The sequence below is a fragment of the Symphalangus syndactylus genome, chromosome 23 (assembly GCF_028878055.3).
Source record: "Symphalangus syndactylus isolate Jambi chromosome 23, NHGRI_mSymSyn1-v2.1_pri, whole genome shotgun sequence".
Classification (NCBI taxonomy): domain Eukaryota; kingdom Metazoa; phylum Chordata; class Mammalia; order Primates; family Hylobatidae; genus Symphalangus; species Symphalangus syndactylus.
The window spans coordinates 64,095,266-64,167,354 of NC_072445.2; the positions used below are offsets into that span (position 1 = coordinate 64,095,266).

A 72,089-nucleotide genomic window follows, 5' to 3' on the forward strand; every position below is an offset into this window, starting at 1 on the left:
GATCAGCGTGTAGTGAACGCTCAATGAGATATGACTAGAATTTAAGAATGAAGACTCCACTAGAGCAAGGGTCTCTCCTATCTTCTTATCTATCATCTCTCTGGCACTGTGACAGGAACTGACAGTGAAGGTGCTCAGTATTTGTTGAATGCATAAATGACCAATGGAAAGAAGGAAGAAAAAAGAAGGAAGGAAGGACCAGAGAGAGAAATAAGACCCTCTGCTGAGCCAGCAGGTAACTGAATGTCACTTTTCTTCTTGTCATGGAAGCCAGGAGATGTGTAGAACATTTTTCTTCTCAATTCTCTCCAAATACATATATATTTTTTAATATTACAAATTTTCTTAGATGTTTCTTTCCTCCTCTCTTCTGTAGGTGAGTGAATCATCTCACTGACCAGGGCTTTTCGAGCTGATGAGTACGACAAGCAATGTTTCACTACCTTCTAAAAGCGTGCACGTTTCTCTTTTTAAAATTCTTTATATCTTAGTAAATCAGTGTCCATTAGTAAGAGGGTAAGCCCACATTTGGCCTGTGTGTGAGCTAGTGAGGTCTGCATGCTACTCACATTTAAATTGTTTCATCCTTTCAAAATAGTCTACGCAAACCTAAGTGACCCTAAGGCTAAGGCATTTTCCTTCTCTCATTATAGAGGAGTTCCTTTTGCTCCTGAACCTTCTCCTCCCACCTCCCCACTGTTCCTTTCCCAAAGGGGAGGTGGTATGTAGGGCCAAGCGAGTGTACTCCGAAGAAAGAACACTCGGGTCCAGGCGCGGTGGCTCACGCCTGTAATCCCAGCACTTTGGGAGGCCGAGGTGGGCGGATCATGAGGTCAAATCAAGACCATCCTGGCCAACATGGTGAAACTCCCTCTCTACTAAAAATACAGAACAAATTAGCTGGGCGTGGTGGCGCATGCCTGTAGTCCCAGCTACTCGGGAGGCTGAGGCAGGAGAGTCTCTTGAACCCAGGAGGTGGAGGCTGCAGTGAGCCGAGATTGCGCCACTGCACTCCAGCTTGGGCAACAGAGACTGTCTCAAAAAACAAACAAACAAAAAACAAAAAAACACTCTCCTGGAGCCAGGAGACCGGGGTCTGAGTCCCAAAATTAGCAACTGGTGCATCATGTGGTCTTGGGCAAATCTCTTGAGCGGAATGCAATGAGATCAGTGTGGAATGCTTTGCATTTTCCCTGATAGAATGTTGCCTGAAGCTCAGGGCAGGGGCCATGTGACTGGGTCTAGAGTGTGGCCACAAAGCCCCTTTCTCCAAGAGTTCCAAACCAGTTGGGTCTGCGGATGCTTCAATGAGTGGCCTGAGCTGACCAGGCCCCACAGTTTTTGTTACAACTCCTACTCTAATTAAAAAAAAAAAAAAAAAAAAAGGTGGGGGGGTGCCTTTGAGTTGATGCATTAAAAATAATTTTAGGCCGGGTGCGGTGGCTCACGCCTGTAATCCTAGCACTTTGGGAGGCCAAGGCGGGCAGATCACGAGGTCAGGAGATGGAGACCATCCTGGCTAACATGGGGAACCCCCATCTCTACTAAAAATACAAAAAATTAACTGGGCGTGGTGGCGGGCGCCTGTGGTCCCAGCTACTCAGGAGGCTGAGGCAGGAGAATGGCGGAGCTTGCAGTGGGCCGAGATCGCGCCACTGCGCTCCAGCATGGGTGACAGAGCGAGACTGTCTCAAAAAATAAATAAAATAAAAAATAATAATTTTAAAAAATTTCAAATCCACTGGACTGTGAGTCAGGAGTCTGGGTTCTGGACTTGACTGAACTAACTGAGGTTTGCACAAATTCTGTGAATTTTACTTTCTGCATCTGTCACATTGAGGAGGTGGACTACACATTTATGTTCAACATCCAGTTCTTTCACGTTTGTTGAGCACTGTTTTTAATACTTACTGTATAATAATTGTATGCAGTAGGTACAATTACAACTCCCATTTTATTGAATAAGAAACAGGCTGAGAGGCTGAACCCTCATTTACACCTGGATTGAAGCTGGTCGGCCTGGCGTCAAAGCCCATATGTGTAATTGCCCTTCAATGTTTCCCTTGATTTATTGATTTCTTAGAGCGGATGAACCCACAGGACTGGGATCCACAGCTCCCTCAGAGCTCTGCCTTTAAGATGCGAAAACAGCACAGTGGTTCAGGTCTATAGTCCCAGCTACCTGGGAGGCTGAGGTAGGAAGATTGCTGGACCAAGAGTTTGAGACCAGCCTGGGAAATGTATTGAGACTCTACCTCTAAGAATATTTTTTTTAAAATAAGAGAAAGAAAAAAAAGAAAAAAGATGCAAAAACAATTAAAACCTTTCTCAAGTAATTTTGAGCCTTGTTTTCTGGATTTACTTGATTAAACCAGTGCCGGAAGCCTCATTATGGGATGGATATTCTTGCTTGTCATCTGGTCTAGCTATCGAGTTTATGTCAGTTAGCTAGACAAGTCCTCAAACACATATTGACATAGAAAAGCACCACTCTGTCTTTTGTATGTTGTGTTTTTTCTTTGACTTCTGAGATGAATAAATACAAATGAACGTGTTAGAGAAACACTGGCAAAGACTTAGCATTGATTTTATAAACCACCAACTCAAACAGTTCAGCTGTGGTCCTGGCTGCTGCTGATAAAGAGACAATCAGTTGGACAAATAAAATGTGGACATTTGAAAAAACAAACATGCCAGACAACCATTTAGCGATGAACTATTGTGAAGGAAAAAGCCCGTTTCCTTTGAAGCCGAGTGCCCAATTTTGCTTTCCGGGGTGCACGTGAGGCTTCTGGTAATGACAGCTTTGCGTGTGCATCTGAGGGTGGATTTCTGGCTCAAAAGGAGAAATGACGAAGGTGATGAGGGCGTGCCTTGGACAACAACTGAACTATTGTCCTGGCCACCCCCTACCTCCTTCCTTCGTTACTGGATCCCTGGGCTTACCCATTCACTGTGATAAGGCAGCAAGCACAGAGGTTTTCCCTGGAGGCTGGAAGTACTGCCTCTTCCCCCTCCTCCTCCTCTGCTTTCGCAGTTGCAGCAACTGCTCCCACTGAGACCCCATCCCATCCTGTGCCACCTGGGATTCTCCTATTTCAAAAGAAACCCTTGCTGGAACAAAGCCTTAAGAGGAAATGAGTCCAGACAGAACGAGTCATTTCCAGGGAGGAGCCCTCTAAGAACAGACGTCAGACTATGACCTCACGTGTCCCTCTACCTGCGAAGGACCCATTGACATCAATTGCATCCTAGACCTTGGCCCGGCTTCCAAATCACCAGGAGCCTCTTCCTTGTTTTCCTGATAGCTCCAGATAACTTTTGTAGGGAGTACTTTTGCTTTCTGTTTTCAAACCGTCATTTCCTTATACTCTACTTTTCTTTAGCAGGGAAAGACCCCAGATCACAATGATGTGATTTATATTGATCTCTAGTTACTCATCAGGAACGTCTGAGTGGAGAATGGAAAACAGAGGGATGCTTGAGTTTACAGTGCCCGAGTGTCCCTCGTGAAGGGAGTGCTGCCTCTGGATCCAGGATCAGCAGCTGTGGAAACATCTCCCTTTTGCAGAGGGTGAGTGCTGTGAAATGAGACCCCAAATTTCATTCAGAGGATTTCATTTGCTCCCTTCGGGCTGTGATTGTGTCAGGCTTCCAGCATTTTCTGCACCCAGGATCAAGTCGAGTTGGAGGAGCTTATTCTGACTTAGTCTATGTGAACACTTTGGCTTTCCCAGGTACTAATCAGCTCATAGCCTGCAGAGCAGAAACTGACAGCGCGTCAGAGACCTGCGTGACAGTCCTGGCTTCCACTCTGGCCTCTCAGTTTCCTCATCTGTTCAGTGAGTTCATCATCCTTCTCATAAAATAAAGATGAAGACCAACACCACCTAACATTGAGTATTTAGTAGGTGCGAGGTGTTCTACTAAGTGTTCCCAATTCATACTCTCATTGAAACTCCACAACTACCCGATGAAGAAGGCATAATCTCTGTCCCCATTTTATAGATGAAGAAAGTGAAGTCCAGACATAACTAACCTGCCCAATGTCACACAGCTAGGAGTTTGCCAAATTAAGATCCAAATCATGATTTTTTTTAAAATTCTTTGCAATAATCTCACTATACTATCTACTATCTCTTGGAATCAGTAAAGCTCTATTTATCTATCTAAAATTTTTGGAGGAAGATGTACTTTCCACTTCCTAGAAGCCTTGAGATCCCCTGCCCGCCTCCCCCCCCCCCCCGCCCACACACACCTGCCCCCACCCCTGGCACTTCTGGTGCTGGTGGGAGAGAGAGGTGGTAGGCAAGAACCCTGTGCTAGGAGCAGGTAGCCTGGCCCCAGGTCTCCTCCTTATCAGGAATCTCTGCACATCTCAGCCTGGAAAGAGACAACCTGGTTGGTGATCTGCCCTTAAGACCCTGAGATCAACCAAGAGAGATGCACCTGCCCAACCAGGACTCTGCCCTTCCTTCCTTATGAGGCCCCTCCCATCCCCCAGTCCTTGTACCTGCCACTTCTTCTGCCACAGGGCTCTCCCTGCTCTCTGACCACCTTAAACCTCTCCTGACCTCACCTAGGACCACGTGTGGATGGTCTATTTTCTAGTCCCTACCATCAGCACAGGGAGACTCAGGGTCCTTTTATGGTGCTTCCTTGTCAACATATGTTGTGTGTGTTTGTGTGAGATGCAATTTATGCACCACAAAATTGGTCAATTTAAAGTCCAGGCTGGGTGCAGTGGCTCACGCCTGTAATTCCAGCACTTTGGGAGGCCGAGGTGGGTGGATCACTTGAGGTCAGGGGTTCAAGACCAGCCTAGCCAACATGGTGAAACCCTGTGTCTAATAAAAATAAAAAACTTAGCCAGGCATGGTGGTACTCACCTGTAATTCTAGCTACTCAGGAGGCTGAGGCAGGAGAATCACTTGAACTTGGGAAACGGAAGTTGCAGTGAGCCCAGATGGCACCACTGCACTCCAGCCTGGGCAACAGAGTGAGACTCTGTCTCAATAAATATTTAAATAAAGTCTATAAGCCAATGATTTCTAATGCATTCACAGATATGTGCAACCATCCCCATAGTCAGCTACAGAACATCAGAAGCCCTTTTAGCTACCCCTCTCCTAACGCCTCCCCCCTCCCCCCGCCAGCCATAAGCAACCACTAATCTACTTTGTCTCTCTGAGTGTGTGTTGTAATTTACCAAGAAGATGAAGGAGAAGTTAAATGAAAACCTCTTCCCTTGCAGTGAAAATTATGATCATTTCTTTTTTCGGAGTCTCGGTCTGTCGCCCAGGGTAGAGTGCAGTGGCGCAATCTCTGCTCACTGCAAGCTCCGCCTCCCGGGTTCACGCCATTCTCCTGCCTCAGCCTCTCCGAGTAGCTGGGACTACAGGCGCCCGCCACCACGCCGGCTAATTTTTTTTTTTTTTTTGTATTTTTAGTAGAGACGGGGTTTCATCGTGGTCTCGATCTCCTGACCTCATGATCCACCCTCCTTGGCCTCCCAAAGTGCTGGGATTACAAGCGTGAGCCACCGCACCCGGCCAATTATGATCATTTCTATGTGCTCATGAACTTCCAAAAGCATAAAAATCTTAAAGAGCTGACACAACGAGATGGGGCAGGCGCCCATTTGTGAACACTGTGAGGTAAGTGGTCGCTGTTCACCAGAGAAAACTAAAGCTCCTACTTTCTTCCCCCCTCATTGTGCCTGGAGGACTCCAAGAGACACCTCTTTCCCCAAACTACCCACCCCATTAATAAAGTGAAGGACTGTTGAAACAGCTAATTATATTACAGACACAGGGACCTTCAGACAGAGGTGGAGGAGGTCCAAACCATGCAATCGCAATTTGTGCTTTTTAAATTGTGCAATCACAAAGCTGGAAGGACTTTAGAGTTCACTTGGCTCCTGTTTAGTACCCATTTTGCAGATCTGTGATCTAAGGCTCCAGAGAGGTTAAGACAGGACCAGCAACCAGGTGTCCATGAATCCCAGGCTATTCTACTCCACTTCCCATCATTCAGCAGACAGAACAAAACACATTTAGTTAAAGTAAAGCAGGTCAAACGGGGCTGGAAGAGTTTCAAGGCAATCTGTAAAGGAGGCAACCTGCATATGAGAGAAAGACACTGGACTCTAGTGAATAGAAAATACCTTGCTAGGTATGGTGGAGCTTACCTGTAGTCTCAGCTACTTGGGAAGCTGAGGCAGGAGGATGGTTTGAGCCCAGGACTCCGAGGCTGCAGTGAGCCATGATCATGCCACTGCACTCCGGCTTGGGTGTCAGAGTAAGACCCTGTCTCTTAGAAAAGAAAAACAAACACACACGCACAACAGAAAGAAAAGTTTCAGAATCCCTCTCCAGGAAGCACTTATCAGTTGCAAAGAAAAAGTGGCCGTGGACTTTATGGTGGACTTTGTCTAGCTGGTCACCCGGCCAGGTGGGACACGGAGGCCTGTTTGTGCCCCAGTGGTGTCAGTTGTCAGCGCTTTGACTTTCACAATCTATTTTATAACATTAAAAGGAGAAAATAGCTTGGGTTCAGCCCTCATGCGAAATGAAGCAGAGTGTTTGTTGAGTGACTATTGCACCCTCAGCACAATCCTCGTGGAAAGAGCCGGATGACAAAGAAAATGTGCGATGCCTGATCTGTGCAGTTTACAGTGAAGCTGGGTAAAGACACAGCACACCGGAATGATTAATTACATAATTAAGTTTTAGGAATTCCATTACTAGCTTGAAATATTAAAATCACATGTCCAAAAGGGAGCTAAGTGGCTTGAAGTTGCATAGGAGATGGGCTGGACTTGGAGTAACTTTGAAGGGCTGCCAAGATAAAGGGTGGCAGGAGGGACTCTGACAACGGGAAGGTTGCACCCAGGGGCTGGGCAGAAGAAGAACCCCCTGCGAGGTCTGGGAAAGGGCATATATTAGCTCTAAATAAAACTGCAGTGCCTGAAGAGTTCACAAAGATTACAAACTCAAAAGATCCATGAGTCTTCTTTGCCTAAGCGAAGAGCTCCTAGCTTCCAGTGAGAATTCCATGTCCTTTTTGAAGTGTTTAATTCTTCTGGGTTTGGGCAGGAAACATAGCCTTGACCTTGCCATGTTTCCACAAATAAGGGGGAGCCTTGTGTTGGGGCTATTCTGCCTCCCAGAGAGGCAAATTCTCTCTTTCCATTCTGAGATACATCCAAAGTCACTGTAAAGGGAATCAGCCCACCCTTCCGTCAAGAACTGTGGCTTCCAGAGAGGATCAGGGATTTTAAGGAGGAATGGATTTATTTCTCCCCAGTTAGTTCAATGTAGTGTTTCCCAGCTCTCTGCACCCAGGGGCAGAAGGCCTAGAAGCTGATGGAATTCAGTGGAGGGGTTTCTTCCTAGAGCTGGAGGGAGAACAAGTAGGCAAATCACCTTTGTTGGGACACTTGTCTCTTCCTACGTATGAAACGATAAATGACTTACATGTTGGAGAAAAGCTTTCCTTTAAAAACAAAAACCAGTTTTTCTTAGCAAGAATGTCTATCTGTGTCAGGGATGTGGAAAAGTTCCATTTGATAACAGAAACCTGGAAGCTGCTCTTTTGAGTACAGGCCTGTGAGTTCTGAAACAAAAGCACATCCCTTGGCTTTCATCTTGAAGGCTTTTCAGAATCCTTGCTGTGAATGTTTCAACTAACACAGGCACGCCCTTCCTGAGGATCTCAGGGCTGTCGGGATTTGAGAAGATCTTTGATATTTTAATAAAACCGGCTTAGATTTGTCCCCTTGAAAAACAAATGAAAATGAGCTACAATCCCAGAACGGTACCTATGTAGTGCATGTATAGTCGTGGCAGGAGGGGCTGGGTTATGGTGCATAAACAAACATCACCCGCCCCCGTTTACTTCTCTTTCTCATATGTCCATTATGCTTGGGGCAATGCTGTTCTTCACATCAGCCTCATTTCAGGAACCAGTGGCCGAGCAGGCACCATCATTAGTTCTGCTGGTCCCCAGGATAGAGGAAGATATGCTGGGTGAGTCATCGCTGCTTTCTGGAGCTTCTGCCTAGACATAACACTCCTGTGTGCATTGCCTTGGCCACTTCTAACTTCAGGACAGCAGAAAAGGCAATTCCACTGTGTGCCTGGGAGGAGAACTGAAAATCTGGTGACTTCCAAACTGCTTGGCCTGTGAAGGGTCAGGGTGAAATGGTGGTGCAGTCTGGTCTAATAGCCTAGGAGACCAGGGATTTTCTCTCATTAGCACTTGCCCTTAGAGAAATCATATAACCTCAAAGAGATTTCATTTCCTTACTCTTTAAGTAGGGAGTTGGTAGGAAGGGGTGGTAAATGGAAAGGAATAATTACGTCTGTCCAACCTGCCTTGTAGTAAGGTTGCCTGGATCAAAATAAGGCAATGGCAGTGAAAGTGAAATGGGAGTGAAAGGAGATAAAGTGTTTTAATGATGGGCTGGTGCTGTCCAGGGAATTGAAATCCAGAGGTGATTTGGATGTGCAACTGCAATTTTTTTTTTTTTTTTTTCGAGATACAGTCTCACTCTGTTGCCCAGGCTGGAGTGCAGTGGTGCAATCTCGGCTCACTGCAACCTCCACCTCCTGGGTTCAAGTTATTCTCCTGCCCTGGTCTCCTGAGTAGCTGGGATTACGGGTGCATGCCACGACACCAGGCTAATTTTTGTATTTTTGGTAGAGATGGGGTTTCTCCATGTTGGCCAGGCTGTTCTTTAACTACTGACCTCAGGTGATCTGCCTGCCTCAGCCTCCCAAAGTGCTGGGATTACAGGCGTGTGCCACCAAGCCCGGCTCGTGCAGCTGCATTTATTAGGAAAAGGTTGCAGGTAACAGAAAGTCCTGAATAGCTGTAGCTTAAATATGAGAGAGACATTTGTCTCCCAGGTAAAAGGCCAAGAAGCCCCCAGTCCAGGAGGGGCTTGGCAACGCCACTATTCTTAGGACCCCAGCTCCTTCCACATCTCTTCTTTGCCATCCTCCATGTGTCTCCCTGTCTTAGTTTGGGTTCTCTAAAAACCAGAGCTTGAGGTCAAAGCTAATGCACCAATACTTTCTTGAGGAATGCAACTCCAGGAAGCAAGAGGAAGGGGGAAAGAGGTGAGGCCGAGAAGGAAGGAGTGGAATACAAAGGGGTGCTTTATGAGGCTGGCCCCAGCTTTCAACAAATGCAGCCAATTGTTTAGTTTCACAGAGTGTCTCTAGAAAGGCCCACTGGGGCTTGGAATAATAAATATGAGAAGAAGGGAGAAAAATTTGCCTGGTCATATCCCCTAGTAGTCAAAGTTGGCTTCACGGGGCAGCGGGACTCCACACTTCCAGGTGGCACCAGCTGGCATCTCTTAGCAGGGAAAAGCAGCTCCTGAAACAGCAGCAGAAGCATCTGCACTGTGAACACAAGACCCGGGGCCAGCCAGTGAGCGGGCACGAGTCAGGGGGACTCTTCACCTGCCCATCTCAGTCTACAGCCCAACAGGCCTGGTCTGGAAAGGCCGTGTGTCTACCTGAATGAGTAGATCCCCGGGTTTCTTGCTCTTCACAGTAACAGGGAAGCCCTGAGGCAGGAGGTAGGAGGCATGTCACGCGAGGCATGAAGCAATGTGCTGTTGGGTTGTGCCTACAAGCAACACGGGAAGTCAGGAACATCCGCCACCATGGGCCCAGCCTGGCCAGGCAGGTGAAATGTCATGGCACAGTAATCTCTGCCACAAGATGGCTTGAAACTCAATGAACCTCATTTTAAAAAAATTAAAACTCTTTCATGGTCTACAAGAAGGTGGTGATGTCAGGTGATCTTTTCAGAAGTTTAATGGTGGTACTGAGCAGAGGAACCACACTTGAGCAGATCCTGGGAAGTAGATACACTGGTTCAGACATATGCTTTTTATGCCAAAGTGGCTGCATGAGCTCCAGCCATCATATCCACATTCCTGCTAACAAGGATGGTGGAAAGGAAAGATTGAGGCACCTTGCCTTTATCTGTGGTCACTTCTAAAAAGTTGGACACTATGCTGGGCATGGTGGCACTGGCCTGTTGTCTCTGCTTCTGGGGAGGCTGAGGTGGAAGGATTGCTTGAGTCAGGAGTTTGAGATCCCATCTCTAAAATAAAAAAAAGTTGCACACGACATAGCTGCTGACTTCATTGGCCGAGACTTAGTCCTAACGCCACACCTAGAAGTAAAGCGAAGGCAATATTCTGAGTGATGTCATGCATAGCTGAAAATTGGCAGAATGGTAAAATAGGATATTGAGACCAATTGGCAGCTTATGCTACAGCTGCCAGCGTTGGGAGCGCCTGAGGGGGCACTGCAGAGTGTGCCCAATGTGTGCTCCCATTTCAAGTGGGCATGAGCAGGATGGGAGGGGGAGTAACGAGAGTGGAGATAAGGGAATAGTGATGTGGAAGAGGTTCAGGGGAAGACAGATGCAAAAGAAGAAGGGAGAGGGAGGAGACAGGCAGTGAGAAACGAGGGTGAGGCAGAAAGAGGGACAAGAGGATTGCCCCACCTGCAGGTGGGACTCGTTTTGTTTCTGTGGAAACCATAGAGTCTTTAATGGGCAACAGATGAGGATGAGGAGGAGGGTGGGTTCTTGCCAGCAGCAGCACCTCTGTCCACCCAGGGCTGATGTCATGCTAGCCTTGGCCTGTACTCTATCCTCCTCCTGCCCCTTGCCCTAAAACCCAGCCAGACCAACACTGCCTCACTGTTTTCCACTTCCTGCCTCCTTCCCTTCCCACAGTCTTGGAGCAGGAAGTCAGACATATTCCTTCTAGGGTCCTGTGGGCTAGATTCACCCCATCAGCTTGGCATCAGCCTCAGGCTCTCCTGTGGCCCTCTTGCACCTGTACTCTGAAATGGCCTTTCTTGTTTCCAAAAAGCTTCTGGGGAGATGGAAATAAGGTCCAATCTGCAGGACATTATGGCCAAATCAAGGATCCCTAGCCACTTCTGAGGCACTAAGACTGCAGAAGGATCACAGACAGCATTTGGTCAGGACAGACATCACGATGGAACAGAACCGTGAAGAGAGGCGCCCTCCTTGCCTAGTGGTGTCCTGAACTGAAACTAGCTAGGTGCTTCCCCAAACCTGCGTTAACTGAAACCAGCCAGGTTCCTCCCTGCCCGGCCTCATTACTCATCTTGCCACGTCTTTCTTCCTCCCTGAAGGAGGAGCCTGGCCCCAGGTGTGTCTCAGCACCGCAAGACGCTTGGTTCTCGCCCGGCCTTGAAGGCTCACTCATGACAGAAGCATCCATGTACCCCTGGGACACGGGGTGTGTCCAGCACCAGGAAAGGATCTGCCCTTTTTATGTTTCCCTCCCCTGAGGCAGGGCAGGAGTCGGGCAGGGACTTGCTGGACTGTGAGGAGAAGCAGTGTGTCCTCACCTTTCCACCTCCCTCTGGCCACAGCTTTACATGCTGAATGATAACAAGGCTGCCTGCCAATCTCATAAGAGGGCATCTTGGGCAAGGCAAGGAGTCTTGGGTTCAAATCCCGGCTCCCCCAGCTGCTGTGCAACCGTGGTATATGACAGCCTCTCTGGGCCTCAGTGTTTGTATCTGCAAGATGAGGCTCTGACATAGACCTGACTGGGTTATGGTGAGGATTACACAATCCCTGCTTGAAAGGCACCTGGCTTGTTCTGAGTAAACCCCGTGACTCCCTTTAATTCCTGGTGGGTGGCTTGCTTGTGCCGTCATGATGTTCAGCACTTGGCAGTACCCCGTCACCTGTTCATCATTAGCAATGACGGACGCGATGCTTCCTCTGTGACAAAGCCTCCTCCAACAGAGCAGGACGGCAGGGCTTCTCCAGGGCTCGCGGGGGACAAGGGCAGTGCGCAGAGTTGCTTTTTTTTTGCTGATGCCACACTAGGCACGTGAAAGGGCTGGGTCAGAGAACCCAGCTTGGCCCATGCTGTCTTGGCTGGTGGCCATCCTCACCTTTCTCACCCTTCAGATCCCGTAGGGAGCCCCTGCGGTGGTGCCATGGACGGGAAGCAGCCCACCGTGCTTGTGGCTCACATTGAGGTCCAGGTGTCACTGCATGGCCTCAAAAGGACTGCCTCCGAGCAGGTGCTCCCTCACCTCCCCTCTCCCAATTTCTACAGCATCCTCTTCCCTGACTCCGCGCCACTCCCTCCACTCTTTTTTCTTTAAACTTTTATTAAAGAATAACATCCCTCAATATTTTTCCCTCCAACAAAGAACGAGCCCATGACCAAGAACAAAGAGGACATCTTGACCTTGTAAGTAATGATGACCGCTCTGTCCCCAGCTCATGGGGACCCTGAGGACTCCAGGTCGCCTCCCTATGTTGGCCCCTGATTCAAGCAGATGGCAGGGGGGTGTGTCCCAAGGAGCTGGGTGCTGATGTCAGGAGCCCAGCACCCTTGTGGAAGCCAAGAACGACACTGAGGGGGCAAGAAAAGACTGTGATGAGCTGAGTGATGGTGTTGTCCCCCAGCACACGCAAGGGCTGGTGCGGCAACTGGCGACCTGAGAGGCAGGGCTGGTCCCAGCAGGGAAGTGTTCATAGAAGGGAGAGAGTTTTGGTGAGGAGTGGTAGCACAGTCATTCTCAACCCATAGAGACGCCTATGGGGTGGAAGTTGGATGATCAGGCTGTGATTGGGTCAATCTGATTCAAGGAGAGGGAGGAGAGGTGAAGTGACCAGAAGGAGGGCAGGAGGGCGGACAGCAGAGAATGCAGCCGGCCACCTGGGCCATCCCCCTTGCCTCACTGATCCTTTCCCACCCCTGGGCTGAGGATGTGCCTCATTAGGTAGTTTTCAGATGGGTAAACTGAGGCAAAAGCCATTCCAGGCCCACAGAGGAGAGCAAGGAAGGCACATGTTGTAATCCCTGGGTTAGTTATTCATTCACACCCAGGGGAAACTCTCTAGCCCTGCCATTCACTATTTTTAAAAGGCTCAAGTGTTCTGACTCCCGGCAGCAGCAATGTGGTAATACTTCTTTCCTGTTCCCTCCTTGACCCTTTCTTACCTCATGTTTGGGGGCTTGGCCCCTCTTTTCTCCATGTATTCCCAGTAGGGTGCCACACAGCCTGGAATTGCAACCACCCGCTGGGGCCTTGTCAAGTATATCATCTCTCACCACAGGTGCAGGAAGGAGGCAGGGAGCAGGGCTGTGTCACAGAGCAAGGCCAGGGCATCCCACCCCACCATGGCCACCCATCCCCATGGCCTCGCCCAAGATCAGGAAACTGTTCCACATTGCAGTAACTAAGTGCACCAGGCGTGGCTGCTGGTGAGCAGTGGTCAGGCAGCCCCTGTGGCCAGCCTAAAGGAAGGTCACGGTTTGTGAAGGCATCTGGTGCCTCCCCTGTTCAAATTTCTTTTTCTCCTCCTTATTAGTTGAATCTTAAGAATTGACAGTACCGTAAAACATGAAACCTTTATTTCTGCTTTTTAAATGGAAAACCAGGCTGGGCACGGTGGCTCATGCCTATAATCCCAGCACTTTGGGAGGCCAAGGTGGGCAGATCACCTGAGATCAGGAGTTCAAGATCAGCCTGGCCAACATGGTGAAACCCTATCACTACTACAAATACAAAAATTAGCCAGGCATGGTGGCACATGCCTGTAATCCCAGCTACTCAGGAGGCTGAGGCAGGAGAATCGCTTAAACCTGGGAGGTGGAGGTTGCAGTGAGACGAGATTGCGCCATTGCACTCCAGCCTGGGTGGCAGAGTGAGACTCCATCTAAAAAAAAAAAAAAAAAAAAAAAAGAGGAAAACCAAACAAAAGTCACTGTCGGGGGACCTCCCACCCGCCATACAGGGGAACACTCGGCAGAGCCAGAGGCCTGGGCCCAAGTCCTGCCGCCAGCTGGCTGTGAAACTGTGGTACAGCACCTTGTCCTCAGGTCCTTGGTTTCCTCACTTGTAAATTCATGGTTCTCCATGGCATCTCTGGCCTTCAACATTATTTTGCATAGAGTCTCAGAAGCTCTAATGTGAGCAGATGATATGGGCACGAAGCAAGGCACCCAGGAGGGGGGGCAACTACTCTGCTTTCTAAAATGCAAGAGAACTGGAAAATCCAGGAGCTGTACCAAAGTGAGTGAGTTTTTTCTTGGGCTACCAAAGGGGTCTGAACTGGTGTGGCTTGGGCTCAGTTTTTGTGTTTCAGACAGATTTGAAAACCCACTTCTCCCCATTAAGCACTGGAAGGAATTAGTCACCCTTCTTTGTGGAAGTGGAGAGATTCTCCGAGGGCTACTCAACAGGCTCTTTTGAAAGGTTCTCAGGACCAGCACCGTGCTGAGTGTCTGTGTGTGTGTGTGTGTGTGTGTGTGTGTGTGTTTGACAGAGAGAGAGAGAAACAGAGAATGTGAAGGTATGTGAGGAATAGAGGGAGGAGTGAGAGAGAGACACAGAGGGAAACAGACAGAGATGGAGAGACGGAAGGTGAGTGAGACAGAGGGATATACAGTGAGGGAGATGGAGAGAGAAATGAAGAGACAGAGAGAAAGAGAAAGGAGAGGGAGAATGAGTGTGGATAGGGTGGAGGGAACAAAAAGATTAAGATACAGTCACCTCTAGGGTTTACCATCATGCTAACAAATATAGCAATGTTCCTGGGTAGAATAGGGCCATGACAAAGGAGAATAATGGAAAGGGTGGTTAATTCTGGCCAGAAGAACCCCAGAAGACTTCCTGGAGGAGGTGGCATTTGGCTAGTGTTTTCCATTGAGGGTGAGGTGGGTATCTGTGGGTAAGAGCAGAGCAGAGGGAAAGGCAGCTGCAGAGATAGGACGCCGGCTGCTGTCTGTCTCTAAGCCTTGGGCTCCGGGGCCAGGCCTTCTTTATGCTCATTCCTTCACAGGTGGAGCAAGACCCTCAGTCCCCCCGACTCCCACCCCTCCCCACCCGGGCTCTGCTGGGGCTCCCCCTCCTCTCTAGAGGCCACGCTGGAGAAGTTGCCCTCAGTCTGCAGGCAGCGATGAGAGGAGTTTCACTTCACTCAGCAAAATCTTTTCTTAGAACCACAGTTGGCTTTTACAAAATTTTCTGGCCACATGAAAGCCAAGCAGCCAGCTTTCAAAAGGCTTTAGACGGCTGAGAAGGAGCGTTCAAGGAAGGCTGCTGCATCATGGAAGAGACTCTTCCCATGCTTAGGGTTTGAATGTTTGCTCCCTCCCAAACTCTTGTGGAAACTCAAGCCCCAGTGTGGCAGGATGGAGAGGTGGGACCCTGGAGAGGTGGGACCCTTAAGAGGTGATTGGGTCGGCCGGGCGCGGTGGCTCATGCCTATAATCCCAGCACTTAGGGAGGCCAAGGCGGGCAGATCACGAGGTCAGGAGATCGAGACCATCCTGACTAACACAGTGAAACCCCGTCTTTACTAAAAATACAAAACATTAGCCGGGCGTGGTGGCGGGCGCCTGTGGTCCCAGCTACTCGGGAGACTGAGGCAGGAGAATTGCTTGAACCCGGGAGGCGGAGCTTGCAGTGAGTCGAGATCGCACCACTGCACTCCAGCCTGGGGGACAGAGTGAGACTCCGTCTCAAAAAAAAAAAAAAAAAAAAGAGGTGATTGTGTCATGAGGGCTCTGCCCTCGAGTGGATTAATCCATTCATAGATTAATGGATTAATGAATTAAAGGGTTGTTTTGGGAGTGGCTGGCTTTATTTCAGGAAGAGAGGCCTGTGCCTGCCCAGTCAGCTCCTTCCACACAAGATGCCCTGTGCTGTCATGAGACTCTGCAGTGTCCCTACCAGCAGGAGGGTGCTCCCCAAATGCAGCCCCTTGACCCTGGACTTCCCAGCCTCCAGAAATGTAAGAAAGACATTTCATTTCTTGCAAATTACCCAGTCTCTAGTATTCTGTTATAAACAATAGAAAAAGGATTAGGACGCCATCTTTATGTCTTTTTACAATTGGGATGGGGAGGGAAGAGGTGAGGAGGAGACCAAATTTGGGGATGTCTGTGAACAAAGTGACATCCTTGAGGGAGTGAGCCCCCTTCACCGGTGGTGTACATTCTACCACCCACCCATGTTTTATTCATCTGGCTTCCACCATCTTCCTTTGCCAACCACAGTGTTATGAGTGCTGAGGGACAGGGTGGGGAGATGAGGATTCAAAGGATGAATAGAGTGAGTTCTCTTCCTTTTAAAGTTGCAAATGAATGATTACCCAATCAATGTGGCAGCTACGAGCTGCAGTGAACTGTGCAAAAGAGCAAGTTTCTGGGTCTTGGGGAATCGAGGAGGCATTTTTTGAGCGTGGTTTTGCAGAATAAGTCAGCATTTACCCACAGAGACAAGCAAGAAAGATGTCCTAAAAAGCAAAGCAGCAACTGCAGGGGCCACCAAGGGGCAAAACCCCAAGTCCTAGTCTGTTGCTGTCACCAAATGTCACGTTGCCTTTTTGTGCCTCTGCTCAGCAGAGATCATTGTTGATGGAGCATTGTGAGGCCTTTCAGGGTGAGGAGGTGTTCTGCTTTGGGACTCTATCATCATCTTACAGAACATGGCATCAGCTTCCAGGGACTGTTTGACACACAATTTTGGTTTCCCCGGAGTACAGAACCTGGCACATGTTAAAAACCTAATCAGTGCTTATTGTCATGAAAGCAAAGCACTGTAACTCTGCGACTAAAGCATGACAGCTATATTTTGTCAGGTAGAAAAAGAACACAGGCGGTTGCCTTGACTGTGCTCAGAAGGGCGTACACTAAACCTATTACTATTGTGGATTTTATTTGTGAGATTTTATTTTTTTAATGAAAGAAGAGGTGTTTAACACGTCTTAACTGCAATATTTGCAAGTGTTCGTAAGCCTGAAATGTATAGAACTGAACTGAATTTTTTAAAGTTAGGCATCGTTACCATGATTTTAGCAGTTGTTTATTGAGTAGGGATGAGGGGCTTTGCACACTGCATGTTGTCTCTATGTTTGGTTACTTTGATTTTTCCTCTCATCTCTATCTGAAAGTGGAATACATTTCCTCGGAAGAAGCCTGACTGGAAGCATCTGCAAAAGCAATATGGACTTGTCCTTAATAGGAAGAGGAGCTGCTGGCCTGGGCATGGAAGGGAGAACAGGAAGGCCAGGGGCTAAAAGCACAGAGATGGGGCGCAGGGAGGTGGCCAGGGGTGGACAGAGTGGGTGACCTGGATACTGTGAGGAGGATGTTAAAACTGCTAGAGAGAAAGCATGGGTGTGTTAGGCCAATCTTGCATTGCTATAAAGGCATACCTGAGACTGGGTAATTTATAAAGAGAAGAGGTTTAATTGGCTCACAGTTCTGCAGGCTGTACAACAAGCATGGCACCAGCATCTGCTTGGTTTCTGGCAAAGCCTCATGAAGTTTTACTCACGGCAGAAGATGAAGCAGGATCAGGCACATCACATGGCCAGAGTGGAAGCAAAAGACAGGGATGGAGGAGGTGCCACGCACTTTTAAACAACCAGCTCTTGAAAGAACTCACTCATCACCAAGGGGATGGTGTTAAGCCATTCATGAAGGATCTGCCTTCATGATCCAAATACTTCCCACCAGGCCCCACTTCTAACACTTGCGATTATAATTTTACATGCGATATGACAGGGACACAGACCCAAACCATATCAATGGGCTTGAGGCATGGAACAGATCATTCTTTGCACCTCATGCTGTCTTCATTTCTTCCCCCTCTGGAAATGAGACCAAACGTGAAGACTGGACACTTTCAGGCAGGTGGGACCCCAAATGATGGCCTCTGGGGGGAACCATCTGTTACCAGGTGCCCCATGGGGTAGTGATAAAGAAGGTGAACCCCGGAGCTCAACTGCCTGGGTGCAAATCCTGCTGTTCCGTGCACTTGCTCTGCAACCTTGGGTAATTTAGTCAGCCTCTCGGTGCTTTCGTTTCCTCATCGAGGGAGGGAGCAGTAAGAACATCTGGCTCATGGGAGGCTGCAAGGGACCAAGTGCATGAAAGGTTTAGAATAGCACCTGGTGGGCTGGGCATGGTGGCTCGCGCCTGTAATCCCAGCACTTTGGGAGGCCGAGGCAGGTGAATTAGCTGAGGTCAGGAGTTCAAGACCAGACTGGCCAACATGGCAAAACCTCATCACTACTAAAAATACAAAAATTAGTCGGGTGTGGTCGTGGGCAGCTGTAGTCCCAGCTACTTGGAAGGCTGAGGAGGGAGAATTGCTTGAACCCAGGAGCTGGAGGTTGCAGTGAGCCAAGATCACACCATTGCACTCCAGCCTGAGTGATAGAGTGAGACTCTGTCACACACACACACACACACACAAAATAGCACCTGGTGCCTAGCAAGGGCTCCACACCCAGGCATGGATGCATGTGCTTTCTATGACCCCTTAAGCCCATTTCCCTGTAACACATTTTGTAGTCTCATCCTGATTTCTGACTGCAAGAGAACCTGGCATAATTGCTTCTTTTGTTTAAATCAGTTACGGCGGGTTTTTTTTGGTTTGTTTGTTTGTTTTTGTTGTTGTTTCTTTTTTTTGAGACAGAGTCTCACTCTGTCGCCCAGGCTAGAGTGCAGTGGCACGATCTCAGCTCACTGCAAGCTCCATCTCCCGGGTTCACGCCATTCTCCTGCCTCAGCCTCCTGAGTAGCTGGGACTACAGGTGCCCACCACCACACCCAGCTAATTTTTTTTTTTTTTTTTTTTTTTTTTTAAAGTAGAAACTGGATTTCACCATGTTAGTCAGGAGGGTCTCAATCTCCTGATTTCGTGATCCACCCGCGTCGGCCTCCCAAAGTGCTGGGATTACAGGCATGAGCCACTGCGCCCAGTTACGGTGCTTTTAGCAGCAAGTAATATAAAGTGGCTTCTTCAATATGGATGTTCATGCTTACTTAGCAGGAAATTCAGAGGTAGATGGTCTCTCCAGACTTTTCTATGTCTCCTAATCTTTTTGCTTGATTTTGAGCCATTTAGGTGATCATCAAGCCAGTGTACCAAGGTTGAGCAGAGAATGGAGAGATGGTAAAAGCCAAACTGGCCCATTTATGAGGTGCGGCCGCCATGGAGAGGAATGACATTTTTTGAAAATAAAAGCAAAACATGCCTGGGTTCATGTTTCCAAGTGAGCACTGTCCTTTGAGGTCACCTGGGAAGCAGGGCACTTTTTACTCAGGTGATTTTGAACTCTTCTCCTGGAATCTTCCCTGGAGGTAAATTATAAATCACATTCACATCTGAATAAGATTTTTTTCCCTCTTTTAACTTATTCGAGATGTTCTCAGTTGGACAAATATTTTGCAAGTCTCCATTGTAGGCAAGCAAGGGAGGAAACCATCATTTATTCATCAGCGACTGCTTTCCAGGGACTTTGTGTGGGTTATTGAGTCACCTCACAATGACTTTGAGGAGCTGGCATTACCATCTCCAGTTTAAAGATGAACAAATGGGTATCTCTTTTTTTTTTGACTTTTATTTATTTATTTTATTATTATTATTATACTTTAGGTTTTAGGGTACATGTGCACAATGTGCAGGTTTGTTACATACGTATCCATGTGCCATGTTGATTTCCTGCACCCATTAACTCGTCATTTAGCATTAGGTATATCTCCTGATGCTATCCCTCCCCCCTCCCCCAACCCCATAACAGTCCCTGGAGTGTGATGTTCCCCTTCCTGTGTCCATGAGTTCTCATTGTTCAATTCCCACCTATGAGTGAGAACATGCGGTGTTTGGTTTTTTGTCCTTGTGATAGTTTACTGAGAATGATGTTTTCCAGTTTCATCCATGTCCCTACAAAGGACATGAACTCATCGTTTTTTATGGCTGCATAGTATTCCATGGTGTATATGTGCCACATTTTCTTAATCCAGTCTATCGTTGTTGGACATTTGGGTTGGTTCCAACTCTTTGCTATTGTGAATAGTGCCGCAATAAACATACGTGTGCATGTGTCTCTATAGCAGCATGATTTATAGTCCTTTGGGTATATACCCAGTAATGGGATGGCTGGGTCAAATGGTATTTCTAGTTCTAGATCCCTGAGGAATCGCCACACTGACTTCCACAATAGTTGAACTAGTTTACAGTCCCACCAACAGTGTAAAAGTGTTCCTATTTCTCCACATCCTCTCCAGCACCTGTTGTTTCCTGATTTTTTAATGATGGCCATTCTAACTGGTGTGAGATGGTATCTCATTGTGGTTTTGATTTGCATTTCTCTGATGGCCAGTGATGATGAGCATTTCTTCATGTGTTTTTTGGCTGCATAAATATCTTCTTTTGAGAAGTGTCTGTTCATGTCCTTTGCCCACTTTTTGATGGGGTTGTTTGTTTTTTTCTTGTAAATTTGTTTGAGTTCATTGTAGATTCTGGATATTAGCCCTTTGTCAGATGAGTAAGTTGCAAAAATTTTCTCCCATTCTGTAGGTTGCCTGTTCACTCTGATGGTAGTTTCTTTTGCTGTGCAGAAGCTCTTTAGTTTAATTAGATCACAAATGGGTATCTCTGCGTGTGTGCACCTAATTTCAGCTGGTTCACATGAGATCCCCTGAACACCCACCCTCGACCCCTGCGCTGCCCCTTATCTGCTCCGACAAGATGAAAGAAATAATCATGAACCAAGGAAAACTCTCCAAACTGCAGGTACAAGTGCACATTGGCGGGAAAGGAACTGCCGGCAAAAAGAAGAAAGTGGTTCATGGGACAGCCACAGCAGATGATCAAATCTTCAGTTCTCCTTAAAGAAGTCAGGGTTAAACAATACCTCTAGTACTGAAGAAGTGAATATGTTTACAAACCAAGAAACAGTGATCCACTTTCACAAGCTTAAAGTTCAGGCATCTCTGGCAGCAAACACCTTCACAATTACAGGCCGTGCTGAGACACAGCAGCTGAGAGAAATGCTACCCGACATCTTAAACCAGCTTGGTGCAGACAGTCCCACTAAGTTAAGGAGACTGGCTGAAGCTCTGCCCAAACAACCTGTGGATGGAAAAGAGCCACTTGCTGCTGGAGAGGATGATGATGATGAAGTTCCAGATCTTATGGAGAATTTTGATGAGGCTTCCAAGAGTGAGGCAAACTGAATTGAGCCAACTTCTGAAGAAGATAAACCTTGAAGAAGTTCCTGGGAGCTGCTATCTTATATTATGACTGCATTTTAAGAAATTTTTGTGTATGGATCTGATAAAATCTAGATCTCTAATATGTTTAAGCCCAAACCCTTTGGACACTGCAGCTCTTTTCATCTTTTGCTTATACACTATTTCATTCTTTGCAGCTAATTAAGCTGGAAAAGCCTGGGAATAAAGTTTGAAACAAAGGTTAATAAAGTTATTTGCCTAGGAAAAAAAAAAAAAAAGGCCAGGTGCGGTAGCTCACACCTGTAATCCCAGCACTTTGGGAGGCCAAGTTTGAAACAAAGGTTAATAAAGTTATTTGCCTAGGAAAAAAAAAGGCCAGGTGCGGTAGCTCACACCTGTAATCCCAGCACTTTGGGAGGCCAAGATGGGTGGATTACCTGAGGTCAGGAGTTCAAGACCAGCCTGACCAACATGGTGAAACCCTGTCTCTACTAAAAATACAAAAATTAGCCGGGCATGGTGGCAGACTCCTGTAGTCCCAGCTACTCGGGAGGCTGAGACAGGAGGATTGCTTGAACCTGGGAGGCGGAGGTTGTGGTGAGCCGAGATTGCGCCACTGTGCACCATCCTGGGCAACAAGAGCAAAACTCTGTTTCAAAAATAAAATAAAATAAAATAAATCCCTGTCTTCATGGAATATATATTCCAGTGAGAAGATGAACAAATGGAGGACCATGCCAGTCAAGTGACATTCCTAGTGACATTCACCAGAACAGAGTCATACTTTGGATCCCATGTTCTGTGACTTCCTCTTCACCACGCTTCCTCCACACACGTAGCAGCTCAAGGGTTTCTGATGAGTGGGGTAGGTAGGAAATGGCACAAAAACCACAGATGACACAGAACGCAATGTGTGTCTAAGAATGTATGCATGTTTTAGTAAAAGGACTTTAGAGTTAGGAAAGATTCACTTTAGCTGAGTATTGGAGAACTTCATGGAGGGGTTATCACTGGACCTGCATAGGCTGGAATGGGGGCCCAGCAGTGGGAGGCGCAGGGTCAGAAGGGCAAGGAGGAGCTTGTCTGAAGCACATGGTGGGCATGGGGAGAGGTGTGGGAGAGGGCTGGGACCTTAGGTTCGAGCTGGTTTGTACAGGCTGAAGACTTTATATTCAATTTCACAATCATTGCAAAGCCCTTGCAGACTTAAACAAGGAAATGCTTTATTCAACAACATTTTAGAAGGATTAATGTGACAGTGATGTGATGGAAAAGAGATCTTGAAGGTCAAGAGACCATTTAGGAAGCTATGAAAAGTGTCAGGACATAGCCTAGTGTTTCTAAGACATTTGGATTTCATGGACCAGCCAAGTTTCCCCTCAAAACTTAAAGAGATTGACCTAAGTGTCCTGATATTCTATTTTTGCCAAATAAGGGCATAGACAACAATAACAATAACAACAACCACCTAGTCCCACTATCACTTTATAAATAAAAGGACATGCTAGCTTCCCTAAGCAGGAAGGATGTTGTTGCTGTGTAGACAGTATTTCCCAAAAAGGACATCTGGGACTTTACATGAACATATCATTTCTCCTCCCAACACACACATGCACGCACTCATGTACGTACATGTGTGTTTTCCTCATTTCACAATAAAAAGGCAAGAACTTGGTTCTGGGCATGTCACTGGTCCTTCACCCAGCTTCTAGGAAGCACTGCAGTAGACTCTAACAGGGAACTCCCAAACAGCCCATCTGGAATGCACCTTCCCAATAGCTGCTGCTGAAGGACCACACCCAGGAATCGATGTTAATACCATGATTCTGCCTGGTAGTAAAGCATTAAAGCTGGGCTCCTGGGGAGGCCAGTGCAATCCATTGGCTGGCCAGTGTCCATTGAACCTCTCCTTTCTGAATCTGAGCAAGTGACCAAGGCTGTATTTAGACTGGAGAACAGTTGCACTGGAAGGTCATGAGGGGTTGGGATAATCATCTGGGGACATAAACAAGCTAGAAAGGCAGGGGAACAGGCCAAATCTGCAGAAAGAAGCCCAGGTAGGAAACCACATGGCCCCAGAGGAGGCAAAAAAAAATACTGGAAGCACAGCTGCCTCAACACCTTCCCAGGTCTAATCTCATTTCCTATGAGGCCCCTTGTATTTCCATTGTGTGTCAGTGAGATGTGCCTCTGTCTTTTCATAATCCCCTTAGGTTGATTGGTTATTTCTTTCTTGCAACCAGAGGCTTGACTAGAATTGAATTCAAGACAAGCACAAAGATCATGATGCAAATGAAAGGGACAGAGGGGAAAGAAACAGAAAACAAGTGAGTAAAATTTGGTAAGGGATTAAATCGGGTAAAAAAAAGCATCAAATGTTACTCCAAGGTCTTGACCCAGGGAAAGTAGGTGTGTCAGAATCAGAAAACAGGAAACCCAGGAGGAGTTGCTGGGGAGGGAGTGAGTTGTTGAGTTTGAGGTGCGGGTAGCAGGTGGATGGTTGGTGCAGAGGAGCTATCCAGAACTCAGGCGAGAGTGACTACAGTGGGAGAGCGTGGGACGAGAAGGAGGAGCAAGTGGAATAAGACCGGCACAGGGACTTGGGTCTGGGCACTGGATAACTGATCTGGGAGGGGAGGGATTTGGATGCTCCCAAGGAGTGGCGTTGAGATGGTAAAGGTGAATGGAGGCAAGAGAAACCAGAAAAAGGAGCCCGGAGAAGATGAAGGACTGAGGCCCTGCTGGTTTCTGAGCCCCCAGCACATGCTCAGCAGATGGCTGTGGAATGTCTCTGAGGGAGAGAGCATATACTTGATAAAGAGTTCAGATGGCATAAATTGTGGGATGCTAGAACAATTCTCATACCTAGGGTCGCGCCACTACATTTTAGTAATTCTGGTATGAAAATCAGAAATGGGTGAGTTATAGGGTTTCAGGAGGGAGGAGCTGGGAAGAGAGAGTTAATGGATAACATCCAAGTATACACCTGTAATCCCAGCACTTTAGGAGCCTGAGGCAGGAGGATCACTTGAGGCCAAGAGTTCGAGATCAGCCTGGACAACATAATGAGACCCTGTCTCTACAGAAAATTAAAAACAAGTTAGTGGGGTGTGGTGGTGTGCACATATAGTCCCAGCTACTCAGGAAGCTGAAGCAGGAGGATTGCTTGAGCCTGGGAGGGTGAGGCTTCAGTGAGTGGTGATCACACCACTTCACTCCAGCCTGGGCAGCAGGGTGAGACCGTGTCTCAAAAAAAAAAAAAAAAAAAGAAAAAGAGAAAAGATAATTGCCCAAAATGAAACTTCCTGAATAATCAGTGGATTACAATCATTTCTATTTTTCAATGGTCTGATGACCTTGTGTTGAAGGACATGCAGGGTTTATTTCAAAAGGAGATTCCTGGGTCCTTGCCTCGATTTCCTGAATTAAAGTACTAGTGCTGAGGCCCAGAACCTGCCTGTTAAACAAGCTCCCTAGGTCATGTGTGTGCCCACCAATATGTGAGAACTTGTCTCCATTATCCTGAGAGGGCTGACTGTATTCTTTCACATGATTTCCTCTGGAAGCACTGAAGAGGGGTTCTTGTACCCATCTGTTAGGAAGAAAATCAACCATTTCAAAGCACGCTGCAAATCTGAAGCCTTCCAGGCACCACTGGCAAGATAAAGGATAGAATCCAGGTGGTGTCTCCTCTCCATATAACTAGGCCAAAGATAGCAACTAGGAAGGTTTTTGCTTCCGCCCAGGAAGACTCACTGCTGGGTCCCACTTCTGCAGTGCTTGCTGGCATCATGGCAGGGAAGAGATCTGCCCCTCTCTTTCCAGCCTCCCGAGGAAGCCTCTCCACAAACCTGCTTTCAAAATCATAAGAGCGAAGTGACTCACATCTGTAGGAATCACAGTGTGACATCAGGTTTGTGGGCAGGGAAGGAAGGTAAGCTCCATTGCCTCCTATCATGGTGTGTGGCCTTCAGGCTGCAAATGTGCATGCCTGACTGCCTAAGCCCTTTCTTGGGATCAAAGTCATCTGGTTCCACCCACAGACATCATAGCTGCCCTTGCAAGAATGTCCTAAGCTGGGCATGGAGGTGCATGCGTATAGTCCCAGCTACTCAGGGGGCTGAGGCAGGAGGATTGCTTGAGCCCAGGAATTCAAGTCCAGCCTGGGTAACATAGCGAGACCTCATCTCTAAAAATAATAATAATAAATACATAAACAAAAAATAAGAATGCCCTCAGTTTAAGGTTAAGTTTTGACAAAAAGGCATCCACATCTCTCAGGCAATACAAGAGCAATGAAACTGACTTTGATGTCTCTGTTGATGGTGTACACATTGCATCATTAAAGATTGTTTGGGCTGCAACCAGCTGAAGATCCCATGACCCTTGACTTAGAGCACTAGGAATGGCCCAGGGTGAGTTCTGTGGCTCTGTGATAACCCCAAGGGTCGAGGCTCTTTGTGTCTTGTTACTCTACCATTTTTGATATGTCAGCAACATCCTGCTTTCTAGTCAAAGATGACCACCATGTTTTCTCGCACACCATGGAAACCCAAGCAGGAGACGAGGGAGACTTGGCAAAGGGTCTCCTCCCCCTGAACCTTTCTCATCAGGGAGAGGGACCTTCCCTAGAGGCAGGCCTTGATCACGTGATGACTCCAGGGCCTATGACTGCAAAAGGGCACTCACTGCCATACATCAGGTTTCTGTTATTAATGAAAGGGGACTGGCCACTGGTAGGCCATAAAAATGTGTCCCACATAGGGAACAGATATTAATGAGTAAAGAATTCAAAGGACTTCATTTCCTCCCACCAGACCATTGCACCCAGTGGAGAAGCATGTGTGGCCAGGGAGCAGCATGAAGGTGAAATCAGAACCTGTCCTTGAAGCACTCTGGAAGTATGAGCAGGGGTGCAGTCAGGACGGCCCGACTCTCTGACCCTGCAACTGAACCACAGGGATCTCTTGTATGTGTCACTGTGCTTCTTCAATCTTGCCATCACTGTGCTGAAAAAGCATCCCTGGGCCTTTGTGGTGAAGCCACTGGCAGAGTATCAACAGTCTTTCCAATGTACCAGTCCCACAGGGACCAGCCCCGGCTCCTTTACTTGGTTCATCATCACACAAAAAAGGCTCCAGAGTGATGAATGGAGGGAATGTCTATACAAGCTGGGAGAGGCTTCAGGGATGGGGCATGACTCTGAGAAGCTCCACATGCAAAACAGGGTTATGATGGTCTAGGAGCCCAGCTGCAGGGAGGTGGGCAGCCGGGAGGTGGGCTGGGGCCATCAGGGAAGTGACTGACTGCAAGGGCAGGCTCAAGGTGAAACTTTGAGAGCCAGATCCCAAGGCCCTTGGATCTGGCCTGTTACAGCAAATGGAGGAGTAAGGCAGAAAAGTCCTCTAGGGCTGTCTTCTACTCTCTCCTCCAACAGATTTTCCCTGAGCATTTGCCATGAGCAAGACTCTGTTAGCTGTCGAGGTTTCAAGGGAAGGTAGAAAAGACAGAAGCAAACCAATGATAAAGGTATCCATTGTCTTTTAGTGACTTTCATACTCGCTCCCTCTCTTTTTTATTCTGTGCATCTCATTATCTAAGGGCTCGTTTAGTACCAAATGCTTTTATACATCATCTCATTCAAATCTCTCTGAGGTTGGCAGTGTTATTTTTGTTTTACAGCTGTAAAAACTAAGGCCAGAGAGGGAAAACGAGTGACCCAGGGCCCCACAGCTAGCGACATTCAAATCCACGGGGTCTATCTTAGTGACAAAGCTGGCATATTTCTTCCCCTCCTTGTGCCTGCTGAGGTTTTTTTGTTTTGTTTTTTGTTTGTTTTGGCTTTTGACATTTTACAATATTTTGCTATTTTTTCCTAATCAGGCAATATACATACATATTTTAACAATCAACTAGTTTAAGATTTATGAAAAACAGCGTTTTCTTGCCCACCTTCTCCCAATTCTTCCTGCTCCCCAGAGGCAACCACTTCCAAATGTTAGCCAGTTCAATTCTACATGTAATAGGAGAACGGCAATTTTTATTGATGTGTTGATTTGAGACATTTGGCATCTTCTGGTGATGAAGTTTTGTCTCTCTCTACTGGACACCATCTGCCTCTTCCGGATGTATTCTTCTCACCCTTGGCATTCCCCCAAGAGGCTGACCTGTATGAACACAGTGCACAGGCTGCCTGATCACTGGCTTCTGGGTTGGGTGTGGTTCATGAGAGGCATCGGCAGGAGACTGGATTGGAGGGAGATGCAGGGGCCAGAGTGTTTACTCTCCTAGATAAGCCCCCTCCTCCTCTTCTGGCAGGCAGTGCTCTCCATATAGCTGCTCTCTTAGGTTCTAGAAATTGCTCCTCCCTTGCCCTTGAGCTCTCATGCCTAGAGGTGGCAATGACTGCCTGCTATTGTCAGTGCTAGGTACTGCACTCTCTGTTTTCCTAAACCCTTTTCACACTTTTACGAATAGTCCATTCATTACAATCCGATACAACTTACCCCCACACCATCCCCATACAACTATACACTCCCCTTCCAGTATCCTCTCAATATAATTATATCATATTTGTTGACATCATTAGTTGGACAGTATTTACATTATTAAACTAAATAAATATTGCTGACTACATAGCCAAGTAGAGAGTTATCAGTCTTGAGTACATTTCCTTTTCTAAACTAATTTTTGTTTTTCCTGCATTTAACTGCCTACTTTTAAAAAACGACTTAGTTTTCAATACATGGGTCTTTAATTCTTTCCACACACAGCATCAGATATGTTAAATGCATGTACATGTTGTTTTCCTGTTTCAAACATTGTAAATTCTCTGTATCTTTTTCTTTGGGTGGGGGGCAAGTGTGAAGTAAACCAGCCTCCAAAATAAATAGAACTCAATGTTATGGATTCTAAAATTAAAATCTTAACAAATTAACAAAGTGATAAAAACAGGAAGTTTAGCTCTCAAGGATCCTTTATTGGTCTTAAAGGTTTTACTCTCTTTGGCAAATATTGTGACCACTTTATAGATGCTACATATTCTACTAGACAAATGCTATGACCTCTTTCAAAGTGTATCATCATCCCCCCTTTTAAATAGCACATTTGAAGAGTGCTGACTTTTAGTTCTAGGGTCTGCCTTCTCCTTACCTGCTGAGTGTCACAGGATCTCTTCCCTCCTTGATTATCTCAAGGAGATAAGTCAACTTTTGGTTCATAAAAGAAAGTCAGTTGCTTTTATTTGTTAAAGACTTGAAGTATGGGCTGGGCGTGATGGCTCACGCCCGTAATCCCAGCACTTTGGAGGCCGAGGCAGGCGGATTACCTGAGGTTTGGAGTTGGAGACCAGCCTGACCAACATGGAGAAACCCCATCTCTACTAAAAATACAAAAATAAGCTGGATGTGGTGGCGCATGCCTGTGATCCCAGCTACTTGGGAGGCTGAGGCAGGAGAATCGCTTGAACTCGGGAGGCAGAGGTTGTGGTGAGCCGAGATCGCCCCATTGTACTCCAGCCTGAGCAACAAGAGCAAAACTCTGTCTCAAAAAAAAAAAAAAATTGAAGTGTAGTAGGCCTCAATCTCTGGCTTCCTGCAATGTAGATCTTATCAACATAAGATCTATATTTAAAAATTCTGAAATTGTAGTCTTATTTTTCACAAACTTTTCCTGGAGACCCTTCCCTGGAGACCCCTCTTAGTCAGCTGCATGCTGGACCTTTCTTTCAACATTATCGGCTATTTCCCCTTTCCCTCTCCTGTGCTGGATGTCCTGTCTCCTGGATTCCATACCCTCCTATTTCTTAATTTACTCCTTTGTTTTGCTGGAGCAGATCTTCTAGCAGCTTCGTAAGAAAGCATGCATGGAAGGTAATTTTTCTTGAGTGCCTACATGTCTAAAAACGTATATGTCCTACTATTCACTTGAATTGTAACTGGACAAGTTTAAAATTTCAGACTATAAATGATCTTTCCTCAAAATTGTGAAACATTGCTCCACTGTTTTCTGGTAGTAAGTGTTGCTGGAGATAAATCTGAAGCCACTTGATCCCCTTTTCTTGGTTTGCTATGTGTTCCCTTTAGAATTCTCTTTTTAACTCTGGTATTTTGAAATTTACGGCACAGGACTTTGGTGTGCCAAAAAAGGGCACATTTTTTTTTTTTTTTTTTTTTTGAGACAGATTCTCGCTCTGTCGCCCGGGCTGGAGTGCAGTGGCGCAATCTCGGCTCACTGCAAGCTCCGCCTCCCGGGTTCACGCCATTCTCCTGCCTCAGCCTCCGAGTAGCTGGGACTACAGGCGCCCGCCACCGCGCCCGGCTAATTTTTTTGTATTTTTTAGTAGAGACGGGGTTTCACCGTGGTCTCGATCTCCTGACCTCGTGATCCGCCCGCCTCGGCCTCCCAAAGTGCTGGGATTACAAGCGTGAGCCACCGCGCCCGGCCAAAAGGGCACATTTTTAAAATTTTATTATTTTAGTGGGGTTTTTCAATTTGAGAATCTTAGCTTTTAGTTATAGAAACTTCGTTATAGGAACTTTTCTTTATATAGAATTTCCTTCCTTCCAATTTATATATTGCCTCGGGAATTCCTACTATTCAATTTGAAATTTGTGGATTGAGATTTTAAGTCTCTTCTTTTATCTCTCTTATTTCTTTTTTTCCTCTGGTTCTGTTTTCTGGGAGATTTCTTTGACTTATCTTTCAATTGTTTATTAGAATTTTAATGATCCAATTTCTTGTTTTCTGATTACTTTACATTAAAAGCATTTTATTCTAGTTTTACATATTCAATATCTTCTCACTCTTTCTAAGGAGAGTAATCTGGTTTATTTTTATTTTAGAAGTTTTCTTCTCTTTCCTGCATTGTCTCTGTTTCTCCTGGGTTCTTATTTTTGTTGCATCTGTTTCGGTTTCCAGATCTTGAAGTCTTACTTTGCCTGCCTAGAGACCCTTAGCTGCTTGGAAGCTCTGTGTTTTCAAGATTGGGCTTTTAACTGGTGGGCATCAAAGTAGGGTAAGTGGTGAGCTAGATTTTTTTGTGGGGACTCTCATATTTCAATATCTAAAGGCTTCCTTTTTTATTTTATTTTTTTTTCTGGGACCGTTTAGTCTATCCGGGAAACAAATGTCTATATCTGTACCCTGGTTGGTAAAATGCTAGCCGTGAGCAGGGGTGGGGGGAGGTGATGAAGTGGGGATCCCTGCGTGTCTCAGTCTCCACTGTGCAAACTTACCCCTATCCCCCATCCCTTCAGTTTTATTGACCCCTACTTTACACTGTGTCTGATGACCCCAAGTCTAGAGAATTTCAGGTTAATTTCTCCCAGAGTGTAATTGCCAGTCCCTGGCTGGGGTTGGGTGGAAGTGAAGTGGTATGTATGGGCTGGAGGGTAGTTGCTTCAGTCAAAGGAAGAAAAGGGCACATGGCGATCCAACTAGACCGTGTTCTGACTTTCACTCTGCTCCCTTATTTCACACCCAAGCCTTGCACCTGTCTTTTAAGGCATCTGGTGCCTTAGCTTATGCTCTCAGAGTCCTGGAAGAGGACTGGTCTCTTCTCACACCCTCTTCTCCCCCTTCCCCTTGCAGGCACCCTAGCTCACAACTTACTCCTAAATCTGTACCATTTCTTTATCTGCTTTCCATCTTCCAAAATAATAGTAATAATAAGAAACACCTGCTGACAACTCTTCATCTGATGTCTTTTAATTCCTTTCCTGCCTCTGGAGGTCAATCTGCTATATTTAGTTAGAAGTCCCAAAGGCCATGCTTTGAACCATTAGGTAATCCTGCTTTCTGCAAGACAACTTCAGTATCTGAGAGTTTTTTCCTCCCGTAGTAATAACAAAGTCATTTCTATCTTTCTGTTTACCACAGCCGGTGGCAAAGACTCTCCTTGGCCAAGGCTTAGTCAGGCTCCTCTGAGCTCTCTTATCGACTAGGCTTCGGCCTTGGTCTTAGTCATTGCCGAGCCTGCACTGCCCAGTCCTGGCAAGAATCCTGTTAAGTCAGTTTAGCAAGAACCCCTCACCCTTGATTTATGATCACCCTTAATATCTGATCAAGTTCTTAATGTACCACATTTTCTTTTCTCACTGCACTTTCACACTTTCATTTCTAACATCTCTCACTTTTGATGTATATATCCTTGGCCTGCCTTTAGCAAGAATTCTGTTAGGTCAGTTTTGCAAGAATCTCTGTACCCTTGATGTGTGCTCTTGGTAATTTTTCATCCAATCATCCCCACCTTGTTCCTTGGCCCCAGCAGTCTTTGTTGTATTTGGAGTTGAGCCCAATCTCTCTCCCTTATTGCACTGTCCCTATTGCAATAGTCCTTTAAAAAAAAACAATTTTTTTTTTGGCAGAGACAGAGTCTCCCTATGTTGCCCAGGCTAGTCTCAAACTCCTGGCCTCCTAGGTGATCCTCCTGCCTCGGCCCTCCAAAGTGCTGAGATTATAGGTGTGAGCCACTACATCCTGCAGTAATCTTGGATAAAGTCTTCCCTACCCTTATAACAAGTGTCAGAATAATATTATCACTGGCATTTGGGAAACAGTGCAGAAGCAGTGCAAGCAGGGACTGCATGAGAATGGGAAAGCTAGCCTTTGCCTTAAGAACCCGCTGCTTGACATCATTAGACAGCTGCACAGGAGGTAATTTTCTGGGGCATGGTTTTTCAAACTGTGAGCTGCAACTATTTACTAAGTCACATCAACATTTTAAAATGATATAGAATAGAGTTAGCACATACCATCCTGTATTGCCTGTAATTAGGGGAAGTATTGACTCATAAACCTTTTGTTTCAGCTTATGTGTCTGTGCACCCGGTCACGGTGTAAAGATATATATATATATGTATACTTTTTACCATGTAAACTGGTAAAATAAAATAAAATGATAAAATAAAATTATAGAAGCCACTGGTCTAGGAAGTAGATTTGGACCTTTTGCTTTTTTTTTTTTTTTTACCCCGAAGAATAGCTATACCAGTCAGGCTGATACTATTATCTCTATTTTAGAGGGGATGGGTTTGGTTAGGTAAAATCTCAACACTGAGTGCTAATATGTCAATTTCTTAGTCTCTATTTTACCATAACCTTGTTAGCTTTTCCTTTGTTTAAAGCATTTTCTTAACTTTGTCTTGCTTAAGAAAGCCAGGACATGTAAGATTCGAGCTTCATTTCCAAAGCGAATGAACAGATACATGCTTGTCAGTATTAGACTAACAAACAGATCAAAAGCAATAGGCAAAACAACCCACACATGCCTAGATGGGGTAAAATGAAGCCTTTGTGAATCATTTCTTTTGTAAGTTATTAGTTCTTGGGAACCTAAGGAAGGAGTATGGGATTCCTACCTCATGGTGGGTGGTAGGAATTGTGTGAAGCATTAGTGGCAAGATTGAATGCTTAGACTCACAGTATAAGTAAAACTCATTCTATAGACAATTCTACACTTTACCTGGATTCTTTAATTTAATTCACCCGACGTGAGATAGGTGTACTGATTGTCCCCATTTTGCCAATGAAGAAACTGAGGTAGAGTGAGGTTAAACCACTTGCCTAGTTCAGTGTCAGGACTGAATCTCGGCAGCCTGATCCCAGGGCCTTGACACTGACCAAGGTTGCAGTGTTGTCTGCTCCTGGAAGTTCTCACTGACCAGTTTGCAAAGTGGGATTGCTTTTTCTTTTTCCCCTTCTTTCCTTCCTTCCTTCCTTCCTCTCTCGCTCTTTCTTTCTTTCTCTCTTTCTTTCTTTGAGACGGAGTTTCGCTCTTGTTGCCCAGGCTGGAGTGCAATGTCGTGATCTCGGCTCAGCACAACCTCTGCCTCCCAGGTTCAAGCGATTCTCCTGCCTCACCCTCCCTAGCAGCTGGGATTACAGGCATGTGCCACCGTGCCTGGCTAATTTTATACTTTTAGTAGAGACAGGGTTTCTCCATGTTGGTCGGGCTGATCTCGAACTCCCAACCTGGCTAATTTTTGTATATTTAGTAGAGACAGGGTTTCACCATGTTGGCCAGGCTGGTCTCAAACTCTGGACCTCAAGATGCAAGAGATGACACAGGTTTGGTGTTTTGTTTGTTTGTTTGTTTAATGATAAAAGAGAAGAGCAAAAGAGAATATGGTTGAAAGGACAGGAATAGAACTTTCAAACATAATTTTCAATCCCTAATACAAAGAATGGTATTCCAAATCTGAACACTCTAAAAGAGAGAATAATGCCATTCCCCTTCATTATTAGAAATAATATTTTTATGTCTATTAGGAAAAAAAAATCACACAATTTTAATGTGCATCAGAAGCATCGGGCTGATTTTTTCCACTCTGGATTTTATTTTTAAAGTCAGAATTTGTTTCCTGCCCTTCAAGTGCTCCACTGCTGATACCAATAGTGAGATTGTGTAATTGGCAATAAATTTCCTACATGAAGAGCTTCTGGCCAGCTCCTTTTGAAAGCCTAGAATGTTTTGCTTAGTTGGGCTTTTCCGTCCCTGCAAAGTTAGTCTCCTGCAAATTTGTGTCCACTTCTGCAGGAGGGAATTGGAAGGCTGAGGAGAAATTTGTTGGTGATGAAGTAGCACAAGACAAGGCACAAAAGATGGAGTGGGGGAGTCCAGGAGGCTGGGAGGCAGGCATAGGGTAAAATTGTTGAAAAGAGACACTATAGTTCTTTATTTAAAAAAATAAAAATAAAAAAGCATCTGAAGAATTTGCCAGTTCAGCATTTATCTAGCATTTCCTTCTCTGGGGCAGTGATTCCAAATTCCCAGCCTGTCAGGAGCTGCAGCACCCTTTGCAACTGTTTGCTTGATAATAGGATTCTCTTTTCTCTCTCTTCTTAGAAATAATGCCTCCATTAAAATAAAACTAAAGTGAATTTAAATTTTCATTGTTTGGAAATACATATTTTCAAAATACAAGGTTTGAAAAAAACTCCCCCTGAAATAATTCTAGTCCTTTCTAGGGAGTCGTGAAACTAGCTTGTGGAGAGTAGCCTGCCTTCAGGCTTTCATAATGACCTGGTGAGTCAGCACTGGCGGACTTCCCAGGAGTCAGTTCCCACCGTGGGGAATAATTTTCCATTTCTGGGGGAGTCCCTCCAGGAGACACCTCCTCTGCTTCTTCAAGTCAGAGAAGTGTTCTGCCCTGCCATCCCCCAGCCTCCTGCCAGGTTCCTGCTGCCAGCCTCATGCTGTGCTGTGTATTATAGAATTTTTAGACTTACTGCTTCTGCTTAATTGTTAACTCTTTGCCAGAGAGTTTGTGCTTGCCCCTTATGTGTATTGGGGTAAACTTTAATTTCTGTTTTGGAGGCTAGGGCTCTTGACTGTCATAAGTCTAATAAGAATGCCACAGAATCAGGCCGAGCATGGTAGCTCATGCCTATAATCCCAACACTTTGGGAGGCCGAGGCAGGCAGATCATCTGAGGTCAGGAGTTGAAGACCAGCCTGGCCAATATGGCGAGACCTCGTCTCTACTAAAAATACACAAATTAGCCGGGCATGGTGGTGCACACCTGTAGTCCCAGCTATTTGGGAGGCTGAGGCAGGAGAATAGCTTGAACCCAGGAGGCCGAGGTTGCAGTGAGCCAAGACTGAGCCACTGCACTCCAGCCTGGGCAACAGAGAACAAAGTTTTCAATATTGGGATGTCTTTTAAAAGACATGTATTTTGAGATAAACTGAAGTGATTTAAATATATGAGTGGATAACAAATCTTCACTTTCTGCACGTGTATCCCAGAACTTAAAGTATAATAATAAAAAAAAATATGAGTCCATGTGAAATACTTTTTGATGCAGGCATTCACCAAATTCTTCATGGAGACACACATAACGTCCTGAAATCTGAAAGAAAACAGTTGACCTGAGACAATGCATAGGTTGAACTGGTCAGCAAAGTGACCACTTGTGTCTTTCAAAGAAACTTGTTTCTGAACAGTGGAGCAAGTACTGCTTTGAAAGAAGCAATGATTTGGAACTAAGAATTCTGGATGAATGCCTGTTGTTGACTGTGCTGGATAAACGAGCTCTGTACAAAGAGGTCCAGGTGCCCTGAGCAGGCACAGCATCTTTCTTGTCGCATGTAAGTCCGCTGTCCAAATACCTGATCTGGGGTGCGACTGTACACATCCTCCTGATTTGTTAGCTCCTTCTTGGCTAAGGTCAGAGATGAAGTTCAGAACAAAATTTAGATACCTGGACACACTGAAATGCATTTCTTTTTTCGCTCATGCAGCAGGCCTGTGCAGAAGACCCTCTTTGGTCATTGCTTAAGGCCAGCATTTCCTTAAAGGGTTCACGACTCTGGAAAAGTTGAATATAAATAGGGGAAGCCCTCAGCAAAGCTCTCAGAATTGTTTTCCCTGTTTCAAGCTTTCTACTCCTTGTTCTCTGTGCCTTCCCTCAACCCTCCTTTCTCTTCTTCCCAGTCATCCATTAGGCATTTTACAACTGATGGGCTGTTCATGTAATGATTGCTATCCTAAAGGATCATCAATGGGGCCAAGCCATTGGGTGGACGGTTGAGGCACAGGGGACCCACATGTGCCAATCTCTCCAGAGTTGTTTGCTAATTGCATGGGATAAAAACACCTTCGAGATGGAGAGATCCAGTGGTCACCACTTGGCTGAAATGGTCAAACTTGGCGGCACTCATCATGACACTACCCAACTCTGTGGGCCTCCTGATGGGCTGCAGCATAAAGCACACAGTCTCACTCAGGGCATGCTCTTGCCCAAACATTCACTCTGAATCTCATCAAGCCTCTAGACCTATCCTTCAAGTTACTGGAGATACGGGGGCAGGCCAAGGACAAGCTACACAGTAGGATGAGGAAGCAACCCGACACATCAAGAATAGGGGAAATTTTACAAGAAGACTGTCCTGGACTCAGGAAGAAAATCAACATCATGATTAAAAAGTGTGTGTGTCAGGGGAGTGGTTGGGAGGACCGTTCTAGAAGAAAAGATTAAAGGAGTCTAAAGAGACATAAGAATCAAATGAGGAATATTTACCTCAGATCCTCAGTCAAAACAACAGCCACCAATAAGGTGATGAAGAACAGGAAAAAAAAAAACATCTAAGAGAGACATTTAAGGAAGAGTTGAGGAAATTGGAATATGCACTAGATATTAGGTGACAGTAGGGAATTACTGTAGGGAATTTCTGAGGTGCGATCATTGCATTGCGGCTTTTTAGAAAAATATCTGTTTCTATTTTAAATTTTTGTATTTTTAGTAGAGATGGGGATTCGCCATGTTGGCCAGTCTGGTCTTGAGCTCCTGACCTCAAGTAATCCGCTGGCCTCGGCCTCCCATATGTCTTTTAGGATTAACGAATTCACAATCAGTTCCAAGGATGAAGTAACAAACACTAAACTAGCAAGTCCAATGTATAAGAAATAGAACCCACTAACATGCCTGAATGTCCACCCACACCAGCCAAGCAGACCTTCCGGCAGCTGGGCAAATCCTGAGGAATCTTGTGAAGCAGGTCAAGGGGTTGCCTGTCTTCTGGGTTGGGGACCAGGAAAGGCCAACTGAAGAGTCTTCTCGTCCAAGTTGCTGTTTTGTGAGGTTTTAGTGTCTAGCTTTTTTTTTTCATTTTTTTATTGTTGTTGTGTAGTTCTCACCTCACATGAGAGATTCCAGCTCTTCTGCTGTTATCCCAATAGCCTTTGTAATGCGATTACATGGGCAGCTTCTAACCTGCTCAGTCGTGGGGGAGTAGAAATACATGATTGGAACTTCAGGGTAAAGGTGACAGGGTGAACCCATACAAATACAAGATTTTCCCCAAGTTTTAGTAAATGAAATAAAACATGACCCACCAGAAAGTATCAGAGAGAGAAAATGTAAAGAGGTCACATAAAAGAAACAGTATTTAGAAAAGCTTTTCAATGATATTGTTGGAAGGTAGGGGATAATCAAGCAATGCTTTGAAATATCTAAAGGAAAACTAATTCTATCCTAGAACTCTATGCTCAAACTGTTACTTGAGTGTATGGGAGAATAATAGACATTTCCTGGGTATGTAAGGCTCAAAACGTTTACCTCTCATGTTATTCAAGAAGCTATTGGAGGATTGGCTTCTCCAAAACAAGGAAATAAGAAAGAAAGATGCATAGAATGCTAGAAAAGGGGGAATTAATACGTGAAAAAGGTGGAAGGATCTTTCAGACATCCTGGGAGGACTGCTTCACCCTGAGCAGAGAGGGCAATCATTCCTGATCTAAGTCATCAGAAACCTCCAGAAGAGTCCCAGATGGCCCAATAACCTGAAAATATTGAGAGGTTTAATAGGTGGTTGAGAATTTGGGATTGAATTAATGGAAGGTACAGAAAAAACTAAGCAAGAGAATGATTATTAACTTCTAGAAAAACACAGTTTTTAGAAAGAAAAAGTCATCATAGTATACTATGTGGCTCAGTTGTGAATGGCATCTTCACAGTCATGGTAATGTAAGCAGTGGATAGCGATCCAATTAAACTTAATAACAGAAAATATTGGTGAGGTAGGAGATCAGCAGGACTTGTTTTCTGAGCACTCGTTCCAACCCTTCTGATCAAACAGGATCTGGTCAAAACAGGATGTTTAAAGATACTGAACAAAACCAGCTAAAACCAAGATGGCAACAAAAGTGACCTCAAGTTGTCCTCACTGATTGTTATACGCTAATTATAATGCATTACGTGCTAAAAGACACTCCCACCAGCACTACGACAGTTTATAAATGCAATGGAAATGCCCAGAAGTTACTTTATATGGTTTAAAAGGGGAGGAACTCTTGGTTCCAGGTGCTCCTCACCCCTTCTCTAGAAAATGTGTGAATACTCCGCCGCTTATTTAGCATATAATTAAGGCATAGTTATAAATACAGCTAGCCAGCAATTCATGAGTGTTACTCTGCTTATAGGGCAGCCCTGCTCTGTTTATGGAGCAGCCATTTTCCTATACTCTGTTGCACTAATAAACTTGCTTTGATTTCACTTTATTTTGTTGGCTTGCTCTTGAATTTTTTCCTGTGTGAAGCCAAGAACCCACCTGGGCTGAGCCCTAATTTTGGGGTTCACCTGTGTCATTGGTGGTAGGATGGGAAGACATGGAAGGTATGTATACCAGTGTATGTTGAGGATGTAATATGAAAGAGACCCAAATGGCCATCTTCCAGAGTCGGAAGTCCATAGCAAATGCCTAAAGCTTAAAAAGATCAAGAAATTACAATATAAGCATGTTATTTAGAGAAATGGAGATAGGTACTCAAAGGCTTCACTAAAAGAATTGGCTGTTCTTGCTCCACATAGTGGTTAATGAGAGGTGGGGGACATCCTGCCTTCTTTTATGTAACAGCGCTAAAAACTGCACCAAACAGGAGCCCATTTTCTGTAACATTTTGGCTATGACATTCTGGAAGAATTCTTCTGACTTCATCACTATAGGACTTCATGCTCTGGGCCAGAGGTCACAAAATGGTGCCATAGTAGTGGGTTTTTGTATGACTCCCATAGCTTTATATTTTTAATAAAAATATTTGAATTTATTGACAACAATTGCAAATCAGGAGATTTAAAGTAAAATACCAGATTTCTAATTTCCCTTGAAAGAAATCAGAAGATTCATCAAAACAAGTGCCTGCCCAACGACAACAGCTGACTGACACCGGGACAGAGCTGTGCCACTCAGGCAGCCAAAGGCCCCCCCTGGTATTCACCTGCTCCCCACCTTCCCCCACTGGCGTTTTTGGTTACCTGCCTGGCCTCTGTAGGCATTTGCATACAGGTGTCAAAATACTGCTTTTCCTACTTCACCTTTTGGAAGCACTATAAGGGATTTTTTTCTCTCTTTTCCTCCCCATTAGTTTTCTATTCCTTCATAAGACAAATATTATGCAATCTATTAGGGATAGTGTAGCAGAGAGACTTTGGTCACTGCATGAGAAAGAACCAGTTACGAATCCAGATTCTACCAAGTTCTCTGACTGTGAGCAAGCCACTTAATTTCACTGTATCTCAGGTTCCTTTTGAGTTGAATGGTCATATAATTGTTGTTGCAAGGGTTAAGCATGATAATTTTCTGAAGTTGATTGCCCACTCCATTGTTAAAAGCCACAACACCTAAAGCAAATTATTAAATAATGGATTTGATTAAATATCTTCAGGCAGATGTAGGTATTCCCAAAATTTTTTTCATCTCTAAGAGACAAGACAAGATTATGATCATCTAAGGGTCTTGGCCCATGGCTGTTCAATGTTGTGAGTGGGTATAGTCTAATTGTTTTAAGTAAGTTGATTTATTGGGGAAAAGAGAATGCTGAAGTTTAAAGTTTCAAGCCTAGAACCCATGGACCCTTAGTTAATCAGTTTCCACAAATATTTACCAAGGGTCTCCTATGTTTCAGACACTTTAATGGGCTTCAAGTAAGGTACATGTTGTTGTTGTTGTTGTTGTTTGTTGTTGTTGTTGTTGTTGTTTGAGATGGAGTTTTGCTCTTGTTGCCCAGGTTGGAGTGCAATGGCGCGATCTCAGCTCACCGCAACCTCTGCCTCCTGGGTTCAAGCAATTCTCCTGCCTCAGCCTCCCGAGTAGCTGCAATTACAGGCATGTGCCACCACGCCCAGCTAATTTTGCATTTTTAGTAGAAATGGGGTTTCTCCATGTTGGTCAGGCTGGTCTCAAACTCCCGACCTCAGGCAATCTGCCCGCCTCGGCCTCCCAAAGTGCTGGTATTACACACGTGAGCCACCATGCCTGGCCAGTACATGCTTTTTTCTAAGAGGAACTCAGAGTTTAATGAAAAATGCGTATTTATAAAGAGACACATGACTAGTTGTGGCAGTAAGAATTTAGAAAAGAGGGAGACTTTTTAACTGTGTGATTCTGTACATTCTAGAATGTGTTCCTGGATGCTGTCAGGACACACTTCCTGGGCTTTCTGTAGAATAGGATCAGCAGTTATCGATTCACAAAGGGTCAGAAGACTGCTTTATGTGACCCTATACTTCACAGAATTTTAGAGTTGGCATCTTTAAAATAATAACAGGGAAAATGCTGGGCCATTCGCAGATGTTCAACAAATTCTTAGAATATGTAAGCAGGAAGTCAATTTCATCAACTCCGATCCATCAAAAATGATTTCAAATAAGAAGGGTGGCGCTGAGAGACTGAGTGACTAGGTTAAGGTTACACAGCTTGCTAATCACCAAGCAAGGAGTGCACAGAAATGACTAGTCTATTGCAGGGAGGAGAAGAAAATATCTTTCAGATTTGCCCTGGAAAGAGAGAGAGAGAAAAAATCTTCCACTGCCTTCTCTATGGTGATGGCTGGTGTGAACACCTGCATCCTACCTAAGTATTTAACTTGAGACACGTGAATCCTTTCATTTATTAACAAATATTTGGGCCGGGCGCGGTAGTTCACACCTGTAATCCCAGCACTTTGGGAGGACCAAGGCGGGCGGATTACAAGGTCAGGGGATCGAGACCATCCTGGCTAACACTGTGAAAACCCGTCTCTACTAAAAAAAATACAAAAAATTAGCCAAGCGTGGTGGCAGGCGCCTGTAGTCCCAGCTACTTCAGAGGCTGAGGCAGGAAAAGTGGCGCGAACCTGGGAGGCAGAGTTTGCAGTGAGCTGAGATCGTGCCTCTGCACTCCAGCCTGGGCGACAGAGCGAGACTCCGTCTCAAAAAAAAAAAAAAAAAAAAATTGGTGGAGTGCCTACCTGTGCCAGGTAAGGTTCTGCAAAACCCTTTCCCCAGCAAAACATAGCAAGAGCCTGGCTCTCATGGAGCCTGTAGTCTAGCAGGGCTGGTGGCAGTGGGAGCTGGGGCCAGCCACAAACAATGGATGCAATAAACATCACAGTACTGTGTATAGCATGGTACGAGGTGGCGGGTGCCATTGGAAAAAGTCAAGCAGAGCAGGCACGGTGGATGTTATAGGGCTCTGTCCAGACCTCCTCTTCAGGACCAAGATATCCCCATCCCCGAGCTGCTGGGATATCGGTGGTTGGTGACTCACAGCTGCCTCCCTCAGCTTCTGGAAATAGTCTTGCTTACAGTTATGCCCTTCCCAGGGTGATGCCCATGACCAAGTCGGCCTGACCTGAGATATAAGGCCCAGCCCCTTTCCTCCATTGGAGACACTCTAGGGCCTTCCCAGCTCCAAAGCTCCCTGTAAGGCTGGCTCAGTCCTCACTGGCAGCCAGCCAACCACACAGGGTGCCGGCTTCTCTCTCCCCATCTTGCCTTCCCAGCTTCCTCACAGGTGTGTGCTCCCTGAGCACCCCCCAAGAGCCTGCTGCATGCCTCTCTCTCGGTCTCAGGCTTTTGTTCCAGGGAACACGATCCTAGACAGCAGGGTAAGAAGATCAGGAAGGAGAGGATGACAGCACGGCCATTGTAAACCTCACTGGGAAGGTAACGTTTGGGAAGAGCTTGAAGTCATGAGAATAACTTTAAATTGATAAAAACATAATTAAATGTTTCTGTTGCTTTTGTCTTTGGTTGCTTATGGTGAAAAACCAAGGCAAATATCTCTTTTATCAGGAAAACACACTAATGGGCTTAAAACATAGTGTGAATGAAGAGATTGAAGACTAGCAAGGTATATTGCTCAGCACAAAAGAATGAGAATTCCGTGATTCCCCTCTGGCAGCCCTAAAGAGAAGGGGCTGGGCCTCCAGAGGGGAGAAGGTGTAGGGCAACAGTACTTGAGAGAGGTGAGGACCCCAGCAATCTGATAAGAGGCCTGGACCCAGTGCCAAGAAATTGGCAATGATTTCTAGGAACTCGAGGTCTGGTATTCCATTTTGAGTTTCTCCCTGTACTCATGCATTGGCCATCACGCACGATGCCACATCATCTTGGGGAATCTGGTGGGAAGAGAGGTGCTTTGTTTGCACCGGGTTATTATGAAGAGAGGGCAGAGGCCTAAGACTCCCCAGCACCAAGCTGGAGTCAGGTGTTGTCGCAAGAGGCAACGCAAACAACTACCTGGACCAGACCCTCCCTGGATGGTTAATATTGGGACTGCTGGTCTCTGTGCCGTCCTGTGAGATTATAGCTTGCGTATATTTAACTGACTATTAAAGGAAGAGGAGCACCATATGGCTGTAAAACCTGGGGAGATTTAGGTTACAAAAGAAGCATGCGCATTTAGAAATCTTACACATTCAGAGGTATTATTCATCTCTAGCAATAGCAGAGAGTGAAATAAACATATTTAAGTAATGGCAACAGCAACAAAAGACTTTTAAGCACACTTTCAAATTTTGCATTGAGAAATATGGTGAGACCTTTCAACTTTCTGTTTCAAAATCCAAACCCATTCTGATGAAAGCTCTTTACTCATGAAAATTTTTGTGCATGTGACTAGGATTTTACTCTACACATCTCAGACAAAACTCCTTTCATTCCACCTGCCGCTGGGCAATGCTCTCCGAGGGGAGGAGGAAGCTCCTTCCAGAGTCCTGCCAGACATCAGCACAGGCCCTGGGGCGAGAACTGGTCACCTCTGCCTATGCTGGGTGGAGAGGAGAGGAGTTGGATGAGGAGGGACATTGAATTTAAGGAACAAAATGAATTGACCCTGTTTTGATGCTAACTTTTCCTTGGCTGGTATTCTATGTCCAGAGAAGCAAATGGGGTGGTCCTGTACCTTTCTCAAATGGTCTCTCCTCCTCCTCCTCCTCCTCCTCCTTTTTCTCTTCCTCCTCCTTCTTCTTCTTCCTCTTCCTCCTCCTCCTCTTCCTCTTCTTCCTCCTCCTCCCTCCCTTCCTCCTTCTTCTTCTCCTTCTTCCTCCTCCTCTTCCTCCTCCTCTTCTTCGTCTCCTTCTTCTTCTTTTTTGAGATGGAGTCTCACTCTGTTGCCCAGGCTGGAGTGCAATGACAGGATGTCAGATGACTGCAAACTCCGCCACTTGGGTTCAAGCGATTCTCCTGCCTCAGCCTCCTGAGTAGCTGGGATCACAGGCATGTGCCACTATGCCCAGCTAATTTTTCTATTTTTGGTAGAGACGGGTTTTCACCATGTTGGCTAGGCTGGTCTGAAACCCCTGATCTCAGGTGATCCACCCACTTTGGCCTCCCAAAGTGCTAGGATTACAGGCGTGAGCGGCCACGCCCTGCCCAAATGGTCTTTTCTTATCTGTTCCATTCTTTGAAAGTAAACTTAAAAAAATAAAAAAAAAGCCTCTTATCATGAAGACATATGTGGGTAGGTAGAAAGGATTTTACAGGATACCTTTTGTAATGCTTCCATACAATGTCAAATTTACCATCTTAACCATTTTCCAGTGTACAGTTCAGTGGCATTAAGTACATTCATGCTGTTGTGCAACCAGCACCACCATCCATCTCCAGAGCTTTTTCATCTTCCCAAACTGAAGCTCTGTACCCATTAAACAATAACTCTCAGTTGCCCCTTCCCTCAACCCCTGGCAACACCCATTCTACCTTCTGTTTCTGAATTTGGCTCCTCTAGGGACCTTATATGAGTGGAATCATACAGTATTTGTCCTTTTGTGACAAATACTTATTGGCTTATTGCACTGAGTATAATTTCTTCAAGGTTCATCCATGTTCTAGTATGTGTTAGAATTCTCTTCCTGTTTAAGGCTGAGTAATATTCCATTGTGTGGATAGACCACATTTTGCTTATCCATTCATCTGTTGAGAAAAACTTGGTTTGCTTCCACTTTGGACTATTGTGAATAATGCTGCTATGAACAAGTGTGTACAAATCCCTGGAACAGTTTTTGTAATTTGCTTTTACTTCCCCAGGGCAACTTAGGACTTGACAGATTTTGAATATGAACTTACTTTCCTTCCTTGAGACTAGATAGATTTAAGATTAAGTGTTTTTAAAGGGGGCCTTTTCTTTGACTAAGTATCATAGAAAGTAATTTGGTGTCTGGTGCATGGTGCATTGCTTCTCTAAATGAATAATTCAGACATTTCGAAACACTAGTGGATTTGAAATCAAATTCACACAGAGAGGGTGAGTTGTGAGAAAAGGATAGCATAGGCACCATGATTCAGGTTTGGGGTTCTACAGACTGACACCAAGAAATCAAATGAGAATAAATTACGATTCAGCTGTGAGTGTGCAACACACACACACACGGAAGCAGCTAGTTTAAAAGTCAGGAAAGCCCACAATTCTAGCTGCATTTTCTAGACTACCTTGAGGTTTGGGATTTTGCCTTATGATAAGACAGGTGGAATGAGTTGGGAATAAGCATCTGGAGAGTTGACCCTACTTGTGCTCTCCCACCTTGTTGCCTGATAGTGCACCTTAGATAGTCAATGGCAAGGCTTACAATGGGCCAGATGAGGTTGCAGAGAATTTTCCATTTCACACTGTAGACTGCCCTGTTGACCCAGCCAGCAGTATCACAGATTAATGTCACTGGCCAATTGAGAGGACACTCAGCAGGCATGAGTGCTTATGGCCTCTGGAGCCCAAGAGCCAAGAGCAGGACTCTCACCGCCTGGATGCCACGGCAGCTATCCTTTCCAGTGGCCTCTCGCAGGCTACGTGGCCTCTCATTTTTGCTTTTCCTTACACATCTGCTCTTGTTTTTTCTCTCAACTGACTTCCTTTATTTGCTCACTTTGAATATAGCTCAATAATGCCACCAAGCTTGATTTTCCAATGCTGCCTTTATTAGCTATCGAGTTCATTGCATCTGCCAGTGGTGTCTGCATACCTCAGTTCAAGACTTTGAGCATCTCATTGACAAGCTTTGGAACTCATTGCCCAATCCAAGTCATCTAATACCTTGGGTGAATGGCAGTGGAAGGAAGGTAGGAAAGGTAGGGGGATGGTGATGGGAGCCCTGTTGTGTGTAGGACTACCTACCCTTCTCCCTTCTTTTGTTTTTTTTTTTTTTTTTTTTTTTTTGAGAGGGAGTCTCGCTCTGTCGCCAGGCTGGAGTGCAGTGGCGCAATCTTGGCTCACTACAACCTCTGCCTCCCGGGTTCAAGGGATTCCCCTGCCTCAGCCTCCCGAGTAGCTGGGACAACAGGCACGCACCATCATGCCCAACTAATTTTTTTGTATTTTAGTAGAGACAGGGTTTCACCATGTTGGCCAGGATGGTCTTGATGTCCTGACCTCATGATCCACCCGCCTCAGCTTCCCAAATTGTTGGCATTACAGGCATGAGCCACCTTGCCTGGCCAGGACTACCTACCCTTCTTAGAGGCCTTGGCTGGGAGCCAAGAAAACAAGTCTAGAGCACTGATTGAAAGCATGTTGGATGAAAGAACAAATTGGTTGAAAATGAAGAGAGAAACATCCATGCCCTCAGCTCATAACGTGGTCCTGTTTAGCTTCCATCCCTCCTTGTGCAATAGTGGCCCTCTAGACATGACTCACTCATTGGAGAGACTGTAAAACCTCCATAGAAATAAATCATCATGATTTTGTTGTTCTTTTATGGAAGGCCCTTGGTTACATTAAGTAATTAGCCAGTTAATTAACTCATCAGCCTCCAAATGTGTATTGAGCGCTGACTATGTGCCAAGCACTCTGCTTTGTCCCTTTTGCGTCAGTGTACAGAGGCTCTTAGAGCGCTGGCTACATTTAGCTTGGGAACTAAGACAAGAGTCCCGACACCTGGTAAGAGTTTACCTGTCTCCCAGGGACCCCCTAGGAGCTTTTATATGTTATCATTTTTAATTCCCTGGCCATTCCAAGTGGTAAGTATTATATTTTCCTTGTCGCAGGAATAAATTCGAGGCTCAGAAAGGTAAATAGCTTGCCCAAGTCACACAATCAGCAAGTGACCACGAGTGATGCCCTAGATGGCCTTTGGCAAAATTTGTGCTTTTGGGACTCCACAACCCTTGGCAAAGCTATGAATAGAGGTGGATGTGCTAGAGACATTTGATTGTAGGTAGATCTGTAACTCCCTGAAGTAAGTATAACCCAGATGTGTCCATTTTAAAGTGAATTTTAAAAAATACTGGCTGGGCACGGTAGCTCATGCCTATAATCCCAGCACTTTGGGAGACCGAGTCGGGTGGATCACCTGAGGTCAGGGAGTTCGAGACCAGCCTGGCCAACGTGGTGAAACCCCATCTCTACCAAAGATACAAAATTAGCTAGGCGTGGGGGCGCATGCCTGTAATCTCAGCTACTCAGGAGGCTAAGGCAGGAGAATTGCTTGAACTCAGGAGGCACAAGCTGCAATGAGCGGAGATCGAGCCATTGCACTCCAGCCTGGGTGACAAGAGTGAATCTTCATCTCTGAAAAAAAAAAAAAAAATACTGTGCCACTCTAGTGATTTATCTGGAAGGAACAAGGGAAAGGGGTTCCTTTTTGATTGTTTCTAATTGTTTCCATTTTCCTGATGCATCCTAAAAGAACATTGATATGTTTCATGCCTGTGTCCCTACCAAATCTCGTGTCGAATTGTAATTCCCAATGTTGCAGATGAGTGGGAGGGCCTGGTGGGAGGTGTTTGGCTCATGGGGGCAGATCTGGAAAGTAAAACATGGAAATGTGCCTTAAAAAAAAAAAAAAAACAGTATTCTATCTTTTAAAAAATTAGAGAGTTTACACTGGTTAAAAAAATTATTGGCCGGGCATGGTGGCTCATTCCTGTAATCCCAGCACTTTGGGAGGCCAACACGGGTGGGTCACTTGAGATCAGGAGTTCGAGACCAGCCTGGCCGACACGGTGAAACCCCGTCTCTACTTAAAAAAATACAAAAATTAGCTGGGTATGGTGGTTGGTGCGTGCCTGTAATTTCAGCTACTTGGGAGGCTGAGGGAGGAGAATTACTTGAACCTGGGAGGCGCAGGTTGCAGTGACCCAAGATCGTGCCACTGCACTCCAGCCTGGAAGACAGAGTGAGACTCCATCCCCCCCCCCAAAAAAATTATTTATTTTAAATTTTCTTTTAAAATTCTTGGAATGAGTGATCAATGAACATTTGAACATTATCTTAAATTCATCTTGGTCTTATAATTAAACTACCTTTGTTATCACCTCCTTTGTTCTTAACAGGAAATTATATTCTCCATGCTTTCTCTGTCTGAATTTTCCCTAGTTTTCGGTTCTATTCATTTATTTAAAACTATTTTCATATTCTCTCTTACACATGAAGATACACAGGATTTAAAAATAATTTAGTAGTTTTAAAAAAGTCTGAGAGTAAATTAGAATGTTAAAAAGAATTCTTCATGTTGGTATTCTCAATTCAATTTGTAAAATATGCCTATAATATTGCCTAATCCAAAACAGTTATAGATTAACTGTCTTGAAATTTCAGTATGACTGGAATGAACTTCACAACCTGAAGATAGCTAAGGTTGCAAAGCTGGCACTCAAACCTCGGTGAGGCTTGGGTTCTTGTCAACTCCTGAGTCAGCACTGGAGGTGCAGATGGTCACTTGTACAGGACTAATTGTTTCTCTCTGCTGCAAGATACGCAGAACCTTTAAATGCCAGCATTAATACAGGGTTTTTAAAGAACAGTTGGAAAATACAAGTTGAAAGAAGAAATAAATCTCTGCTAGCAGGAGATAAGAAGCCCTAACTGTTTCTGACATGGCTCAGAAGACCCTGCACCTGCATGGCCGCACCACCTCTTGCTGTCCAAGAGAGGTGTGCCCTGGCCGAAGCCTTCACTCACTTGCCAGTCTGTCATGAAAAAGAACCGCTTGTTTTTCTCTAACACAAAGGTCAGCAAATTACAGCCTGTGGGCCACCTGTGTGTATAAGGCCCATGAACTAAGAACAGTTTTCTTACTTTTAAATGGTTGGAAAAAAATCAAAAGAAGAATATTTTATAAAGATAGAAATTATCTGAAATTCAAATATTAGCGTTTATAAACAAAGTTTTTTAAAATTAAATTTAATTTTTTTTTTGAGATGGAGTCTCGCTCTGTCTCTCAGGCTGGAGTGCAGTGGTGCGATCTTGGCTCACTGCAAACTCTGCCTGCCAGGTTCAAGCATGCCGGGCTAATTTTTTGTATTTTTAGTAGAAACAGGGTTTCACCATGCTGGCTAGGCTGGTCTCAAACTCCTGACCTCGTGATCCGCCCGCCTCGGCCTCCCAAAGTGCTGGGATTATAGGCATGAGCCACTGTGCCCAGCCTATAAATAAAGTTTTATTGGAACACAGCTGTGTTTGGTCCTTGGCTTGGCTCCTGTTAAGGGCCTCAGGGAGCCTCCAATCATGGCAGAAGGTGAAGGGGGAGCAGGTGTCTCACATGGCAGGAGCCAGAGCAAGAGAGAGAGTCGGGGTGGGTGTGTCACACTTTAGAACAACCAGATCTTGTGAGAACTCATTCACTATTGTGAGGACAGCGCCATGCCGTGAGGGATCTGCCCGCATAACCCAAACACCTCCCACCAGGCCCCACCTCCAACATTGGGAATTAGAACTCAACGTGAGATTTTGTAGGGGCACAGACACAAACCATATCAATGTTGTTTTAGGATGCATCAAGAAAATGGAAACAATCAGAAAGGAACCCCCTTCCCTTGTTCCCTCCAGATCTCCTGGTCTACCCACATCTATGCCAGTTCTTTCTGGTCTTTTCTCCTGCTATGATGGTTGAAATTTCCCTGCTTCTATCAAGGTAAAATCCTACCTTCTCTGGATTCCACCCTGCTTGCTTTTCAGTAATCCCTCTTCTTTTTCTCTCTTTCCTCCACCATCTCTTTTATCCTTTCTACCAGATCATTCTTACCAATATTCAAGTGTGCTCTGAAATCATTCCCTAAAATAATCCTCCCTTGACCCAGCTGGCACAGCTCTAGCTCTGGCCTGTTTCTCTGATCTGCTCCAAGGGTCACTCATGTGTGTCATCTATGGTCACCGAACCCACTGCCTCCCCTCCCATTCTTCTCACTCTTACCACTCCACTCAATGTGATCTTGTAAGGGTCACCATGTTGCCAAAACCAGAGGAAGCTTCTGTCTTAGTCTGTTTTGTGTTTCTATAAAGGAATACCTGAGGCTGAGTAATTTATAAAGAAAGAAGGTTTATTTGGCTCACAATTCTAAGAGCTGGAAAAGTTCAAGATTGAGCATCAGCTGTGGGCATCAGGCTTCTTCCACTGATGGCGGAAAGTGAATGGAAGGGGAATGTGCAGAGATCACATGGCACAAGAGGAAGCAGGAGAGGGGGAAGTGCCAGGCTCTTTCCAACAGCCAGCTCTCTCTGGAACGAATGGAATGAGAACTCCCTCACCCTAAGGGGGCGTTCATGAGCGGTTCACACCAAGACCCAAACACTTCCCACTAGGCCACACCTCCAATACTGGGGATAAGTTTCAGCATGAGGTTTGGAGGGGACAATTATCCAAACCATAGTAACTTCTCACTATTCCTCAAACTTTCAGCAGCATTTCATACCATTACTGTTTTTTTTGGTCTTAAAATTTTTTTCTCTTGGTTTTGGCATGACATACTCCCCTAGCTTTCCTTCTAACTCGCTCTATCTTTCTTTCTTTCTTTCTGTCTTTCTTTTCTTTTCTTTCTTTCTCTTTCTTTCTTTTCTTTTCTTTTCTTTCTTTCTCTTTCTTTCTTTTCTTTTCGCTTTCTTCCTTCCTTCCTCTCTCCCTCCCTCCCTCTCTCCTTTCCTTTTTCTCTCTCCCTCTCTTTCTCTTTTTTCTTTTAGGGACAGATTCTCACTCTGTCATCCAGGTTGGAGTTCAGTGGTGTGATCTTGGCTCACTGCAGCCTCAACCATCTGGGCTCAAATGATTCTCCCACCTTAGCCTCTCAATTAGCTAGAATTCCAGGCACATGCCATCATACCCTGCTAGTTAAAAAAAAATTTTGTGTAGAGACAGGATCTTGCCCATCAACTCCTGGTCTCTAGTGATCGTCACGCCTTGGCCTCCCAAAGCACTGAGATTACAGGTGTGAGCCACTGTGTCTGCTGTCATTTCTTTACTGGCTCTTTCTCCTGAGCCCACTCTCTAGTTCTGCTGTGGAATGCCTTTCTTCTCTGTGTAGTCTCTCTGTATTGTTCTGTACTGTCTCTTGCTTTAAAAGCCATCAACATGCAGAGAACTTCCGAAATATTTCCAGCCCTGATGCTTCCCTGATAGGCAGACTTCAGAGCCTCTGGACTCCTTACTTGGCATCCTCACTGGGATATCTAACAGGCATTTCAAACATAAAATGGTCTAAACAGAACTCTTAATTTTCCACCACACACTGTATGTTCTCACTCATAGGTGGGAATTGAACAATGAGATCACTTGGACACAGGGCGGGGAACATCACACACTGGGGCTTGTCGAGGAGTGGGGGAGGGATAGCATTAGAAGAAATATCTAATGTAAATGATGAGTTGATGGGTGCAGCAAACCAACATGGCACATGTATACCTATGTATCAAACCTGCACGTTGTGCACATGTACCCGAGAACTTAAAGTATAATAATAAAAAAAAATTCCACCACAAACCTGTTCCTACACGAATCCTTTTCAGCTTGATGAGTGGAACTACGATACAGTTGTTGAGGCCAAAAATCTAGGAGTCGTATGAGATTCTTCTCTTTTGATTCAGTATTCCCATCTCTCCTCCACCCCAAATCCGGTTCATCAGCAATTCATGCCAGTTCTACCCTCAAAAAATTTCCTGAATCCATCTCCATGGTTGCCACCCTAGCCCATGCTCCATCCTGCACATCTGGCCCCAGCGGGGTACTCTGGTCTCTCCCTCCCCCCTTGCACCTGTCCCTTGCTTCTGCCCGGGGCCTCTCCAAACACACCTTCTACCACACTGTCCCTGCTCACTGCACTCCAACCTGTGGCCATTCCTCCACCATGCCAAGCCCACTCCTATCTTGGGGCTTCTCATTATTTGCATTTCCTGTGAGAGTTCTTCCGTCAACACCCAAACTAAAGCAGAACCTTTACCCCATTGCCGTTTGTAAGTTTTCTTAAGATCATCACTCTACAAATGTGTCTTACTGATGAGTTCTGTACTTGCATTTTGTCTTTCTCTTCCAGAATGTAAAAAGCAGGAACTTCTGATGTAACCCCGACTCCTACGATTGTCCTTGCTTTTAATCAGTACTTTAAAAATTGATTTATTTTAGTCCCCAACATATATTTTTTTTCTTTTTCTGTGCGAAGTATGTTTCCATATTGTTCACATACAATAGTTTTGAGAGGTGACAGCATGCTGGCAGCCCTCACAGCCCTGGCTCCCACTTTGGCGGTACTTGAGGAGCCCTTCAGCCCACCGCTGCACTGTGGGAGCCCCTTTCTGGGCCAAGGCCATAACTGGCTCCCTCAGCTTGCAGGGAGGTATGGAGGTAGAGGCGCGAGCGGGAACCAGGGATGCACGCGGCGCTTGCGGGCCAGCTAGAGTTCCGGCTGGGCGTGGGCTTGGCGGGCCCCGCCCTCGGAGCAGCCGGCCGGCCCTGCCGGCCCCGGGCAATGAGGGGCTTAGCACCCGGGCCAGCGGCTGCGGATGGTGTGGTGGGTCCCCCAGCAGTGCCGGCCCACCGGCGCTGCGCTCGATTTCTCGCCAGGCCTTAGCTGCCTTCCCGCGGGGCAGGGCTCGGGACCTGCAGCCCACCATGCCTGAGCCTCCCACCCCGTCCATGGGCTCCTTTGCGGCCCAAGCCTCCCCGAGGAGCGCCGCCTCCTGCTCCACGACACCCAGTCCCATCGGCCACCCAAGGGCTAAGCAGTGTGGGCTCACGGCGTGGGACTGGCAGGCAGCTCCACCTACAGCCCCCCGTGCGAGATCCACTGGGTGAAGCCAGCTGGGCTCGTGAGTCTAGTAGGACCTTGGAGAACCTTTATGTCTAGCTAAGGGATTGTAAATACACCAATCGGCACTCTGTCTCTACCTCAAGGTTTGTAAACACACCAATCAGCACCCTGTGTTTAGCTCAGGGTTTCTGACTGCACCAACCGACACTCTGTATCTAGCTACTCTGGTGGAGATTTGGAGAACCTTTGTGTCCACACTCCATATCTAGCTAATCTAGTGGGGACGTGGAGAACCTTTGTGTCTAGCTCAGGGATTGTAAACGCACAAATCAGCACCCTGTCAAAACTGACCACTCGGCTCTCTGTAAAATGGACCAATCAGCAGGATGTGGGTGGGGCCAGAGAAGAGAATAAAAGCAGGCTGCCCAAGCACTCACCAGTTATGTGTTTGCGCTACTTCCTGTACTGTGGAAGCTTCGTTCTTTTGCTTTTTGCGCTATGTCTTTGTTGCTCATTGTTTGGATCTGTGCTGTCTCTGAGCTGTAACACTGCAGACCACGGAGGTCTAGCAGCTTCAATTCTGAAGCCAGCATAAACTACAAACCCCGCAGGAGGAAGAAGCTCCTAGACTTGACACCTTAAGAGCTGTAACAGTCATTGAGAAGGTCTGTAGCTTCACTGGTGGCCAGCGAGACCGCGAGCCTATCAGAAGGAAAAAACTGCAGACATGCTGCTTTTAAGAACTGTAACACTCTGAGGGTTTGGGGCTTCATTCTTTAAGTCAGTGAGACCAAGAACCCCCCAGTTTCAGACAGTTCCGCATACTCTTCACTCAGCATAGCTGTTTTTGTTTAATCATACGTATAAACGTTTTAATGATAGCATAATAATATGTCCTGGTTGTTCCATTTGGTTTATTTCCTTATGATCTGACATTCAAGTAATTGTTGATTTTTCAGTTGTGGGTAACATGCTCATTTTTGTGCCATGGTGCGTGCGTGTGTGTGTTACCCTGTTTTGTCTGTACCTCTGAAAATCACTGGAGTTACATGACACCGCAGCATCTTTCCAAAAGAGTGCTGCACACCTGGTCTGGCTTCAGTGAGGGAATAAACGAAGTCTAGCGTGCAATTAGCATCTGAATTAGTGACAGGATAAACAGGTGATTATCCCACTTAACAGCTGTTGAATGGGGTTAAACACTGACCGCTTGAGCTTCAAATGTAGGGTTTATTAAACGATTAAGAAAAAAGGACTATTGTTTTAAATACATGAAAATACGGTATCCAAAATGGAGTTATTTGTAAGTGCTTTAAATCAAGCCAAATAACTGATTCCAACTGATAAATCAAGTTGCTGGTTTAAAAAGTGAGCAGCACAAATAATCACATTCGTACTTTTCCTGCCTTTTGTCTGAAGAGCTCAGAGTGTAAGTATAGACATTATACACTTTCGGTTAGGCAAAGAACACATAAAATTCAGTATCTGCATTTTGCCCACAGGGAGACCAAGTCAGAACTCTCCACAGACTTCCACGGAGGTCACAGACATTGAAGAGGCAAAATTAGAACTCACTGTTCTGTGCTTTAGAAGGATCAGCTTCTAAAACTAACACTTTTTTTTCTCTGTGAAATCTATATTGAGATTTTTTTAGAGTTAGCAACAGGTAAGAACATTTTTATTGTTGATGTTTGGCCTGTTTTCCTTTAATTACCTGTATTGGATTAGAGCTGTGGGAGTCTGCAGTCTGAGTTGGTGGGGACCTGATGGAATATATTACAGCTGCTATTTGCTTTGTTTTCATAAAAGTTTATGCTTAACTTTTTTTGCCTTGTTTTGGGTTCGTGGATTTAGGGTCAACACAGCATTACAACCAATGGTCTAGGTTTTCCAGAATTTCCACAAAATTCAGTAAAACTTTCACTGAATCAGCCTTGTTGAAGAAGCGGTAAAACCTTCTTAGCAAAAGAAATGCTGGGAAGAGTGTGACTTTGATAAATGCAAATATGACTTTCTCCCATGTACGTGTGTAGCACTCAAACAAATTTGGTCTATTCCTTTAAACACATACACAGTAAAAATGTTTTTGCTTTCAAACAAATAGAAATTATTACCCTTTACTGATTTTAGATAATTCACAAAATGAGTTCTATTCTGTTTACCAATCAAGTAACTCATGCTGGTGTTTATATCTGAGGGAAGATTAGTGAACTCACCTGTCTGTGGCTAGCCTGGCCTCTGATTTGCATATATGTAAATCACTCCCTTTCATTTTTTTCATGATCAGCCTGATAGTCCAAGGTTAGATCATCCTGAACAGTAAGCTGGCACTTTATTTGCTTATAAGAGAGAATTTATCTGCTATACATTTTTGGAGGCGATGGTGGGCAGTGAGAAGGAGGGCAAGGACTGGCTTATGTTAGATTACACAGACTTACTGTATATATGGCCCAGATGCTACGTGGAAGACTTACACAAAAATTCCTTGTTTTTCTGAAGGTTAGATTTAACTAGGCATCTGTATTTTTTGTTTGCTAAATCAAGTTAGCTAAGCAGGTTAGTGCTGGCCACTCTTTGCTGGCCAGGCGTCCTGGGGGGTCTTCCCAGCAAGCTCTACAGAAGCAGCGCGGCTCCTCTCTGGTGGGTGTGGATCTTGAGATGGGCCCGCTGCTCTGATGTGGTGCTGCCTCTCCCTTCAGGAAGATGGGAGTCGTACCAGTTCACAGAGATCTTTCTGGTCCTCAGTTAATACATAATATTAATGAAACTTATCACTTTAAATGAACTCAGGTAGCCGCCCTTGTCATCTTAACTACCAACCGAATGTCTCCAGGCCGTTAAGACAGGGCAAAGGGGTAAGAGGATCGGGGGAGAGAGGAAAGCCTGGCCCCGTGCGGGGGTAAGACCTTCATTCTGCCGTCAGCTGTTCTGGAGATTCTCAGCAAGGGAGAGACGTGGCGTCTCTGAGTGGTTTTTGCCCTAAAGGATGCTTACGTTCATAGGAAGCTTTTCAATGTGTTTCCTCTATGGGTGTCTACGGCTTTTGTTTTCAGCTGCGCTTTGCACAGGAGCTGGAAGGCTTAACTCCCCAAAAGGGAACTTCCTCTCCTCCTAGAAACTGACCCCTGGTGGTTGCTATAGCAACTGCAAAGCGAGAATAATGAGCTGTGTAAACAAGCCCCATTCCCAGTACTGGGGCGCTGCAAGCTCTCCCTAGAGAGGGCGAGGGAGAGGAGGATGCTGTGCCTGGAAAGCGACTCTTGAGGAGAGCTGGAATCTCGGCAAAGCGTCCACTCCCTCCCCTCCCTTTTCCTCTCACCTCTTGTATTCCCACCAGCCCGGGGGAGGAGACAAAGGACGTAGGAGGGCAGCAGCATGCAGGGGCCTGCCTTTGACGCTCAGGAGTTGAACACCAGACAGAAAATGAAATCTAAACATTTACCCAGAGCCCTGGGCTAGAAATGTGCCAACCTGACCCTGGAAAACAAATAACCCGCGTCACTGCCACACCTGCTGCAGGCCCCAGATGCCACAGGTACTAGAGGAATGGGCTGCAAGGCCCTCAGCTACTCCTTGCATTAGCAATTCAAGCAGAACTGCCTGAAGATTTCTGAGACCTCTGCTGCTTGCATCCGTATTCTTTTTCTTTTTCTCTTTTTTGGAAAGACGGAAGATTGGAGAAAAGAATATAGTACCTAAGTGTTTTGTGATTATGAAGCTAAACACACACATGCAGACACACACTGTTTTCCTCTCTGGGAACTTGGCTGCTGCTTGCAGGAAACTTTCTGCCCATAATAGCGAAGGTTCTAGTATTATTTTCAGTTTTCTTTGGTTAACTCTCTACCACCCTCACTCAGGTTGCTTTACTTTATTTTTTAGAAACAGGGTCTCACTCTGTCACACAGGCTGGAGTTCAGTGGTGCAATCACAGCTCACTGCAGCTGCAACCTCCCTGAGTTCGGGTGATTCTCCCACCTCAGCCTCCCTATTAGCTGCGACTACAGGCGCATACCACACCACACCTGGCTAATTTTTGTATTTTTTGTAGAGATGAGGTTTTGCTCTGTTGCTCAGGCTGGTCTCAAACTCCTGGACAAGCAATCTGCCTACCCTGACCTCCCAAAAGTCCTAAGATTTCAGGTGTGACTCACCGCGCCCAGCCTCAGGTTGCCTTAAAGAAAAGTTTCTGTATATTAATTATAAACTATATGATGCACAACTTCCGTGTAAGCCTCCCAAAAAGATGATCCAAGTAAATTGGTGGGATGGATGGAAATCCCATTTTGTTTCAGTCTTCAACAGTGCTGGTGCAGGTTCTCATTTCTTTCCATGAATATCAGTGTTTTCTCAGTCACTGTGATAGGAAATGTAGTCTAATGAACTATATTACTCTTAAAAAATCATTTTTATTTTACTTGTAACTTTTTAGAATGTTCATGCATCTATTATTTCAATAGGTTCTTACAAAAATCCCCCAAATCTTGTAGGGCAAATTATTTCTTTAATTCTTCAGATGAGGACACTGACATTAGGGAGATTAGATGATTCTATTACAGGGAAATTTGATGATTCTACTACAGGGTCAAAAATTTAGGGTATAAAAAGATTTATGAAAGCATGAGTCACTATTATTTCCAAGATATCAAGTCCCCTGTATTTATATGAATCTAGATAGCAAAGAACATTTTTTTTTTTTTTTTGAGACAGAGTCTCACTCTGTTGCCCAGGCAGGAGTGCAGTGGCACAATCTTGGCTCACTGCAACCTCTGCCTCCCGGGTTCAAGTGGTTCTCCTGTCTCAGCCTCCAGAGTAGGTGGGATTACAGGAGCCCACCTCCTCACTTGGCTAATTTTTTGTATTTTTAGTAGAGACAGGGTTTCATCATGTTACCCAATCTGGTCTCGAACTCCTGACCTTGGGTCATCCTCCTGCCTTGGCATCCCAAAGTGCTGGGAATACAGGCGTGAGCCACTGTACCCGGTCAGCAAATAACATTTCTATAAGCTATATTTTACACATAAACTATAAAGCCTATGTTTACTGAGCATTTTCCTTCAATATATTCAAATATATTCTACCTTGTATTACTCTTTCATTATCTTTTCATATCGGTGACCAGATCATAGTTATGCCTGGTTTCCACTTTGTTATCTGGCATTAAAATATTGTCCTCATTTTCCTTTCAAGCCACATTAACAGCTATTGCAAAGGCTGGTCTGCTGCAAATGTATTCCTCTTAGAAAAAAAAAGTGACAGCCAGGCGTGGTGGCTCATACCTGTAATCCCAGCACTTTGAGAGGCCAAGGCCGCGGGATCACCTGAGGTCAGGAGTTCGAGATCAGCCTGGCCAACATGGTGAAACCCTGTCTGTACTAGAAATACAAAAAATTAGCCAGGTGTGGTGGCGCGCCTGTAGTCCAGCTACTTGGGAGGCTGAGGCAGAAGAATCCCTTGAGCCTGGGAGGCAGAGGTTGCAGTGAGCAGAGACCATGCCATTGTACTTCAGCCTGGGCTATAACAAAACTCCATATAAAAAAAAAAAAAAAAAGAAAAAGTGACAGACATCATGATAGTTCTTGCTTTTTCCACAAAATTTCTTCTTTTTCTTCTTTTTACCTTTGAAATGAAGTTCTAGGCCACAGCATTTGTGGGTCTTCTGTAAGTGCCAAGCTCAATCCTGATGGTGGGTCATGCCTTTGAAAGATTTTAAATAAGATAAAAAGAAGGAAATCTGGGCTGGTGATGGTGTTTCCTCAGAAGAAATAAGAAAACGTATGAAAAGTAACTTTGGAGCCTACCCCATTCTTATAACTGTTCAATGGTGAAAAATGATGACAGCTTTCTTCTACTAAATGTAGCATGAGACTCCCAGGAAGCCGTTAGGAGCAGCCTGTTAGGAGCAAGCTCTGTGGGTAGGATGGCTTGCAGAATCAAGAAATGCATTTATCTCAGCAGAACAAACTTGCAGTCTCCACCCCTAAGACCAAGGGACTAAATTTTTTTTTTTTTGAGATGGAGTTTCACTCTTGTCACCCAGGCTGGCGTGCAGTGGTATGATCTTGGCTCGTTGCAACCTCTGCCTCCCAGATCAAGTGATTTTCCCGCCTCAGCCTCCCCAGTAGCTGGGATTACAGGTGCCCACCCAACACACCCGGCTAGTTCTTGTATTTTTAGTAGAGATGCGGTTTCACCATGTTGGCCAGGCTAGCCTCAAACTCCTGGCCTCAGGTGATCCGCCCGCCTCGGCCTCCCAAAGGGCTGAGATTACAGGCGTGAGCCACTGTGCCCAGCCCAAGGGACTTGATTCTGATGGTATCTCATCCCTCCCTTGGAACTTCAGAAGGTGCAAACTTTTATCAGCCTAATTTATATGCATGGATGCCCTAGGTGCAGGACAGTGGTGAGCTCTGGAGCCAAGACACCCCCAAGTCAGAAGAGCCAGTCCACTCTACAGAGATGAGGGATCCCCTGAACCTTTGGGTCTTCCACGTTGTATGGCGGAATGATTCCTTTCTTACCTTTTGACATGAAAGCACTAGGTTAAGTCCTTAGAGCAGAGAAAATTATTCCTGGAAACTCAGATTATTAATTGGAACTGCATTTACCATATTCTAAATAACAGGATTCCTTCCATTGCTAAAAACACTCCGTATGGAAAGCTGTACTTTATTTGCTCTAGACTAGAGCCATCTAGTAGAAATACATTGTGAGCCATACATGTAACTTTTGAATTTTCTAGTAGCCACATTAAAAGTAAACAGGTGGTTCTCCATACAAGATATACCAAGTCACTATGCACATGAAACAATGCTTGATCCATCACTAAACATTAAGAAAATACAAATAAATACCGTAATAAGATACCGCTTCATACCCATTAGCATGGTTTCTACGAAAAACTTAATAAGTAACAAAGTAGTGGTGGTGAGGATGTGGGGAAATTGGAACCCTTGTGCACTGTCGATGGGAATCTAACATGATGCAGCTGCTGCTGGCAGATACCCAAAAGAAATGAAAGCTAGCATATCCAGAATTGGTGGGTTCTTAGTCTCACTGACTTCAAGAATGAAGCCACGGACCCTCGCGGTGAGTGTTATGCTTTTTAAAGGCAGTGTGTCCGAAATTCGTTCCTTCTGACGTTTAGATATGTTTGGAGTTTCTCTCTTCTGGTGGGTTCATAACTTCACTAGTTCAGTAGTGAAGCTGCAGATCTTCACAGTGAGTGCTACAGCTCTTAGGGCGGCACGTCGGGAGTTACGCGTTCACTCCTGGCGGGCTTATAGTCTACAATGGCTTCAGGAAGGAAGCTGTAGACTTTCATGGTGTTACAGCTCATAAAAAACTATATGGACCTCAACTACAGCAAGATTTATTGTAGAGCAAAAAGAACTAAAACTTCCACACTGGGAAAGAAAACCTGAGTGGATTACCACTGCTAGCTCGGACAGCCTGCTTTTATTCTCTTATCTTGGCCACACCCACGTCCTGCTGATTGGTAGAGCCCAGTGGTCTGTTTTGATAGGGCGCTGATTGGTGCATTTACAATCCCTGAGCTAAACACAAAGGTTCTCCACGTCCCCACTAGATTAACTAGATACAGTATCGACACAAGGTTTTCCAAGGCCCCACCAGAGTAGCTAGATACAGTGTCAATTGGTGCATTCACAAACCCTGAGCTAGACACAGGGTGCTGATTGGTGTGTTTGCAAACCTTGAGCCAGACACAGGGTGCTGATTGGTGTATTTACAATCCCTGAGCTAGACATAAAGGTTTTCCAAGGTCCCACCAGGCTCAGGAGCCCAGCTGGCTTTACCCAGTGGATCCTGCACCAGGGCTGCAGGTGGAGCTGCCCGCCAGTCCCGCGCCGTGCGCCCGCACTCCTCAGCCGTTGGGTGGTCGATGGGACTGGGCGCCGTCGAGCAGGGGGTGGTGCTCGTCCGGGAGGCTTGGGTCGCACAGGAGCCCATGGAGGGGGTAGGAAGCTCAGACATGGCGGGCTGCAGGTCCCGAGCCCTGCCCCGCGGGAAGGCAGCTAAGGCCTGGTGAGAAATGGAGCGCAGCGCCGGAGGGCTGGCACTGCTGGGGGACCCAGTATACCCTCCGCAGCCACTGGCCCGGGTGCTAAGCCCCTCATTGCCCGGGGCCGGCAGGGCCGGCCGGCTGCTCCGAGTGAGGGGCCCGCCAAGCCCACGCCCAGCCGGAACTCCAGCTGGCCCGCAAGCGCCGCACGCAGCCCCGGTTCCCGCTCGCGCCTCTCCCTCCACACCTCCCTGCAAGCTGAGGGAGCCGGCTCCCGCCTTGGCCAGCCCAGAAAGGGGCTCCCACAGTGCAGTGGTGGGCTGAAGGGCTCCTCAAGTGCCGCCAAAGTGGGGGCCCAGGCAGAGGAGGTGCCGAGAGCAAACGAGGGCTGTGAGGACTGCCAGCACACTGTCACCTCTGACTGGCATCCCAAAGTGCTGGGATTACAGGCGTGAGCCACCGAACCCGGCCTTAATTTTAAAAGTAAGCCGAAAAAAAAGATCAAATCCCATCTGAAGTTATTGCAAGAAAAAAAAGAATAAGAAGCTGAAAAATTCTATATAGATCATGAAAATCTACTAAAAGACATGCCCATATTTGTATTTTATGATAATAAAAAAGGTGAATATAATTTTATACTATATGACATTTAACCCAATAAAATCAGAATATTATCAGTTCAACATATAATCAATGCTAAAAAGTTATTGACATAGTTTACCTTATTTTTTTGCACTATCTTCAAAATCCAGTGCTTTTTTGGCACTTTCAGTACATCCCAATGTCCACGTGTCAAGTGCTCAAAGGGTACATGTTGCTAGTGGCTGCCATATTGGATGTACTGCTTTAGATAATGATTAGCAGGAAGATAGCTTCAAGGGCCCCCCATGGTTGTTCTTTCAACCCCAGGTCCCAAAAGGCCATGGGGTGAACCTTGATGACCGTCAGTAAGACAAGAAAAACTGTTTTCCCTTCTCTATACTCTCTTTGACCACATAAATCACTTCTGTGACCAGATGTGTGGGTTTTTTGCACATTGTCCAGTTCTCTGCCACCAACTGCGTGTCCCACAATACAATTCAATTCTGACACCATCTACCTGGAGATAGTGTCAGATCCTCAGATTAACGGCTTAGTCTCATAAGACTGCCCCCTGCTTCCTGTGCAATCGTAGGTAGTAGGGCCCAGGTTACAAACAACTTCTGTCCGACTTGGCTACAAATCTGAGCCTCCCACAACCTCTTTCTCAGGTTCAATCATTTGCCAGAATGGCTCACAGCACTCACTCATTTATTATAAAAGGATACAGCTGAGAAACTGCCAGGTCGAAGGCAAGGTATGGGGGAGCGGTGAGGAGGTTCCATGCCCTCTCAGGTGTGCCGCCCTTCTGGCACATATGCGTGTTCTTATTCATCAACCCGGAAGCTCCCCAAGCCCCATAGTTCAGAAATTTTTATGGAGGCTTCATCATGTAGGAATGGTCAATTATTAACTCAATCTCCAGCCCCTCAGTCTCCCCAAAGGATGAGAGTTGGGATTGAAAGCTCCAAGCTTTTAATCATAGCTTGGTCTTGCCGGTGACCAGCCCTGACTCAGGAGCACACCAAGGGCCACCTCATTAGAACAAAAGCACTCCTATCACCCAGGAAATTCCCAGGGATTTAGGAGCTCTATGTTGAGAACCATGTCAAAGACCAAACGTTAGAACAAAAGATGTTCTCCTATTGCTCAAGAAATTACAAAGTTTTGTTGGTTGGTTGGTTGGTTTGTCTTTTAGGAGTTCTTTTCCAGAAACCAGAGACATAGGCCAAGATACACATTTCTTGTTTTAAATCACAGTGTCCCACCATTGCACAGCCTGTGTGGGGTCTGCAGCCAGGCGGGGCTGCCTGACTTCCAGGCACCTTTCCCCTCCACAGGCTGAGAGAGACTTGGTCACAGCCCAGTGTCAGGACAGTCAGGAGAAGACTAGACTGAGCTGGCTCCTGAGCCGGCATCTTCAGGTATGGTTTAGTAGCTACGGTAGAATTCAGAACACAACTTGTAAGGTTCACGAGTGGCTAATGGCTGAGTGAAAAAATAAAGTCCTTAAGAACTGGCAATAGAGAAGGCAAGGGATTTTATGGGGGTATGAGTAGGGTTTGATGAGCAAAGTCCCAGACAAACTGGCATCCTTATCGTTGTAAAAAAATATAGACTTCCTAGCATGATCCTTCTTACATAGCTTAGCTGTTGATAGATTCCTTCTTTCCTTCCTTCCTTCCTTCCCTCCCTCTCCTTCCCTCCCTCCCTTCCGCCCTCCCTCCCTCCCTTTCTTCCTTCCTTATTCCTCCCTTTTAAGTGTATTTCATGGGCCTCTCTGTAAGGTGGCTATCTGTTTTGAAGTCTGAGGGGACTGGGTCCCCTCCCACCCCCCAGCCCCTGCTCTCTGGGAAGTCTGCTGGGTGTGCTGGGCCAGCTCCTGGACAAGCTGAAGCCGAGGACTGCAGCAACTCTTCCCATCATCACCCTGGCTGCTGTGGGGAAGCTGGCAGGTTTCTGGAAGACTGCTTGCTTGGAATGCTTAGCATCCTCCCAGGCTTCTGACTCTCCACTGGGGATGCAGAAGGTCTGCAGTGCAGTTTAATCCACTACTGAGAATTCCTGTGCTTCTAGAAACCATCTTCTCACCTCCGAGGGACTCCATCTTGTCAGCTGCCCAGAGGAGACAAAATGGAACACTGCCCCATGGCTCAGTGCTTTGCACAGTTGTCAGCACCTAGGATGGCAAGCATCAGACTGATTAAAAGGAGGTTTTCTCAAACATAATCCTGCCCACTAGCCAGCCAAACATGTATGCAAAATAAATGGCAGCACTGGGAGGGGCTCTGTCCAGCCACCCTGGACATGGGTGTGAGTGTGCATGTGGGGTGTGGGTGTGTGCATTCTGAAAGTAAAAAGGGTGTGGGGTACAGAAAGAAATGGTCTTGTTTTGGATTCTATCATCGTTTTACGACCTCTGGCTCCATTTCCTCCTCTGGAGTTGAGGGAGCGAACTGTCGCCAGCCAGTCCCAGCCCTGTGATCTCTGTGCTGGTTTGTGTAGGCGGCTCCAGAGACACAGATGCAAGACTTGTGTGTCTCAAACTTGAAAAGGAACAAATTGCTGGGGGAGGGGGAGGGGGGAGGGGAAACGGTGTGGCTGCCTGCACACCCATCTGCCCCTCCTGAAACACTGCCACCCTTGAATGCACATCCAGGAGCTCCTTGGAATCTCAAAATACATCATGTATATTAGCATTTAGCTCCCTGCTCCCCACTGCACACTCACACCCTGCTGCACTGTGAGGATGGGCAGGCTGGTGTCACTCTCCTTTTTAAAAACATGGGTTTGTTCAGTGGCCCGGGCTCTGAGGAGACCCCTGGGATGTGTGGATACCAGCTTTGGTAAAATCAGTGACCAGGTAGCTGGAGGGACACTGTGGCCCCTCCTCTGGGCAGTGCCAAGGCCTCCTCCCAGGCCCAGCTCCGGAACCAGGATCCACCTGCTGCCTGGCCTCAGGCCTTCCTCCTCCTCTGAGGGCCCTGGCATCCTAGAAGGCTGGGCTGCCTCTTCTGCCTGCCCTCCTGCTCCCTGTTCAGGCTTCATACAAACACCTTCTCAACTCCAGAGGCTGCAATTAGCATTTTACGGCAGACAATCCAAGGCTAACACAGATAATGTCATGGACGGCACTGCTTTTATTCCCCTCTGGGGTTAATGTCCTATGAATAAACATTCCACAAAGCCCATATTCATAGAAACGCTTATGATGTGGAATTGGAGCCAAATGGTGCCTATGGACAGCCTGGGACAAGGAAGTGTGGAGAGAAGGTGGGCTCAGGAGGAGAGGGGAAGCCGGGGGCTGCATACTCAGTGACTTCGAAGCTGCTGCATTGGTACACTGCCATCAGTCTTCGTAGGCAGGACTTGAGACCAGGCAGGGCAGGAGACCAAGCAGGGAGCTCAGGGAACCATGTCTCCACAGTGGAGTCTGGACTCCAGAGCTCTCACCACGGTGTCCCACGAGCAGCAGAAGAGACTCGGGGGGTGGCAGGGTGAGGGAAGTAACACCTATGAGCGGATCCATCCAGCGGAGAACTGGAGGTGGGCTCATTTGATATTGCGATTGCTCAAATCAAATCCCTTCAGGAGCTGCTGTGTGCTTGCTTGACTGATTGCATTTTTGTTTTTGAAAATAAAAAAATCTGTAGTATAGACAGCAAAATGTTAAAGCTGATGAGTGGGTACTTGGGCCTTTGATCTATTATTTCTGCATATTTCTACATATTTAAATTATTTCATAATTATATATATTTATTTATTTATTTAAAAAGGAGGAACTGGATATTCTTTATTTCATTTGGCAGAAGCTGTTTTGGGAAGTCCGTCTTTCCCGTGCACTTTTCCCTTCCCACCTGCTTTGTGAAGGTTCCAGACAGGGCCAGAAACACTGCGTTCCTTGACAGGCAAGGTTTTGTATCCCTGCTCCGGCCTCCCCCTGCACCTCTGCAGAGCAGCAGCACAATTCCAGCTTTGGCATACCCGGGAACCCTGGTGCTGGCCTCGCTGCACCCTCACAGCTCGGCTAATTCCAAGACGTGCAGGCACCGCACTGCCTCTGTCTCTGCTGTAAACAACCAGCATGAATCATCGCGGAAGTCAGTAGTCATCTCTCCCCCGTTTGCAGACTGGGGAACTGCAGCATCACAGGGTGACCCGCTGGAAGCCACAGAGGGAAGATAACCTGGAGGAAAAACTAGAGCTGAAAAGCTGCAGCTGGGATTGAAGGCTCGAGGCTGGGGCAGTGAGCCCTTCTGTTCTGGGTAGGGCTGGGTTCTCCCAGAGAAGGGCCTGTGTTACCAGTAGCGACCTCTCAGGGGAGCGCTGGCCGCTGAATGGCTCTTTGGGTGGTGTGGTCTCCCTCTAGCCAGGCCTACAGAGTGGCCCTCCAGCACCCAGCCTTGCTGAGTCCCCGCAGGCCTGCTCTGAGAGAAGGGGCTGATAGTTTAGACGTTCAGAGAAGGTGCCTGGTGGCTCCGGAACAGGTAAGACTGTTCCAATGTTCGCAGCCGCTAGGAGTTACTAGGACGACGTCATCAGGAGAAGCACTTGGCTTGAGTAGAAGGCATGGTTTCTAGGAGACTGGAACTGTTTCTTGGACCCCACCTCGACTTCTGTCTTTCTTGGACATTTTGCATCCAGAGTATGCTCTTATAATGTGACCATCATTTTGCTAAACTGTTTGGAATAAATTATACCTGGAATAAAATCTAAGTGCCTAGGGTCCTCTCAGAGAGTTCCCTTGGGTCTGATTTTATGAGAAACCACTTGCCTCAGAAACAGTTAAGACCCCCCAGATATTTTCAAACCGGTGTAAGTGGCTTGGGTTTTTAAAAAGTGCTCCTTTTACAGAGAAATTGTAATTTCCTTGTTGAATTACACATTTTTAAGTCAAGACTTGAAGTATAGTTACTACATCATCATACGTAAAATGTTTTCTTTGGGTATGGCTACTGCAGCCCTTGGAAACCAATGTCATCACTGAGAGTGTCACAGACTTTAACAGTCCAGCCTTCTGTTCCACCAGGGCACTTGAGGATCGGTTCTATTTGCTGATTTAAAATAACAGCCCTCCCTTATTCCGAGGAGAGGCAAGGATTCATCGGCCTGGACTATTTATCAGTGGTTTCTGAAGACAGGAGAATGTTTATTTTGTGAGAACATTTGTCCTACCTTAATTTGCAAGGGACTTAAAAAGTAGCCACCATGAAACACAATAGTACATATTTGATTCTTGTGAAACAGGTTAATGTTTGTGATGGAATTTCTTCTACATCAGAACACCTTAGAAATCATTTTCCAATGGTCCCAACTTTTGTGTTTTCAGAGCCCTTGGAGGGGGGGCGTTGCAGGTGCCAGGCATTGGAGGGACCCCACACTCCGCGTTTCCTTCCCTAGCAGAGTTCAAACGACCTGCTGCCGCATCGGGCATTGTTCTCTCCCTCCTCACTCAGAGGAAAGTCCCCATGGCCCATTTTCTGAGCCGTGCTTTTCCACTCTTTCGTAATCTATTATTGTGACCTTGAGATGCAGAGAGAGAAGGGCTTTGGCAGGACGCAGTGCCTGTGGAGCCAGAGCCGCTGATATCTGTGCCCTGGACCACATGCTCCACGGCCATGGCCGTGCCAGTCCTACTGGTTCCTCTGCAGCCACCACCTAAGTCAGCGCCTGCAGGAGCGTGGACACTGAGAGGACTGGGGCAGCGAGGAAAGCGTGCTTACAGAAGGGCCATGTGTGTGTGTGTGTGTGTGTGTGTGTGTGTGTGTGCGCGTGTTAGAGAGATGCATACAAGTAGAGACACAGAAAAGAAAGAGACCAAGAGAATCTGCCTTTAAAGTAGACTTCAAGTTATTTGTTTCTAGGACTGTACCTGATAGATTTGATTCTCACCAAACTCAGCTGCAAAAAGTCTATCCAGGGAAAGGAATCTGCATGCTGGGGGCACAGAGCCATGGGGACTCAGGGGCAGGAGGACTGTTGTCACCCTTTGGTCCCCACACTTGTGTCCCCGTTCCCTGCAGCCCCGTTGTTCTCTCCGTCTTCACCCTGCTTTGCGTGGGCAGATGCTCCTGCCAAAGCTTACTTCATCAGATGAAATGAAGGGGAATCTGATTTGCCACTAATTGGACTTAGTGTAGGCAATTAGGGTTAAGCTGGCATGAGGGAACCACCAGACGCTGGGGTTTTCATCACAGTCCTGGCAAATTCTTCCAGAATTTAAGTGGTTGCAAATCATGATATTAGTTTACAGTGGCAATATTTTCAATCAGTTTAAAACAGGATATTGGCCACCTGGAAATGGCCAGCTCAGGCACTGCCGTTATATAGATATAAATGTACATAATGTGTGTATGTGTATATATGTGTGTATACACAGACATATACACACACATATATACACATACACTGTACACTTCTATATTTTTATATATACACCATATATATAAAAAGATAGTCGGTGGTGAGACTATATATGCGTATCTCTCGCCAGCTGAACAAGGGCATTTAACAGGCACACAGGGTGTTTCCCTTTTCCTTTTCTCAGTTGCCTCATCTTCGATTCCTGTCTGGAATCAATCATTCACAGATAATGAGGCTAGAGCAACAATTCCTGGGCCGTCTAGCTCCTCCCTTGAAAGGAGTTTTCGCTCTGCATGGGGCTTGCAGTATTTTAAGCCATCATCTCATCAACACTTGTGGCGATGCTTCTGCCATGCCGCTGTTCAAATCTTAGAGCCTGCCCTGCAAGCAGAAGCATCGATTTCACCTACTGGTGCATTCGGTCATTTCATCCTTCACTTAGTATCCAACAAACGCTTACTGATTGCTTGCTCTCCGGACAGCCCTGTGGACACCACCAGTGGGGTGGGAGATGCAGGTGTTATGTGTGTCTGCATACGTGTGATATGTGTGTATCTTTGTGTCTCTGTGTGTGTGCTATGTAAGCATGTGTATGTGTGTGTCTGCGTATATATAAATATATGCGTGCCTCTATCTCTGTGTGTGTGTTTGTATCTGTGTGTCTGTGTTTCTGTGTGTGTCAGTGTCTGTGTGTGCATGTGTGTCTGTGTCTCTAGGTATGTCTGTGCTTATGTATCTGTGTCTGTGTGTGTTTGTGTGCATCCGTGTGTCTGTTTGTGTGTATGTCTCTGTGTGTATATGTGTGTATGTCTGCGTGTATGTGTATGTGAGTCTGTGCATGCATGTGCGTGTGTCTGTGTGTTTCTGTATGTGTGTATCTGTGTGCCTGTGTATGTGTGAGCTCACAGCTCTGGAACTTACATGCAGATATAGGCATACACAATCGTGCCCACACACACCAGTTGCATGCTTATTCCTACTCTGTGGCTCTCAGGCTGCATAAGTCCCCAAGCCATTTCCCTCCCCGGTCAGAGCAGCCACCTGCTTTCAGGACAGCAGCTGCCATTTATGTTTCAATTTCTGGCACCCAGTGACCTCGCTGAGAGCGGCTGAGGAGAAACAGACACCGACACCCCGTCCTTATCTGCAGCAGCTCCCACAGAACCACCAAAAGGGGTATCTTCAAGGGTGGTGGCACAAAGCAAGGACGACGATGACGGAGGGCAGGAAGCTGCTCGGGACAGTGCATCACCCCAAATTTTCTCCCCACAAATGCAGTTGCCTCTGCCCTCTGATTACGATTCCTGCCAGATACTCCAAGCAGAATGCACTTTTGCCATGGCCAGGCATTTTCCTTGTTACCCTGTGCCAGCGGTCGCTCTGCATCTGAGACTTGCCATTCTGCAGACTCAGGATTAGGTCTTAGTTTGGGAGCTGGGGCTCTCGGTCACTCCCAGCCCCCAGCAGGCAGATGTGCAGACCCCCTGGCAGGGGACATGCAGCGATCAGAAAGATCTAGAGAATATGGTGTGGTGGAGCAACCCCGGGGACTCTAGATCCGACCCCAGAGGGTAAGTGGGACTAGGCAGCTTTCATTCAGCTGCAGGGGAGGTGAAGCCTTCCTCTAAGCCCCTGAAATTGACAGGTGACAGCGTGCTGGCAGCGCTTGCACGCCCTCGCCACCTCCTCGGCCTTGGCGCCCACTCTGGCCGCACTTGAGAAGCCCTTCAGCCCGCCGCTGCACTGTGGGAGCCTCTTTGTGGGCTGGCCAAGGCCGGAGCCGGCTCCCTCAGCTTGCGGGGAGGTGTGGAGGAAGAGGCGCGGGCGGGAACTGGGGCTGCACGCGGCGCTTGTTGGCCAGCGCGAGTTCTGGGTGGGCGTGGGCTTGGCGGCCCTGCACTCGGAGCGGCCGGCCGGCCCGCAAGTCCTGGGCAGTGAGGGGCTTAGCACCTGGGCCAGCAGCTGTTGTGCTCGATTTCTCTCCCCGGGCCTTAGCTGCTTCCCCGCAGGGCAGGGCTAGGGACCTACAGCCCGCCATGCCTCAGCCTCCTACCCACTGCAGTGGGCTCCTGCGTAGCCGGAGCCTCCCCGACGAGCGCCGCTCCCTGCTCCAGGGCGCCCAGCCCCATTAACCGCCCAAGGGCTGAGGAATGCGGGCGCAGGGCGCGGGACTGTCAGAGCTCCACCTGCGGCCCCAGTGCGGGATCCACTGAGTGAAGCCAGCTGGGCTCCTGAGTCTGGTGGGGACTTGGAAAATGTTTGTCTAGCTAAGGGTTTGTAAATACACCAATCAGCACCCTGTGTCTAGCTCAGGGTTTGTGAATGCAGCAATCGGCACTCTGTATGTAGCTAATCTGGCGGGGACTTGGAAGAACCTTTATGTCTAGCTCAGGGATTGTAAATGCACCAATCGGCACTCTGTATCTAGCTCAAGGTTTGTAAATACACCAATCGACACTCTCTATCTAGCTAATCTAGTGGAGATGTGAACTTTTGTGTCTAGCTCAGGGATTGTAAACGCACCAATCAGCACCCTGTCAAAACGGACCAATAAGCTCTCTGTAAAACAGACCAATCGGCTCTCTGTAAAATGGACCAATCAGCAGGATGTGGGTGGGGCGAGATAAGGGAATAAAAGCAGGCTACCCCCCAGCGAGCCGCGGTAACCTGCTCAGTTCTTTTTTTATGTTGTGATGGCGTGTTGTGGGAGTTTTGTTGTATTATTGTGTGGTAAGTTTTGCTGATGTTTGCTCTTTGCTTCCACGTTGCCTTTATGAGCTGTAATACCCACTACGAAGGTTTCTAGCTTTACTCGGGCTGGTGAGTCTACGAACCCACCAGAAGGAAGAAACAATACGTCCAAACGTCAGAAAGAAAAAAGTCTGGACACGTTGTTTTTAACAACTGTAACGTTCACTATAAGGACTCTTGACTTTATAAAGTCAGTGAAACCAAAAGTTTTCCAAATTTGACAGAAGCATATGGGTAAGTCCTGGGTGGTGCAACCTAGAGGAGGGCCTGGTCTGCTCAGGTGTATTTGATACGGGACTGTCCTCGGGTGTAAGAGCAGTTTCTAATAGCTGAGGCAGACTGTAAAGAAGAAAACTCACTCTTATCAGCCTTGTCCTGTGTGGCTCTTTACAGGGTCTGGACACATGGGAGGAGGACATGAGGTCTGTTCTCATGGGGCTGGCAGCCTGATTATGTGATGCTTAGCTTCGCTACTTCTCTCCCTCCAACTGTCTAGGAGCAGATCTGCTAGTGTTCCATCCACGCTGGTACTGGTGCTAGGGAAGTAGGGGAAGTAAATGACCCTTTGTGGCTTTCCAGCCTTTAACCCATCTAGGATAGACTAGTTTCTACTGGCGCAGTCTGAAGACATCCTTCTATTCCTCGTGGTTCATCAGTTTGTGTTTTAAGTCTCGCCATCCAGGTGGTCTTAGTCTTGTTTTTAACTTGTGGCTCTGCCACAGCTGCTCCTCTAATGAGACCTAATTATTGCCTGCTTTCTACCTGCGGCATTTATCCACCAGGTCTAAGCTTAAGGGTGTTGTATAATACAGCTGCTTATTTTTGCCAGATTTTGTGTCTTTACGTATTACTCCAGTGGAAGTCAAACCAACCATGGGTAGGAGACAGTTGATACACGCCTTGAGAAAAGGGATCACAAGAGTTAACAGAACTAATGCACTATTTTTTCACATTTTGGTGCTCATAATGCATTTTCTCCCTATAGATATAAAGATTTGAGAAGGAAGACACTGGAAGAATGGAGGAATAGGGACCAAGTTAATAAGGGTCCCTGATTAATTTCACTCTCAGAATGGCTGAGCCAGAGGCAACCCACTTCATCCTTTTTGCTGTGCCCTGCCTGTTTCCGTGGTTTTCTGGGGTTCCCAATGTGGTGTGTCCCAAAGAGTGACATTATTTAATCTATTCTGGCAATTGTGTCATTATCCGTTTGCCCTTCAAATATGCCCCACTACTGTATTTCATTGATTCCAAGATACACGTAGGTTTTTATTAGCATTTCTGAAATTAAAATGCATGTAGCATTGGTGGTGTATCAATTCGTTAGGGTTTCTTAGTGGCACACCAAATAATGGTACATTGATGGTGTTTGAGATTTCCTGAACCAGTAATAGTGGTTCTAATAACTCCCTTCCCAACTACGGGGAGGACACAGGCTCCTTTTTATCCCTGAAAGAATCTTGGAGGTGTTGCTATCAACGTCTACTCCTAAACCTACTTGACTCTGTCTCGGTGACTGTGGTTTCAGTACTTTGACCTACCTGGTGTTGGCTTCCCAGCCTGGGTCTTAACAGGGCTGTCCATTAATCTGAATCCTTGCTTTGCCTATGGTCTCGTCTCCATCCTCTGCCACTTCTTGGCTCTGTACCCTGCAGTCGGCAGGCACTCGCACGTGCGTGAAAAATAGCGAGTCTCCCAGACTCCTGTCCTGCAGGAAAACAGCTGCCTGCTTGCCAGGGCCATGACACCTGAAGGACACAGGCTCTTTATACTTTGGTGTTCTCAGCACTTTGCCCAGTTACTGGCGCATGGTAAGGACTCCGTGGATGTTGACACAATCCGTGAAACAACAGCTTCATTGTTTTTATCCACGTAAGATATACAGGTGCAGAACATTTCTTTTTTTCCCCACAATAAGGAGGAGCTCCGGCACAGAGCTGTTAACTAGGCATTTAGTCTTGAGAGCTAGTTGCTGAATTTTTTCTTTTCCATGTGGTGCTGCTTTTTTCCTGGCCCTTTGGATGGGATTTGGTTAGCATTGCTCGGGGCGTGCATGGGCTGAGGTGGGGCACACATGTCTTATCTGTCTCTTTCTGCATAGCTTCATACCTGGCCGAGCCTTGAAATTTCCAGTTTATGTGGGGGCAGGTCCAGGTTTGCTGCTGAGCCCTGCGCTGCAGCCAGGTAAGCCTCCACTGGTTGCCTTTCAGCAGAACCTGGATGAAGGCTGTTTGCATCTGTCAAATGCATGGGATTCAGTCCGGTAGGTCAGGTTCATCTCCAGCTTTCATCTGTCCTTTCTGTAAAGGCTGTGGCTCCTAATTCGGTTAACTCCCTCAGTAAGGGCAGCTATCCTCCTATTAGGATAATTGAGCTTCCCTGTGGATTGAGTGTTTTGACTTTGCTGGAGGGCAAAGGAGAATTAAGGAGGCAAGGTCTCTGCCCTCAAGAACTCTCCTCGCCCCCACACTCAGCAACAAGCTGAGAAGCAGGACAGGACACAATCAATATGCTTCTCGTATGAAAGACTGATTGTTCATAGTGATTATGGTGATTTTTTTTTTTCTTGAGTATTCACTCAACCAGATTTTGGTAT

The 72,089-nt window shown here is 46.2% G+C and overlaps 1 pseudogene; it reads left to right on the plus strand.

Annotated features, from left to right (window-relative positions):
* Positions 1–20,301: 20,301 nt before the first annotated feature.
* On the plus strand, positions 20,302–21,576 carry LOC129473087 (transcription factor BTF3-like; annotated as a pseudogene).
* The last annotated feature ends 50,513 nt before the right edge of the window (positions 21,577–72,089 follow it).